Here is a 72,089-nt window from a genome sequence, read left to right as displayed (position 1 = left end):
ATTTGGTTACGTTTAAATTTGTTACACGATCGTTTAGATTTGGGGACTCAAATCTAAACGATTTTTTTTTAATTTGGTATACGGTTTTTTTTTTAATTCTTTTGGTACACGATCGTTTAGATTTCTCTAAACGATAATTTTTTTTCTACACGATCGTTTACTTTTTTTACACAATCGTTTACATTTGGCTACTCAATTTAAATGATTTTTCTTTCAAGATTCTTCATACATGATCTTTTATTTTTCCTACACGATTGTTTACTTTTTTGTACACGATCGTTTACTTTTTTTACATTATCATTTACATTTGGCTACTCCAATCTAAATTATTCTTTTCAACATTCTTTATACACGACCTTTTATTTTTTTATACAATCGTTTACATTTTTTTACACGATCATTTACATTTGGCTACTCTAATCTAAATGATTTTTTTTCAAAATTATTTATATATGATCTTTTAGATTTTGCTATTTTTTGTATACGATCATTTAGATTTGGTTACCCAAATTTAAACGATGTAAAAAAAAGAATAAAGACGATGGAAAGAAATCACGGCGAAAAAAAAATACGATAGAAAGATTAAATGACCTAAAAACAGAATCGGAAAAGAAGAAAAACAATGGAAAGAAACGCAGCAGAAAAATGAAGAGGAAAATAAGAAATATGATGGAAAGAAATCGCATGAGGAAGACGATGAAAGAAATCGCGAGGAAGAGAAGAAAGATGTAAAGGCAAACCCGGAATATATAAAAAATGACTAACTTTATGGGTTTTGTTACACGAGTCGTAAATAGTTTGGTGTTTTGTTACATTTATGAAAGTTTCTCTTCTTTTTTTTTCCATTTTTCTATTTTTGAAAAAAAAAATGGTCTTGCTATTTTTCAAAATGTCAACTTTAAAATTGTTGTTCTTCTAGTTGACCCAAAAATTTAAAAGTTGTCATTGGCTTAGTGGTTTTTTGCCGTCAACAAGGTAAGTGCCCCATCTTACATATTGGATCCAATTTTCTAAACGTCAATTGGTGAGATAACTTCCATCATTTGTATCCTAAAAGGAGAACAAGTGTGGGTATTAGGCACCGAGAGGTTGCCACCCTTAAACGTGTAGTTCTATAAGCCTTGTAAATAAAGCGTTCTAGATATAACTTGCTTAACACAGCTTGGTTATTTGGATCCTAAAAGGTGACCATGTGTGGAATTTAACAACTCCAAGAGGAGCATGTCTTAATCACAAGCACGTTAACTAAGTTATATCGCATCAAGGATCTTTGATTGCTTAATCGCCTGGTAATGCATAGATTTCCTTCATCCTTCTTTTATGCAAGTTAGTTCATAACTCCATCTCGCATATATCTTAATTCCCCTTTGCAAATTCTCTAGTATAGATAAGTAGATATATATAGTTTAAACTTACACTCATTACACTGTATAGTTTATTCGTTTATAGTGCCCGAACGCCTAGTGAATCCTAGAACTAAGCTTTGATATCAATTCTCTTTGTTCGACTCTGAATCACCTAGATAATTCTGTTGTTTCACTTACACTTGGGCAAACGAAAGAAAAACTTGTACACGACAAGAACTTAAAAGTATGTAATGAAGAGAATCATAAGGAGCATTTTGTATGCAATGATCTTGAATCAATGACACATTATGAAGAATAAAATATATATTACCACACTGAGTCAATCTGAATAATCCCAAGCACTATTCAAGTACGTGTTTAGATGCCTTTATTTCACGTTACACTTTACTTGTCGCGAGCAATAACTTATGTGTTTAAGTACTTTAATTTTTCTTTGCCTCGCAAGGATAACTTCAATGATATAAATTATGCGAGGTTAAGTTCTATTCGTCACTTAGGTGACCAACTAGTTAAGAAAACCTACTTAGGAAATATTTCTAAAAAATTAAGTTCACTGGGCGAGCAAGCTTTAACTCAAACTCTTTTGTAAGATTTTTCTACGTAAATTTTATTATTCACTTTTCAGCAATAAGGACCCTGTTGCGTTCTAAATTTGAAGGTGTGTGAGGTCCAAACTAAAACTTTCGAAATTTTATAAAAATCATGTCAAGGCCTTTTAAATAAGGCATTTTAGCCAAAGTTAAAACAATTTCAAAAATAAAGTAAAATTAAAAAAAATATTCAAATTCAATTAAAATAAAAACTCCAATGTTGTTGCTTCTCAACCAAAAATAAGAAGCAAAGCTTCAAAAATCTGAGAGTAAAGTAAAAAGTGGCGATAAGAGTTATAGTGGAGGAGAGGAACAAACTCATAGAATACCAATGATTTATCATTCAATGTCAAACCCAAATAAGTAACAATAAAAGTATCTTAGTCAAAAAGGAACTAAATTTTTTGAAAAATTAAGTCATTTCTAAAAATTGAAAATAAGATTTTTTGGTGAAAGAAAAGGGTATTTTACGACATAAGCTTGTCGTGTTCTAAACTTGGAATTATTTTCATAGTTGGGAGTACGCGACGAGGGTGGAACCAAATGACGAGTAGACTAAATCGCAATATGAGAAGTTTAGTGGAAGCGAGGAGGAAGGCAAGGCTTAGGTGTGGAGCTATGCTTGAGAACAAGTATTGTTTCAAATTTGGGGATGTGATAACTTGTAGAAATACAAGTTATTGTGGCCTTTTAGATAAAGCAATGGAGTTAAAACGCAAGATAAAAGACCAAAATGCATAGCTTTTAGTGTAAATTTACAATGTTAAGAGAATGTACCTTACATAAGTCATCATGTCTGATTAACTATGCTTTTAAGTATTTTTACACGTAGGATGGTCGAAAGAAGAAAAGAAGCGGATCGCAAAATGACCTGCGTGCAAGAACTCAGCAATAAGCAAGAAACTGGTGATTTACTTCGCGAGGTGAGATGCCAACACACATCATGTAAGATGATTCACTAGTAAAAAAAAGTGACAGTTGGAGTTGATGTAACAAGAAACAACTATTTTAATCTGCACTGAAATTTGTAGGCAAGGACAAATGTGCAGCATAGAGTAATTAATTTCCCACCAAGTATGCCTATAAGTACCTCCAATTCCACCATGAACAAAGACTGAGGAAACCATCCCTTAGGGGGGCTAGTGAAAGACTAAGTTTTAGAGTCCTTCACCATCTGTAGTAGTAGTTCTTCTTCCACCTCTTCTTAGGTCAACTTCTGAGTGTGAGCTTAATTAGAGAGAGATTTGAGAGAGAAAAGCTTAACCACCATTCCCGTAACTTGTAAAAGAGCCAAGGAATGCAAGACAATGCATTATGCGGCTCGACACATCTCGTTACTTTCCATTTTTATATTTTGTAATGTATTGTTTGACTGTATTATTCTTATGGTCAAAGGCCTACATTGATCAATACAATGCATATTTCATCCACTATTTCTCTTCCATTTCTTTACTATTCACAATTCTATTGAAGTATTTTAAATAGTTTAAGTATGTGATTATGTGCTTGATAAGGATTCTTTAATTATAAGACTCATCCTATTTAGCCTAAGCTTAACTCAATCGCCTGATCAACGCTCGTCGCCAACTACTCGAGAGAGGAAGTGTAGCAAAGACCTTGCTTACCACGCACAAAAGGAAGTTTGGAAAGAAACTTCGTTCTAGCATTTTGCCTTCAACCATTTGTGTCCCGAAAGGAGAACCAGTGTGGTATTTAGGCATTAAGAGGTTGCTCGCCTTAAATAGAGAGGTAATGTGATGATTATAAGTAAGAAAACCTAGATATATATCGTTTGGTCTATCTTTATCGTTTGTGTCTCGAAAGGAGAACAAGTGTTGTGTTTGAGCGCCGAGAGGTTGTTCGCCTTAAATATAGGATAGTTAAATGATCTATATCGCATCAAGGACATCTCGCATGGCTTAAATCGCCTACAATGCAGAGACTTTTCTTCATCTTTCTTAATGCAATTTAGTTCACATTCCATAATCATTCCATTTCATCCCCCTTCTACATAATCCTTAGTTAAATAATTAGATTAGTATAGTTTTACTTTTATACTGTATAGAATTTATACCACCTGAAATTAAAGTAGGTTTTATAACTAAGTTTGATAGAAATTCCCTATGTTCAACCCTGACTTATCCAAAAAAACTCTTGCTTTGCTTACACTTGAGCAAGTGAGGAAAATTTGTATTCAACACAAAATTAGAAGAAATATCAATGCATGGTGAGTAAGTGTACCTTTTATAGCATGGTCCTCACCTAAAGGTAAAGTTAGAAATTTTTATCCAATAACTTAGTCTACTAGCGTTGGCAGTTGTAGAAATAAATTCTTAAATGATGAATCGATGAAGTATAATTAAGCGGAAGAGAGCAGTGCAAAACCAATTCGCATACTCAATTTCGCATTCAATTTGCGAAGAGAATGTATAAAAATAATTTAATTAATTAAAATCTTCCAAGCAAGGCCTAAATAAGTATATTTAATAATATATATATATATATAGTACAAAAAGAAGCATGTATGTGAAGTTTATTTGATATATATACTAGTACAATCCTCTAAAATGAAATCACATTAATTTTAAATAAAGAAGAAAAAAGAGATAATTTAAAAAAGATAACCAGTAATAATAATAATTAAAAAAAAAACCTCAAAAAGAAAAAGAAAAAAGAAAAAAGAAGAATGAGAGGATGTTATAAATAATATTATTATAATTAAATTAAGAGTATTTGGAATGACTTAGAAAAAAGGTTTTTTTAATTTATTTTTATTTAAACACTTAAAAAAATCTTGAAATAAAAATACAAGTGTGTTTTAAAACTTTTTTAAAATTGGTTGTCTATACAAGTTTCCTTGATTTGTTATATATGCTACAAGTATTTTCATTAAACTTTTTCAAGGTTGATCGATGACGACCAAAGGTTAGTTGACGATGATTGAGTAGTTGTCAGAAGTATGCCGACGCAATCACCAAATGTGGTAATCGAAGATTCGCCAACGACGATCACTGAAGTTAATGTCTGAAAGTTAGTCAACAAACTCCCTAACCCTTGAAACATATGCTCCTTAGGATTATCATAATCTTTGAACATTGTTCCAAACAAGAAAGAATTATTATAGACCACGATACCCCTAACCCCAAACATGTTTCAAACAAATTGAAATTATAGTTTCTTTTTTCCATCAAAATACCAATATCTTCCTTTTATTTTATTACTTTCTGCAAATTACAGAGTTAATTATAATTTTTGAAAAAGAACATTTTCAAAAATGATAAAATAAATCAAAATTTTAGATCTTGTCACTAATAGTTATTGATTAACTTCTATAATGGATCTATCGTTGATATAAAATCTAAAAACTATTGCTAATAAATATTTTCAGTAGTTTTATAATTTACAATAATCTTTTTTCTAGAAAAGATTTTTTATGATTGGGTAAAAACATAGTATAAAATTTGGAAAGGGAACAAACCTAGATATCAAAAGCTAAAAGGTATCAGAAAGGCCTTAATCAATTACATATCACAAATACAAATATAAATATTAAAATGTTACAAAGTAAAACAAAGAGGCCTAGAATTATATTTCAATCATGTCAAACTACACATCCTAGCCATCTGAAGTCATTGGCGATGGTTCATAATTAAAGTGACAAAAAAACGAAAAACAAAACTCCAGCCGCCACGGCCTTGTAGGTCATAAAACTTCAATAAGGTCGAAACTTTCTAGCAGCTCTCAATTGTTGTATCCGTTTCCTGTCTTGCTCAAATTTACTTTGCAGCATCATAACCTCTGCAACAAATAAGATATTCACGTGTCACCCTTCTCTTTTTTCACTAATAAAAAATCCAAATCCACCGGTAACCAATCGCCTTTTACAAAAGGTAACAAAGTTTCTTTTCATCTCATCTAAATAATATATAAAAATCATTATAGGAGTAAAACGGTTCATACCATTCCTCTGTGCTTCTCTTCTTTGAAATCGATAGAAATCCAACCCAACTTCGTTCTTCTTCTTTTTAGAAATTTTATCCCCTAAAGAATTTTGCGCTACTGAACCCACAGTAACCCCACTTTCAGCATCGGTGGTCTTCTTCCTTCCCTTCTGATGTACAACCACTGTCCATCCTCCTTCAGCAGCTTGAGCTTCTCTTTCCTTCTTTTCCTGTGTCAACAAAATGAGACAGCTTAATTCACAAGGCTAACCACGCACATCTGATGCAAGATTCAGTGTCTATGAACTATGATCATCTGGCAAACCAATCCGACCTCGGTAAAAACAAGTAAAACACATTGTTGCAAATAATCAATTGTTAAGGGTGGGTGTGTTTGGGTTAAGTTTTCAAGGGTTTGTTTGCAAAAATAAGTCATTTTAGAAAACATTTGAATGTTTGACAACCATCCAAAATAGTTTTTTGAAAAAGGTTTATTTCAAAATGTTTTTTAACAAAAGAATTTAAATGAAAATGACTTTTCGAAAAACATTTTTTTCCTTCCATCAACGTAAACAAGCCCCAAGTAACCTCAACTCAACCATTCAACATCTTTTAAGTTATTTTGGTACATTTCATCCTAAAAGGAAATATAGCTCTCAAACACATAATCAAAACTCATGAAATCAGTTTCAGAGGCAGAACATCATAATGATTGAGAATGTACGAGATAAAGTTAAGTTGAGTCACTGTTCAAGGGGGCATATTACCTGTTCTAGCTGTGCCTCATGTGCAGTTATATAATCATCTATTCGTTGTTGCAGTAAATTCAAGCCCGGTCTACTTTTGTGATATTCTGTAATCCATCCTGTAGATCATAAAGTTCGCAATGTGAAATTTACAAAATCCAACAAAATATGATACAAGCTCCCTAAAAACATAACACACACACGCCAGTGCTTCAAGTAAAATGATTCAGCAAAAGTGAAAGAGAACTCAGAAGGTTCATTTCCAAACAACAGGAGAGGTAGGGCTATTACAAATGTGGCAGTAAGAAGAAAGAACAAGCACAAATTTTGACATTGAGCAGGAACACTGAGCAGCATTGATATAAAATGATATCTTATGCCCGTAATTCTTACTTTTCATTCCCTTTGAAGAGTCATCATCTCCAGAAGAGATTTGATAGACATCATTTTCATCAATATCTTCATGTAATTCTGTCGACCCTTTGGCATCTAGAGAACTAGAGTCCTTTCTTTTCTTTTTGGAAGATTTCTTGGCCTTACCTACAAGAAAAATTTTCTGCTTGTAAGTCAGTTCAAGAGAAACTTTTAGTAGTTGAACATGCATCAGTTAAAATCCATTCATATTTTTTTATACCTTTCAAGAATGCACCATTCTCAAGGGGCTGACAAGCTTCCAGCTGCATAGCTCTTCCATTTTCTAACAAGTTGTCACAATCATTAGAGGATTGTCGGTTGTTTTTATTTTTCCTGTCTTTCTTCAGTTTATCTGCAAAGAATATTACCGGTTATGTCTCTATAGACTCCCAAGTTATTGTGTACAGCAACAGTAACCTTAACCAAGCCGCAAGAGAGGTTGAGGCAGTTTTAAGTACCAGACTTCTTGGGCTTTTCAGCATCTTCTCCCTCCACATTGAACTGATCAGAATCTGCATGGACCACAGTTAAGCCTTACATAGCAGGATGCAAGTCAATAAGTCATATGATAGGAAAAATCTAGGGAAAGAAAATACTGAAGAGATAGGGCAGAAAGCCTTTGCAAGCAAAAATTGAGAACATAAGGGCAATATGAAAATAAATTATTTGAGAGACTCAAAACAAAGGAGCTGTATACACAAGAAGCTAACTTAAAAAGCAGAAACATAAAAATAAATAAAAGGGATTGGCTGGGGGGCTCTATAAACGAGAAGAAAAATAATAAAACAGCATAATTAAATAACTCCTTGAATACATTATCAAAGAGACACAAAGAACTTATCCCAGGCTCATCCCTTCAATACTATGCTATTCATTTCATGGAAAATGTTGCATAAGGAAACAAGAATATGGACATCAAAGAATTCCCTACTCTTGAAGATGCACTAAACAATGTCACTCAGGACAGCAATGTCTTGAGAATATCCTCAGAAGCACTAGTACACAAAATGTAACACCAAAATCCCCAAGAGAAAATAAGACATCTTCTTAATCAACTCTTGTCTTTGAAAGTGAACTTTTACAACCGCATGTTTTTAATTATTTGATCTCAGGGGAAAAACTCAACCCTACAGGAGATTTCAAAACACTACCTTACAAACAAAATCCAATTCAAAAGAATAAGACTATAAAATCCAAGAGAAAGACACACACAAAGAGGCATTGAATCAATCTAACAATATCCCTGCCACCCTGCTGATATTAGTATAGTTGTATTATATATTGTCCTTTATCATCCTTTTGTATTCAACTATTTAGGATAACTTTGTGATTATTAGTTAGCCGTCATTCTTTTTTATTGGGGTCACTTTCTATAGTTCCCTTAAACACCTTTTGTTAGTTATTTTTCTGTATGCATTTGCATGAACAGTATTTCTCAATCGAAGCTCAGATTCTTAAATAAAAAGACCACTCATAAAACACACTAAACACATTATCCAACTCTACTTTATCAAATCACTGAATTTTCCTACACAAATATCAAAGCAAAGTTGTCAAAGCACAAACTTTATTACCCTCAAAACTAAAAACCAACTTCCTATTCTCTTCCAAGTTCCAATATTAAAAGGGCCTCTAGACTTCCTCAAATCCTCATCCAAAATGGGACACCATTATATAGCGTCCATTCTTCCACAAAGGAGCACGTAGTAAAGAAAAGTAGAGAAGAGTAAGACTACTTTCCCCCTCACCAGTTTAGTTCCCACTCTGAGAGAAAAACATAACAGAAAATGTTGCAACACCTCTTGAAAGAAGGGGGTAAGAAGTTTTTCTTGGTCCTAAAGTAGGTTCTCTCTCCCTTCTTCAGTGAATCTGTAAGACCTCCTATTATTAATGTGTATAAGAGGAGGGGTAAGAAAGGAAAGTTACATGACAGCAAGGAGGAAAGAGAGAATGGAAATGAAATAGTGGATTAGTGGAGCAGCAAGTGGGCCCTACAGGATCATGTTGTTTGTCTTATTCGGCCAAATGTCTTATAAATAGCAAGGGGAGGGTAGCATTCTAGGTAGGAGAGATTTATAAAGAATGTTTTGAGAAAGAATAGAGATTGGCGGCTGGGGAACCCTACCTTAGCCTAGGAGAATAGGTTGGTTGGTTCTTTACTGTTTTCCTTGTTTTATTTCCTAGTTATTTCTATCATATATCTTGTATCTACTGTTTTTTTTGGCAATATAAATATATAAACACAGAGTGCTGCCTCTGTTTTTGCCCTTGAGTTAGTAAGAGAATATAAGAAAGAAGTGAGAATCCTCACAATTGGTATCAGAGCCTTGTCAAACTGGGAGTGATTACAAGACTGATGGCACAACGACAAATGGAAGAAAGGCTGGAGGGAACGGAAAAAGAGGTGTTGAGCCTCAAGGAAATGATGCTGGAGATGAAGAAGAGTATGGACCGATTGGCCGATGAGTTGAGGGACCAGTCTTATAAGAAAAAAGAAGAATCTGGTACATCCGACGGGTCCATTATGAAAATGAAAGGAAAAATGGAAGAGACAGATGTAACTGGAGAAATACATACCCACCAGATCGATCGAAGCAAATATAAGAAGCTGGAAATGCCCATGTTTCTGGGAGAAAATCCAGAATCCTGGGTTTACCGGGCAGAGCATTTTTTTGAGATCAACAACTTACCAGAAGCAGAAAAGGTCAAGGTGGCAGTGGTGAGCTTTGGACAAGATGAAGTGGACTGGTACAGGTGGAGCCACAATAGGAGAAAGGTGGAATCGTGGGAAGATCTGAAGACCAGAATGTTCGAATTCTTCAGGGATACTGGACAGAAAAGCTTGGGGGCTAGGCTAATACGCATTCAACAAGAAGGCTCCTACAGTGATTATGTTAAGAAGTTCGTAAACTACTCGGCACCTCTCCCACATATGGCTGAAAGCGTGCTCCGTGATGCCTTCTTAACTGGCTTAGAACCTGCGCTTCAAGCTGAAGTGATGAGTCGACACCCTCAAACACTAGAAGATTGTATGATGGCAGCCCAGTTGGTGAATGACCGTAACTTAGCACTCAAGTTGGCTCAAGCAGAGATGGGTATTATCGAGCCAAAAAGAAGCGAATCAGTTGGTAATAAGGTGCAATGGAACAACGAAAAAGGGATGTTGAGGAAAAATGAGTTCCAAATGAAGCAAATAACTATACCCCTCAAGGGAAGTTATCAAAAAGGAGAGCCCCCCGTTAAAAGACTGTCTGATGCCGAATTTAGAGCACGTTTAGACAAGGGTCTCTGTTTTAGGTGTAATGAGAAATATTCTCATGGACATCGATGCAAAATCAAAGAAAAAAGGGAGCTCATGCTTTTTATCTTGAATGAAGAAGAAAGCACCGAGGAAGGGGAAGGTTCAGAGGCACCAAACACAGAACCAGCAGAGATCAATCAGTTGGGAGAACCAGAAGAAACTATGATCGAATACCGGGCCATCACCAGTTTGACAACTAAAGGAACTATGAAGCTGAGAGGAATAGTCAAAGGAAAAGAGGTTATTGTATTGATTGACAGTGGGGCAACCCACAACTTCATTCATCATGAGCTGGTCAAGGAAAGGAAAATCCCCATCAATAGAAACACTCAGTTTGGGATTACTATTGGCGATGGCACAAGTTGTAAAGGAGAGGGCATTTGTAGCAAAGTAGAAATCCAGCTTGAAGGGCTAAGAGTAGTAACTGATCTGTTGGTTGTGGGATTGGGGACAATAGACGTGGTGCTGGGAATGCAATGGTTGGATACAACAGGCACCATGAAGATTCATTGGCCATCGTTGACAATGGTCTTTTGGAAGGAAGGGAATAAGGTGGTTTTAAAAGGAGACCCGGCTTTGATAAGGGCAGAATGTTCACTCAAGACCTTAGAGAAAACATGGGAAGCGGAAGATCAAGGTTTTTTGCTTGATTGGCAAAGATATGAGATCGAAAATGAGGATGCTGATAGCAAAAACACGAGCCATACAGGAGATGAAGAGGGATTACCAATGATCCAGTTCTTACTCCATCAATACTCTGATGTGTTTAAAAGTCCGACCACTCTACCACCCAAGAGAAGCATTGATCACCGCATACTCACTCTACCGGGGCAGAAGCCAATCAATGTCCGACCTTATAAGTACGGCCATCAACAGAAAGAAGAGATAGAAAAGCTAGTCATTGAAATGCTGCAGACCGGAATCATTAGACCAAGTCACAGCCCTTTCTCAAGTCCAGTGCTGTTAGTCAAGAAAAAAGATGGGGGCTGGAGGTTTTGTGTCGATTACAGGAAGCTAAATAAGATTACAATAGCTGATAAGTTTCCCATTCCGGTTATTGAAGAACTCTTGGATGAGTTACATGGGGCCACGGTGTTTTCCAAATTAGATTTAAAGTCAGGTTACCATCAAATACGAATGAGAGAAGAAGATATCGAGAAGACTGCGTTTAGGACGCATGAAGGCCATTACGAATTCGTGGTAATGCCATTTGGTTTAACCAACGCTCCTGCCACTTTTCAATCCTTAATGAATCAGGTATTTAAGCCTTTTCTCCGACGTTGTGTTTTGGTTTTCTTTGATGATATACTAGTCTATAGTTCGGACATAACAGAACACGAGAAACACTTGGGAATGGTGTTTGCAACACTAAGAGACAACCAGTTGTATGCTAATCGCAAGAAATGCGTTTTTGCTCACTCACAAATACATTACTTAGGCCATGTTATCTCCAAACATGGAGTGGAGGCAGATCAGGATAAAGTTAAAAGTATGCTACAGTGGCCGAAACCCAAAGATGTGACAGGTTTAAGGGGTTTTTTGGGGCTGACGGGCTACTATAGGCGTTTTGTCAAAGGTTATGGTGAGATTGCAGCACCACTGACTAAACTACTGCAGAAGAACGCTTTCAAATGGGATGAGAATGCCACCCTTGCATTTGAAAGTCTGAAATCTGCAATGTCTACCATACCAGTACTGGCTTTACCCGATTGGTCTCTACCCTTTATGATAGAAACTGATGCCTCAGGTAGTGGATTGGGAGCAGTATTATCCCAGAACAGCCATCCCATAGCATTCTTCAGTCAGAAATTGTCTACAAGGGCTCAAGCCAAGTCCATATACGAGAGAGAATTGATGGCTGTAGTATTATCCGTGCAAAAGTGGCGGCACTATCTTTTAGGAAGGAGATTCACCATTATGTCAGACCAAAAAGCTCTAAAGTTTTTATTGGAGCAGAGAGAGGTACAACCACAATTCCAAAAGTGGTTAACCAAGTTATTGGGATATGACTTTGAAATTTTGTACCAACCGGGACTTCAAAATAAGGCAGCAGATGCACTTTCAAGGATGGATCATTCAATAGAATTGAAGGCGTTGTCAACAACAGGGATTGTAGACATGGAAGTAGTTACAAAGGAAGTCGAGAAAGATGAAGAACTTCAACTCCTAATCCAACAGTTACAGAATAACCCAGCATTGGAGGGCAAATACTCTTTAACAAATGGCACGCTAATGTATAAAGGAAGGGTGGTGCTGTCCAAATCATCGTCAATTATACCCAGCCTTTTACACACCTTCCATGATTCGATTTTGGGGGGCCATTCAGGATTTTTGAGGACTTACAAGCGAATGAGTGGTGAGCTGTTTTGGAAAGGTATGAAAGAAGACATCAAGAAGTATGTGGAACAGTGTGAAATCTGCCAAAGAAATAAGAGTGAAGCAACCAAACCGGCAGGGGTTCTACAACCATTACCCATACCCGACCGCATATTGGAAGATTGGACTATGGACTTCATCGAAGGATTGCCTAAAGCAGGAGGTATGAACGTGATTATGGTGGTTGTCGACCGGCTGAGTAAATATGCTTACTTTGTCACCATGAAGCATCCGTTTTCAGCAAAGCAAGTTGCCATGGAATTCATTGATAAGATAATTCGAAGACACGGCATCCCTAAGTCAATTATATCAGATAGGGACAAAATATTTGTAAGCAACTTTTGGAAAGAACTATTTTATGCCATGAATACCATCCTTAAACGAAGCACTGCCTTTCATCCTCAAACGGATGGCCAAACAGAACGAGTCAATCAGTGTTTAGAAACCTACTTACGGTGCTTTTGTAATGAGCAACCAAACAAATGGCATCAGTTCATTCCATGGGCAGAGTTATGGTACAACACCACATTCCATTCGTCAACACGCACAACTCCTTTTCAGACTGTGTATGGTAGACCCCCACCACCCCTGATATCCTATGGAGATAAGAAGACACCTAATGATGAAGTTGAAGCATTGCTGAAGGAAAGAGATTTGGCTATTAGTGCGCTCAAGGAGAACCTCACGATCGCTCAAAACAGAATGAAGAAATTTGCGGACTCAAAGAGGAGAGAACTTAAGTTTAAAGTAGGAGATGAAGTCTATCTAAAGTTAAGACCCTACCGGCAGCGCTCCTTAGCAAGAAAAAGGGCAGAAAAGCTAGCTCCTAAATATTATGGCCCATATCGCATCACTGAAACCATAGGAGAAGTGGCATACCGACTTGATCTACCACCCGAAGCATCAATTCATAATGTTTTCCACATATCACAGCTCAAACTGAAACTAGGCAACCAACACAACGTCCAAATCCAACAACCACAGCTCACAGCAGAGTTCGAATTACAACTTTGGCCGGAGACAGTCTTAGGCATACGTTGGAGTCCTGAATTGGGAGCCAATGAATGGCTGGTGAAATGGAAAGGATTGCCAGACAGTGAAGCCACCTGGGAATCAGTTTACTCAATGAATCAACAGTTTCCTTCATTCCACCTTGAGGACAAGGTGAGTTTGGAACCCCGGGGTATTGTAAGACCTCCTATTATTAATGTGTATAAGAGGAGGGGTAAGAAAGGAAAGTTACATGACAGCAAGGAGGAAAGAGAGAATGGAAATGAAATAGTGGATTAGTGGAGCAGCAAGTGGGCCCTACAGGATCATGTTGTTTGTCTTATTCGGCCAAATGTCTTATAAATAGCAAGGGGAGGGTAGCATTCTAGGTAGGAGAGATTTATAAAGAATGTTTTGAGAAAGAATAGAGATTGGCGGCTGGGGAACCCTACCTTAGCCTAGGAGAATAGGTTGGTTGGTTCTTTACTGTTTTCCTTGTTTTATTTCCTAGTTATTTCTATCATATATCTTGTATCTACTGTTTTTTTTGGCAATATAAATATATAAACACAGAGTGCTGCCTCTGTTTTTGCCCTTGAGTTAGTAAGAGAATATAAGAAAGAAGTGAGAATCCTCACAGAATCTTCTGAGCAAGCCTTTCAACCAGACCCAATTCTGACATGGAAATAGGATTCCTTTTACTGTTTATGGCATGAAAATGAATTTTTCGTAATTGAAGACGTAGATTTAGAAAGAAATTTTTCAAGCGAACAGGCCCCAGTTCAGTTGGTTCATTGATGCCATCTCTGAGCTAGTTCAAGGACCAGAAAGGAGATTCTTCCAAAATAACGACAAGGGCAAGAATGGAGCTACAAGACTGTCAAAATTCTGAGCAACATCAGGTTGGGTTTTAAGATGCGCTGTCTGGTCAGCCACTGGAATTCAGTCATATATTCGCGTAGATTCGGGAAAAGACAAACAGGGATGGCATTCATTTCTTAAAATGTTAAAAAGCTTCTTAATGAAATATGCTTACATGTCTTGGCAAACGTCCACCCATCACTGGTTGGGATAAATACTAAAAGAGGAGTAAATATGACACTCGGAAGGAAGAAATACTTAACGGAGCATTTGATTTGACCCAAGTAGTGGAATTGTGAACTCCAAGAAGTTATGAAGTTTGGAAAGTCGTGAACTCCTAAAGCCCACACTCTAAAGAGTAATAAGGTATAAATTCGATGTGTTATTTTACTAATGGTAACCACAAACTCCTAGAGCCAAACAAGGAGAGGAGTCCTCTCCTCAACTCCTATTCACCAGACTCTTTGGACCAAACACCTCCCTAAGTTAAAAATTGTAATTGAGTCCATAAGATGTTCTATAACTTTTGTTCTAGTCCATTTCAAGATAACTGAGGGAGTAATGTAAAAATAAGCAATAATGTAGCTCAACTGGTAAATCTATTCTTGACCGAGTGTCTACTTCATATATTGTTCAACTCAAAAGCATATAGTAAACAAGGTAGCAAGCAAAAACAAACCCTTTGCAACCGCAGGCTCAATGTTACTCTCGCGAAGCCTTTTGTCGCGCTTCTTCATCCGTCTGTCCTTCTCACTCTGCGCCAGAAGTGACCAAGGAATAAATTATTTATTATTTAAAAATAAAAACATCGATGCTGTGACTTGTCAATACACTTCTAGTTCTAAAATTTGTGACTTTTTATCAGGGAAAATGGTATACAATAGGATGATGGTGGAAAATTCATGGCGGGAGGTGCTTGGTAGGTTTAGGAGACTAGAAGCAACGCAATTTTCAGCAGAGACCAATGAGATATAGAGTTTATGAAAGCCTAAATTGACAAGCAAAAGCAATTACTAAAATAATAGAGAGTAGCACGCAGCAGTTCGGAAAGTCCCAATTTGCCGCTAGGCTGGTTATCCTTTTTTTGTTCGTGGCTATTGTTTGAATAAAACAAAATCAACTGCTCTTTCCTTTCGTTAGATAAGTTCTAAACTGTGTAATTATATAGATGGAGATTGGGAGAATACCAATACCAAAAAAGGAATAGAAAAATCAGTGTCACCTGCTAGGAGAGAAGCTGCGGCGAAAAATAAATACAGACGACGGCTGCAGTGGCGGCGTCACTGAGATGCTGAAACGGAGGAGAAACCGTGGAGAAGAAGAAGAAAGAGTGAAGCACCGAGCACGTACGTCAGAAGAAGAGTAAGAAAGGGTTTAGGGTTTTCCAATTTCTTCTTCTTCTTTTTTTCCTTTCCAAGTTATAGCTCTTTGGGGTGCATTATAATAACATTTCTACCTATAAATACTATTTAAAAAATTTCAATTAGCTATGACACTCTTTTAAAATCTCATTTGCTATAACATTGTCAGGCCCCACCCTACATGCATCCTTAAACTTACAGTGTGAAACGTGATTTAAAAACTTTTAACCATTAACAATTATCATGCAAACTTGACGATAATAACATCTTAAGTAATGCAACACAACTCTCATTTTTCTAAACCCAAAAAATTCTACAACCTCAAAACAAGAGCTTAACAAAGAAATGTCAAAAGTCTTCACAGTCTTTAACTCTTAGCGATCACATGATCACTTAGATACCTATACAATCGCTTAAACACCGATAGCTTACCTTTCTAAATGATCGATTAGTTTCTTACAACTTAAGAGGGAAAACTTAAAATATAAGTCTATGACTTAGTGAGTGAAGTTTTAAGAAAACCTTTTGGGAAATACATTTCATTGTTATCTTTTAGTGTTATTTCTAATTATATTTTCAAACATATGTTTATTTGTCAATCATTTCTTTTTATCTTTCCTAAAATGTTACCAAACTATAGTAAACAACCATGAATTCATCAATCTATTATTCTAGCTATTGTTAATTAACAAGGATCCAATACAACTTATTGTATTTGCAAAACAAGTAAAAGCTATGATTTTCTTTTGTTAAAATTGAAGGAAATATAGGAAACATTATAGATTCTAGAATAATAGAATAAGTTTTTTATTATAGTTTTCTAAAAAAGCATAGATAATATAATCTCGTTTTGTTCTTTTTTTCTTTTATTATTAAGGTTATAACAAATCTTTATTTTGTTTTGCTTTTTTTTTTTATCTATTATTATATTTGATGACCCTAATTAAGAAATATAATAAAATGGAAACGTTCGCGGGTGAATATTTACTCTTTTTATATATGTTTTGGTTCCACGTGGAGAAAAAAAAATTCTATGCTTGTAAGGTGTTGAAAATGGAAGTTTATATCCTAAAAGGGTCCACGTTTTGTGACGTATAAGACAAAGTCAACTTTTGGTCTTTACAACATAATGTAGTCTTTTGAAGGTTTTATTCATTTGTTTGATACGAAGGGCGACAAAATTGGTAGCTTAAAAAGCTTTTGTGATACATGTGTTTTGTTCTATCCTATGACCAAGCTAATTTATTAATAAGATTGGTAAAATTGAGTAGTAGCTATTTATTTATTTATTTGAAAAGTATAATCTTTATTTTATTTTCAAATTAAATTTAATCTGATCCAAAGTAGGACGAGTCCACCTATCTTTCAAACCTAGTCCAAGAGCTAAGGTTGTTGTCTTCTTAAATTCAATTAAATCGAGCACAGTTCTTAAGCTAAGGCTGAAACTTATCTACTAGGTTCATTATTTATTAAACCTAGCCCTAGAGCTAAGGTTGTTGTCTTCTCAAATTTAGTTACATCAAGGCCTGTTCTAAAGCTGAGGCCGAAGTCTGTTTATCAGGTTCATTGTTCATCAAACCTAACCCTAGAGCTAATGTTGACATCTTCTCAAATTTGGTTAAATTGAGTTCGAGTCTGAAGCTGAGGTCGAAGCCTATGTATCAGGTCCATTATTTATCAAATCAAGCCCTAGTGCTAGAGTTGATGTCTTTTTAAATAATCAAGCCTAGTTCTGAAACTGAGGTCGAAGCCTATCTATAAGTCCTTTATTTATCAAACCCATCCTTAGAGTAAATTTTGATTTCTTCTCAAATTTTGGTCAAATCAAACTCGATTATAGAACCGAGGTAAAAGTTTATATCTATCATGTCTAAAGCATTTTTAACTAAGGCCTGAAGCTTAGCTTGATATCCTTGTTCATTTGATAGTTTGTTTTTTTAAAAAAAAAATACTTCAGCCCCAATCTTTATCATCTCCTTTGTCCACCTTAAATATTTTCAGGATGCACAAAGGGGGCAAGTTGTAGATATAATATCTTGTCATTCTATTTTATTTTATTTTAGGGGTTTTTTCAAAAAATAGAAAAAAAAAACGACAAACTATCTACACTCTATAAAACAAAACCACTAAAAGACGAAATTTATTACACTTGATTTTTCTATGTAGTGTAAATATTTTGTCAAATATTCTCTATTTGACAATTTCTCTTTATTTTACTTTACAAAAACTTAATTTAAATAAACAAAAAAATGAATTTGAATTTAACTTAAAAAACAAAAAATAAAGAAAGAAACAAATTTATTCTAATTTCATGTTGTCATGCCCCGCTCAAAAGTCGCTTATTGCAACTCTGTAGAGGCGTGTCACCTGGATCTTCCACGCTTATCACACCGTGTAGTGAACATCGAACACCTAGTAAGTGGAACAACTACTCTTATCGTCCTTAATGCAAGGCTTTGAACACCAAGTTTTCTTAATGCATCAGTGGAAAAACATCACAATCTTAAAATTTACTAACTTCGTTTCAACGGTTTGTTCGCTTTCACTTTTACACCATTACGCGATAGACATGAGATAATATAGTGGAATGAATACAAACTTTCGCTTTATTAACTTAATACTTTTTACAAGGTTCAGTTACAACTTATAATTTATCCTTACAACAAAGCTTAAAACATAGTCTTACAGCTCCCCTTTACCTAACTCAGCATTTCCAACTTCGCATCTTGTTTGCTCGCCTCATCGTGTGGCAATGCACCTTGTTCTCACCTAGCCTTCCAAGGTGCAGCTCTTTGCGTTAGGGTCTTTAGGATTTAAAAATCCCTTTCTTCAACCCCTTCCCATGAGTCATTAACGTCCTACTTCAAGGGTAACCCTCTACAACCCTTTCATTTCTATGCCATCAATCACCGCTTGTTGCGGAAAATACCTAGAGGTGTAAGGCATAACTTAGTTCTTTGCCTTGATTAACTAACCACCTCTTTTAGCGGACAACGTTTCAAGACATTTGTGCTAGGGAGCGAAGCACTTGCCAACCGACTCCCTAGACACGAGATAAGATGACACAATTTTCATGCAGCATAAGGCTACAAAGTAACTCTGCCTTCCCTCTTTAACTAGGCTACAACGCCTAAAGTCCATCCTTCACTTGGCTTCAACGTCTGACAACCTAAGGAGGAACTCTTTAAAACATAAATCAAATGGACTTAGTGAGTGATGGGATAAGAAATACCTTTTTGGGGAAAACAATAGAATTCAGATAACAAATATCAACAAGATTAGATTGCATACCAATAATTTCACCTCATCACACCAAAACCATTGTTTCTATAAGTACAAAGGAATCCCACACGTTCAAAATCACAACGACCATCATTCTAAGTGCAATCGATTTCCACATATTCAAGCCATCACGCCTTCGTATTAGCCACTATAACCGTCATCATAAGCACAATTAATTTCTACGCGTTCACATCATAGCACATTCCAATTCATTGTTGGGGCTTGGGATTCTCTTCTCGCCTCGACCTGGGATTCATATTTAGCCAACTTCATGCGAGTTACCTAAGATTTCCACAGTGCCTCGGCCCATACATCCTTTTTCATTATGACTTATCTAACTGTTTCGTTATGACTTATCTAGACCTGGAATTCTTCTCCCGCCTGAACCTAGGATTCATACTCAACCAACATCACACGAGTTACTTGGGATTCCCACCAGCGTCTAGCGGTAAATAGCATTTTTCTTTGACAACAACTATTAATAACAGTACATAGAAGGGTTAGCACACTTACTTACTTACCTTACATAGTATTTCTGTAGTCACCAAAATCACACAATAAGGAATAACATTAGAATACTCTTATAAACAAATCATACTTCTCATGTATCACATTTACAACATGTCCCTACCTGATTATAGAAGACATTTTTAAACATCTCTTTCATTGACGAAAGATTCACAGATACTAACTACTTATGGAAAGCATTCGTAATTGATTCCTCCCTTGTTAAGGATTCACATATATTCCTCTCATGATAACTACTAAAAAACAACCATAGTTACAAAGATACTTTGGAATCTTATTTATCACCCACTCATATACTATAGCCTCAATCCCTTCCTTTTTTGCCGTTGGATTCCTCTTCTCATCTAGCGGTTTTCTCATCTGCCGCTCAGTGCTTCAAATCTTCATTATCACTTTCATCAGAAAGTCACTTCCAAAAATTCCCCTTTTCCTCTTTGGCCTTTGGGCCCCTTTTTATAGTGATCTCCCAGATCCAAGGGTCGTTTCAATACTTTACACGTGTTTTCTTATCGACTTGTTGCGTCATACAACCAACCTAAACTCGACACGTGGGCTATCCATCAGCGCGATTGGACTTTCCCCTCGAGATGCATACCTTATCTCTTTTAGAAGTCAAACTCTTAAATATTCTGACCCTCCTATCTTCTCGGGAAGCAACAAACATTTATTTTCTCTCAACGAGTGGTTATGTCATCTTGACAAGACACTTCTTCGCCTCCTTTCTTAGGCGTAGGCACTTCTTTTTCACATTACTATGCTAAACTCCTAACTTTTGGCGTTCAATGCACGCTTCATCCTTGCTGACTTATTCTCATCGTGTCACTTGCCTTCTCACAATGGAACTTAGACTAAAGCACTTATTTATGCGTCGTCTTTCTCCCTTTTCATACTTCCTTGCGAGATGTCCTATAGTCCTCTTCATTTAGACCTCTTTTCTTTGGGTCAAGGCCTCATGCATATCCCTTGTCATTGGGCTTTTATTGTGTTGGTAGTACGCAATCAGACCCTCACACATGTTTTGCCCCTTCCCTAACTTCTCTAAATTATTTCCTCCATATTTCTCTCCACCTTCTCTCCCATGATTCTTTCATTCCCTCCTCACCATAATCCCACTTTCTCCACACTCGTAACTATCCTTCTACTTTCTCCACCCTCTAAAGAAATCTCGCTTTAACACCAAATTCTCAATCTGCTTTTAATTGTAAGGGTTAGAAAAAGGGAAGCAAGGAAACTTTTCAACCAAGTTAAAGTCTTCAAAGGTATTTTTTTTCCCTTTTCCTCCTCGATCTCACAATGTATGTTTTAAAAAATTATCATTTTTTGTTTTCCAATTTATGTGATTTTTTTTAATTTTGTTAAGATTAGTTTAATTTGGCATTATATTTATTAAATTTGTTGATCACAATATATTTATTAGATTTTTTTAAGTTGAATTTAATTTAATTTTGCATTCATTTTATTTGTTGTTCACTATCCATTTATTAAATTCATTGTTCACTATGTATTTATTAAATTTAGATTAGTTGAATTTTGTTAAATTTAATTTACTTTGGCATTCATTTGATATGTTGTTCAAAGTGCATTTACTAAATTTGTTGTTTATAAACAAAAAAAATCGGAGCTCTACTGATGCAAAAATAGACGTTAGGATAAATAATATTGTAAGAAGATCCTTTTCGTGATGTCATGAAGAAGGCATCGGCATTATGGAGTTCTACATACATCATTCGTATGATATCGACAGAGGACGAGGCTTCCACGACACCATGCAAGGAAACGTCGCAAAAACATTTAATTTAAAGGAATAATATAGATTTTTTCCAGCGCCATGCATTACACATCGTCGTTGCTCCTACAACTACCGATGTTGCATTTAAAGTGTTAGCAATGGTCGCACAATGCTGACGTTGGTTTGACCCGTCAGCAAAAGGTTGAACATTTAAAAATTCTGACAACCTTTCCACAATGCCAAAATGCATGGCGTTGTGAGAGGTTGATCCTTTGTCACCGTAGGGTAGGTAATGTCGGGAGATATGTGATGTTTTGATTGCTTTTGACAAGGTTCTCATGACGCCATAAGTGATAGTGTCACGAGTGGGGGTTTCTCTTGACGTTTTCGAGTTGTGTCGGGAGATCCCCTCTTATTTTAGTTATGTGTTTCACAAGACAAAAAAAAACCATACGAAGAAAAGAGAAAAGAGAAAGAAAGCGAAGAGAGGAGAGCTCACTGTCGTCCGCTGCCCACCATCCTTGTGTTATCATTCGTCGTCTCTACCGATAAAAATAGTGTATTTTGTTCTTTTTTTCGTTTCTAATATATATATTGTACTATTGTATGTATAAATTATATATTGTAGATTATATAAATATTATATGTGTATTGTATGTATAGATTGTAGATTAAATAAGTAAATATCTTTGTAATTTAAATTGTAAATTGAAATTGTTAGAGTTTTTTAGTTAAAATGTATATTTAATTATTTAAGAACCAAATTATACGTATGAATGAAATTTTGACAATTGTAATATGTTAGAGAATAATAATTATTGAAATTATGATATATTATGATTGTTATTAGCTGTATTGAAAATTTTAAATTTATGAAAATTGATGAAATTGAAGAATTTGAAACTTTTTATTGATGTGTTGTGGCTATTCTGTCATTATGGTAGCCTGTAGTTTATTTATTTGTAAACACGAGTTGTTTGTTAGAAGTAAGATAACGTTTATTTAGTTAGAATTATGGTTGCCCTTAGTGCAAGATAATTACACATATTTATATTCTAGGTCTTTAATGATGGACAAGTGTTGGATGAAAATTAGGAATACGTTATCGATTGAGTATAGAGAAAGAGTTTTCAAATTTTTAGACATTGTGAAGTATCACTTTGATGAGTACAAACATATAAGGTGTCCATGCAAGAGATGTATAAACTCCAATTAGGACTCATTAGTGGATGTGGAGAGACATTTATTAACCATTAGAATGTGCCCCTCCTACATAGAATGAGCGTATTATGGAGAGTCAGTGAACTTGTATAGAGGTATAGAAAAATTTGATGAAGGAACTAGTAGTGACCCTTTCCATGAAAAAACTAGTAGTGACCCCTTCCATATTGAAGAAACCAGTAGTAATCTGTTTTTTGAAGACAATGAAATGTTGGGAATGTTGCATGATTTACAAGCTTCAATTAAACACGAAGAAGAAACAGCAGAGGAAGATTTGGAGAATGACATGTCATTCAATAGTGGTGTAGAATAGGAGACAAAGAATATATTTTAGGAGTTATTAATCCAAGCTCGTCGTGAGTTATACCCCGACTGTTTGGAATTTTCATCCCTCAACTTTTTGGTTATGTTTATGCATGTCAAGGTTCTCAATGGTTGAAGTAACAAGTCCTTCAACATGTTATTACAACTGTTAAAATGTGTGTTTCCAATGTGTAGTACTACTTTCCCTAGTTCTTTCTATGAAGCAAAACAAAAACTGCGTGATTTGGGCTTGGAATACAAGACTATTCATGCGTGTAAGTATGATTGTGTGTTGTATTGGAAGGAGTACATATTGTCCAACTTGTGGTGGGTCTTGGTATAAGGCTAGTCCTAACAGAAGGAAAAAAAATTCCACAAAAGGTATTGTGACACTTTTTGTTAATACCAAGATTACAGAGATTATATGTATCATAAGAGGGTTCGTCTAAAATGAGATGACATAAGGATAAATGAGTTGAAATGGATGATGTATGAAGACATCTAGCTGATGCAGAGGGATAGAAGCATTTTGACTCTGAATTTCCTGAGTTCACTTCAGATCTACATAACGTTTGCTCGGGATTAGCTTTTAATGAGTTCAATCCTTTTGGGCACGTGAGTACCGCCTACAGTATGGGGCCTGTGGTGTTAATTCCTTACAATTTTCCATCTAGGAAATGCATAAAAGAGTCCAACTTCTTCATGTCATTGCTAATATTCGCTTAAAGATCTCCTGATAAGGAAATTTATGTTTACATGAAACTATTGATTGAGGAACTGAAACAGTTATGGAGTCTTGGTGTTCGTACGTATGATTCTCTTATCGATCAGTTTTTCAATTGTACGCAGCTTTCGTTGTGAACTATTATTGACTTTCCAGCGTATAGTGACTTATCCGATGGAATACGAAAGGGTATTAGGCATGTCCCATCTGTATGGAAGATAAATCGTCCTTCCGGATAAGAGGGAAAATAGTTTTCATGGACACCAGTGCAATCTTCTAGATAATAATATTTGGTATAGAAGTAAGTTATATGATGGAAGTGTAGAGCGTAGGCCTTCTCTAGTTGTTCTGAATAGGCATGATATCTTGGAACAAGTAGATTTCCTTGAGTTTCCAGTGATGAGTAAACATTCAAGATTTCGTTGAGTTTCTAGTGATGAGTAAACATTCATCATTGAATGATAAAAAAAAAGAAAGAGGTCTCTAAATAGGACGAAGAGAAGTATCTTCTTTGATCTACTTACTGGCCAAGTCTACTAATATGTCATAAGCTGGATGTAATGCATATTGAAAAGAACATTTGTGACAACTTGGTAGGTACACTATTGAACATTGAAGGGAAAAATAGGATGCTACGAATGCTCGATTCGGACCTTCAGAATTTAAAATAAGAAAAGATTTACACCTAATAGAAATTGTTAACAGATTGGTGAAACCCCACGCAAGTTACATTGGTACATCTTGAACAATGTATATGAAATTGTGGAGTACCGCAAGTACATATTTTCAACTTTATATACTTCATTACCGCTTTATGTTTTCTTAAGTTATAGTTGTCACAAATTCACAACAGTGAATTTTAGAAAATACTTGAGGTTGATACATCGTCAGACGAGCAATGCTGTCGACTTATTCAAAAAACATCAATGGGCATTTCCTGATTGGTTTAGAGATCAGATATGTATGTGGAGTACATAAATCCATTTGGAATTTCTCTAGGCCTATTTCAGACAACCTTTCGCATGATTTCTTCTCACTTGCGATAGGACTTTCACTTAATGTTCGATCATACACTAGATGCTTTGTGGGTGGGATACAATTTCACACAATAGATCGTGATTTTCGACGCATAACACAAAATAGTGGAGTCATGATAGTCGGTGAAAATAGTGTGAGTGGAAGCAACGACAATAATTTTTACGGTATATTAAATGAAGTTATTTCCATGGCATATCCGATGGGACGTTATGTTTGACTATTAAAGTGTAGATGGTTTGACACCGACAAGAACAAAAACCATAGAACACGCATGAAATTGGGGTACAAATATATCAACACATCATGTTTTTTGTTTCCTAAAGAACTAATCATTCTCTCAATCTAGGCACATCAAGTTTTTAACATCGACGACCCAAAAAATGGTGCCAATTGAAAGGTTATTCAGGCGGTCCAAAATAAACATATATGAGACGTACTCGAAGTGGATGATGTTGAGGATCAACAACTGAATGTACTCGAAATTATTGTCGGCCCTCGTGTCCCTGATCATATTGAGGGCGACACATTGTGCAGGATCGATGTTGATCCTATAGTGGTAGAAAGACCGATTGTGTGTCATGTCATTGACGACTTTACAAGCGATGATGATGAATAATTATCCATTTAAAGCGGATTAAGCGATGACGAAAAACAATAACCGATGAGTCATGTATTCACAGTTTTTTCGTTTTTTTATATATTCAATTTCAAGTACTCTCATATGTTTAATTAACTTTGGTTTATATGTTCCCAAGTACTATGTCTAACTTCCCCGCCGATTTCGATGAGAGCAATGATCTATTTGATTTTAACGTCGAATAGTTTAATATCGTTCTAGGCACGTCATTGATTGGCGACACATCAGGTTAGTCACTGTTACATAAACAATTATTTACATATGTCTTTTTGTTATGTTTATGGAATTATTCAATTTTCGTAGATGCCTCTCAACCTACTGTTCGCACTCCTAGGAGACGTGAACACTATAGGAACAGGGAGTTGGATAGATATGTCGCACAAAATGGAAAGATCCCTATATCAATCGAACCAGGCTAGGATAAGCTTATCTCGCCACACACTGTTCAGTTTAACAATACCATCGGCGTGTTAACTGAGATACTTTTCTGTTTGGTTTTTTAAGTGGGTTGATGTGACATCGAAGTACATCGAGGTCATTAAGGGCGGTTTACAGCTAAGTTTTTAAATCACCCGTACATATATGTTACCTATACGTATATACATAAACTCAATCCTAACCCGTGTGTACTTTTCTTTTACAGCAATGGTTCGTGCTGAATTTCACTAATCTAGCACTTACTCAGTTTATTGAGCATTAAATGCTTACCATGTGGAAGAAGTTTAGGGGGCAGAACCACCGCCATTTTCTAGAAGTTCGATGATCCTGAACAGACTCGTGTTAACTCACCTGCCAGATTGAGGAATCGAGTGCAAGATTGACACTTCCTCTACGACCACTACCTCACTCGATAATTTTAGGTCATTTATAACTTTTAATGTTCTCAAATGGTACTTCATTTGTTTTTTTATGAAATATTTTGATTGTTTGCATGTAGGAGCAATCACCGATGAACTTGGTTAGGACCCCAGGCCAAAGTCCTAACACTCTACTGGCAATTCTTCGTCTATATCTGTCGAGCGAGAGCTGGTGCACGTTAGGGAGCTTAACAAGCTAAAAGCTCATCCTAAGGTAGTAGAAATAACAAGAAGCACGAAGAAAGTGCTCGCTTGATAGAAGCACGTGCTTGCTATATGGAAGCATAGACTCGGCAAATGGAAGAAATGAGAAAAATGATTGAAGAACTCTTCCGAGCTTCGAGAGGACCTTGATTTCATTGAGATAAATAATTTTTAACTTTTTACATTCTTTAATTTCATATTATTGGTGATATATATTTAAACTTAATTTCATGTCATTTTAGGTTCGAAGGCATGGGAAACTTTCATGGCACACCGACGCTTAGATTATATGTTTAGTTTTCTGTTTTAGTTTTTAGTTTTCATTATTTATATAATTTATGAACTACAAACATTTAGTATTTGAATGAATTTAAATCGAATTCATTCTAGTTTGCAAAAAAAAAAAAAAAAAAAATAATAATAATAAAATAAAATTAAATAAAACATTTTAAAAATATTATAATAAGGTTTTCACGACGCACCTCATGATGCTTACATTTTACTCTATTCTAGTACGTGCATACTCATTAAGAAGAAATTGCACATCATTGTTGTTTTCTATTACTGCCAGGAGAATTAAAATCCAACTTAAACTTTACATGCCGAACGACATTAAACTCTGATGCATTTACTTTTGTGACTTTATGTAGAAGCTCTCTTAGGGTCAATTTGCTTAGGACTTTGGACACCTTTCAAACGGTCTTCGATATAACATTGCTTCTCCTAATCCCAAGTACCAGCTAGTTGCATAAATATATTCTTCTTTTCCACCATCCAATAAAAAACATGAATAAGATGAAACGAATATGCACTCACTAAAAAACTTGAACGAGTTGAACGAAATAAAAAAGAATGGACGGAGAGAGAGATCGATTGGATGGTTGGAGAGAAATATACAGTTATTGGAAAATTTTTCACAAGAAGGGTAAGAAATGGGGTTAGAGAAAGATTATTGAAAATATTACCATAATTGTATTCAATATATACCATATTTCCATAGGATCACTAATAAATGACTACAACTACATTAAATGAAAAGAAATCTATTAATAATTAATATTACAAATATGTAAGTTTTAATATAAATAATAAGGAGGGTCTTTTTAAAAATATAACAAAACGAAAAAATATTTACACTGTATAGAACAGTTTCGAAAATGGAAAAAGCCCACAGACCCACAATGAAAAATAATAAAAATGCCCCATGATTAATTGGCACTAAGCGCACGTAATATATTTGGTGAACAATCGTTTAGATTTGGTTATTCTTTGGTACACATTGTTTAGATTTGATTGTTTAATTTTGGGTAGTCAAATCTAACAATTTTTTAAAAAGTTTATGACACACGATCGTTTAAGATTTGGTACACAATCGTTTATATTTGGTACATGATCATTTAGATTTGATCGTTTAAATTTAACCAGATTTAAACGATTTTTTTCAAGATTATTTGGTACACGATCGGTTAGATTTAATCGTTGTTTAAATTTGAGTAGCCAAATTTAAATGATTTTTTAAAGATTCTTTACAGACGATCATTTGGGGGGCGTTTGGAGCGTAGAGTGAGTTATTATAATCTGTGGTTATTATAGTCTGTGAGTTATAATAGTGTGTGGTTATTATAATTTGTGTTTGGGATGTAGATTATTATAGTATGGATTATTATAATTTGTGTTTGGATACAGATTATTATAATCTTGATTATATCAAAAGTGATTTTTTTTTCACTATTCTTGTTTGCAATACACATTTTTTTCAATAGTTCATCTTTATTCTTCAAAAGTTATTTATCTATGATCATCAAATACAACCTATTTATTTATTTTTCGTTCTATAATTAACTAATTTGATTTTAGCAAATGAGTGCATTAATTTCAACTTTCCATTTTGTAATTTCGCAATACTTTTCTTTGTACAAGAACACACCTTATACACTAATAATTAATATAAATTTTATTCGGTTAATAAAAAATATAAATACAATTTATTAGTGAAAAAAGGCATTGCTATTTATTTCTTTCTCACATTAATTTGTTTTTACATTTCAAAACCGCTCTCTCCATATTTCATTCAAATGGTTAAAATCTATAATTTAAGTAATATTAACATTCAAATCAAAATCAAAGCATCTATCCATCTTATTTACAAACAACCATACACATTTCATACGTATTAGTGAAAGAAAGAGGTAGTGAGGAATTCATAAAACACAAAATTTGAAACTATTCTTTTTATCTTTCCACCATATATAAACTAAAATATTTGACACACAAAATCCAAAACATTGGTCATCAATGGGCAGTAACAATAAAATTGATTGAATGATGAATTCAATCCTAAGATTAAGAAAAAAAAGAAAAAAAAGAAATAGTGGAATTAAGATTGCAATTTGGGAGCTCCATTGTTGTTTTTCCAATCTGAATATTGCTTTGTCTAGCTCTAGTAGCCAAATATTTAGCCAAATATTTTGTGTAATTTTTACGAAGAATATCTTCCAAAGAGAGGTTCAAATCAAGAATCCTTGTTAGGCCTAAGGAAGGATCATACAAAGGAATTCCCCCAATTGAAATTTTGTAATTTTGATTATTGTTGCTATGTTTCGCCATTGACGGTTTAGATTCATCGTGATTATTCTCACATTTGAGTTTGAGGATTTCAAAGTTAATTTAGCTATTTCCACGGCAACCGAACTTGAGGTCCCAATTTCTGGATTTGCTAAAATGATTATTGAAAGCATAAAGAATCATCTATTCGAGAAAGAAGATATACATATTCAACCTAAAAGAAAAAAGGGAAAATAATTCAAATAACCTTTAGAAGGATTCGATGAAGCAAAACGAACAAGGGAGTAGGAGACTGAGACAAAGGGTTTCAAAGAAGGAAAAGACCGATGAGCTAGGAGAGGAAGATGAAGGAGCGGCGTGGAGTTGAGTGGGGAAGAGATCGTTTGGCGAGGGAGAGAAGATAGAGAAGAATCGGTGCAGAGTTGGGAGGGGAAGAAAATAATGTGTCAGTGAAGTTGGGAGTAGCAGGGAACAGTGATAACCCTAATCTCCAAATCAAACCGATCCATGGGCCAAACATGGGGTGGGCTCCACTCCAATATGTGGGCCAAACATGTTCTTAGAATTGGTTATTTTTCGTACACGATTATTTGGCTATCCAATATTCGAACTATTTTTTTTAGGATGTTTTATATTTGTCACACGATTTTAAACAACTAAATATCAGTTTGAAAAAAAATAAAAAATAAATATTTTATATTTGGTATACGATGTTGAACCAAATACAATTTTGAAAAAAATTAAAGAAAATTGCAGCAGAAGAAGAGAAAATGACTATGGAAAGGAAGAGAAAAATTACGGAACAAAGAAGAGGGAAAAGAAGGACAAAACTAAAATATTTTAAAAATATAGCCAGCTTCATGAACTTTTTGATTTTGTTACACAGATTATAAATATTTTAGTGTTTTGTTATATTTATAAAATTTTTTCAATAATTAAATATAATATAAAATATTTATAGCAAAAAATTATATCAATTTTCGTTTATATATAATATTTTAAATTAATGATAAGGTCAAATTCATTCATAAAATTAATCAAATCTTATTACTAAAATTAATTGAGAATTTAAGACATTTGTGTAAAATTGTAGTCATATTAGATATTTTCATTAAAATTTTCTTATATTTATAATATGTTATGTTAGATGAAAATTATTTTCTTGATATAGGAAAAAAGAGTATCTCAACGGAATGAGACCACCTTAAATCCCAAGACAATATTAATGGTTTATGTTCGTATGATAGTATGGGTTATTTCTCATTTTCCTTTTAGTTTAATGATATTTGTTACTTTGATACAAAGTTTTCATTCATCATTTATAGTAGATTATTTTCAAAATCATTTTGAGAGTTAGAAACATATCTTTGAAACTTAAAAAAGATGCAAAGATAATTTTGATACAAAATAGTATTTCGTACAATTTAGGAATTTGGCCTACGATTTACCTCAGACTCGTGAATCGCAAACTCCACCCACCGTAAAAAAAAAAAAAAAAAAAAGTAAAAAAGGAAAAATTTCAAGTCACGTTGTAGTGGCTCACGTTCCGGCGATTTCCCTCCAAAACCCCAACCCCAGCCCGCCGGTCAGGCCAACAAGGGCGTCCTTATGGCGCTCAGCCAGTGGATAGACGGCGATGAGAGCGCCTCGGAGATGCTTGGCAGAGTTCTCAAAGAGCGAACCTCCTTGGTTGTTCCGCCTCTCCACAGAGTTCCTCTCCGTGTTGGCAATGTGGTCGAACTTGTTGGACCTTCTGGTTCTGCCAAAACACAGATCTTAATCCAGGTCCAATTATCAAGTTCAATCTGTCCATTTGAACTTCTTGCATGATTTATACTGATATATCAATCGAAAAGTGATGGTGATTTACCTCGACAGCATTTGAGAATAAGTTATGCGCCATTAAAAAGTAGATCGCTTCTGTCTTACCAAAAAAAGTAGACTGCTTCTGTGAGCAGGCTGCAGTTAATTGCATTCTTCCCAAGGAGTGGAATGGGATCCACTACGGAGGCTTGGGATGCTCTGCGGTGTTCATTGACTTGGATTGTCGTCTTGACATCACAAGGCTGCTCCAAGTTCTGAAGCTTCGAATTTTGGAAGCCATTAGCAATGGTGAGCTATTCGTGCCATTTAGTATTAGTAAAATGTTAACTTCAAGGTTATAATTGACGAGCTTCAGTTCTGCTTAATGATATCTCATAATGTCTTGTGGTATATCTAGGATTTGTTGCGTCTTTTAACTATTAATCTGCTCACTCGTCCTTTTCTGTTGTACATTTGATATAGAGCTAGTCTTGATGATGTCTATTTTGATTGCCGGTTAAGAAAATAGCCCTCTCCAGTCTCCAAAGAAGTTTTGACTGCAAATAGTCCCTTTACTGAAAAATATTAGACAACCTTGGAATCACGTTCTCTCCCCTTGTGCTACCTTCCCCCTACCCACTCACTCACCCACCGTGCCAAAAATTCCAACCACGACACACTTCCTTGATCTTTCCAACCTACACCCATTCTGTCTGTCATCTCTTGGCCAAAACAGAAAAAACAATCATGATAGAAAGGAAAACCTTTTCAATTTAAGTAGATGATCTTGAGGCAGCCACATTTGAATCTTAGAGTCTTCGAACAAAAAAGCTTCTTTCTTGTAGATTCACTGGAGTCCATTGGGTGGATCACATATGCTCTCAGTTTTCTTCTTGTTGCACCCTTGAATCAGAAATTCTTCAAAGAAAAAAGGGTAGATGATCAAATAATTTGGATTGAGAATCTCCACAGAGAGTAGCCCTTTGGTTTCTTGCTAGCCTAGCACAAAGACACCAGTAATATGATCGGATTTAACTCAACTTTTTTCCTTATGTTGGTTCTTATTTTAAGTTATGGTTGCTGTTTAGGTTTTCTTTGGAGTTGAGCTTTGGTTTATGGGTATCTACGAAGGAAACACTCTCTATTTTATGCATAGTGTTTGTGTTAGCATGAACACAATTGGACACGCTCTGGACATGTGCCTGATGACAATCACAACTTTTTGAACATGGGACGGGCAATTGTGCGACACTTGCTCTAATTTGGTGAGCAGGTCAACTGTACGAAATTTGAAAGTTACAAACAAACTCGCTAGATAATGTAGCATCCCTTCACATTTTGAGAGAAAATGGTTTTATAAGAAGTGAGAGAGAAAGAAAAGCTTGGTAAACACCATTAAGGAAAGGATGACTGTCAATTACAAAGAAAGCTTAGATTGCGAAGAGTACAGCAAGGCTTAGCCGAGAATATAACTATTGGGTCTCCTGTATGGTACATTTTAAACCATTTTAAATGTGATAGGCTTGTATCTGCTAAAGTGTGAGAGATCACTTACATGGAAAACAACATAGAACTGAAAACTACTTACTAAACTAAATACATGGCATAAATATAGGGTGGTTGAGGATGGTTTGGGCATGTGGCCGTCGGTACATCCACCCTGGATGAGCGTGCTCAATGGATTCTCCTCTACTCAAAACTTTGAAGTCCTCGGCGATTGGCGAAGCTTGAACTCCTCGATCTTGTGGATCCACTTTGATAATACATTCCCAACTTGTCTCTTCAGTCAGGAGGTTCTTCCACTTGACCAGAAATTCTTGTGGGTTTTCTATTCTTTCTTGTCTTGTCAGCAAGGATCTCTTCAACTTCCTTGACATCCTTTTGTTTCAAGTTAATGACCGGTCTCATAACATTATTCCGATTGTTGTCTTCTTTGTCTGGGTGGTATGGCTTGAGATTGCTCATGTGAATTACAGGTTGAATCTTCATCCACATGGGTAATGCCAACTTGTATGAGGTATTTCGACCTTCTTTAGAACTTCTATATTGCCCTCGTATTTTCTAACGAGGCGTTGATCTTTGTGACCTCAAAAAAGGATTTGTTCAAGTTGCAACTTAATGAGGACTTGGTCTTACACATGAAACTCAAGTGGGCGATGCCTTTTATCTGGTCATTTCTTCATACGTCTAGAGGTCTTCTCTAAGTACGCTTGAGCAACCTCTGTGGTCTATTTCCACTCTCTGTATAGTTGTGTGCCTGAGGATTCTTTCTGCATAAGGATGGTTGATGATTTGAGGCAGTAACGGTCGTCTCCCACTTACAACTTCAAATGGACTTTCCCTGTTGACAAACTTGTTTGGGCATTGAAATAGATTTGTGCCACGTCTAAAATTATCCCAGTTTTTCTGTTCGACATTGATAAAATGGGGCAAATATTCTTCGAGCATGTAGTTGAATCTTGGGTGGTAGCTTGATGATATATTCAAGCTCATCTCCAAGAAAGCAAATAGTTCTATTCAAAATGTGCCAATGAATCTGCCATCTTTGCTGCTAACGATGCTCGTCAGAATTCCCCACAACTTCACTACATGTCTGAAGAATAAGTGAGTTGTTAGTTCAGCAGAACATAGCTTGGGCGTCAGAATGAAGGTGGCATACTTCGAGAGACGAGAATCGATGGATGGTGACTAAGATTGCCTCATGGTCACCTACTTTAGGCAGATGGGTAATGAAGTCCATGGATACACTTTCCCATGGTTTTGTCGGAACTGGTAGGGGTTCGAGAAGCCCTTATCTTTGCCTTCTCGACTTTATCTTGCTGACAAACTAAGCAGGTCTTAATATACTGCATCACGTCATCTTGCATATTCGACTAAAAGTATCCCTTTTTCAATAGGGCATAAGTTCTTTGCCAACCTGGATGACCGACCTATAAGGTGTCGTGACATTCGTGTAACAACTTTCTTCTCAAATCTCCCACCCTAGGGAGTATAATTGATTTCGTCTAGTCACCAATAAGCCTTCTTCTACCTAAAGCTTTCTCGTTTTACTAGCTTTTGCTAAGTTCGTGACGGTTTGGGTGGAGGGATCCTTCTTCAAGAACTCTTTCAGAACGTAACACATCGATCCATCAACCTTACTTGTCTGAAGGTGTGCTAACATGCATGGGGCCGCATGTTTGCTTTTTCGACTCAAGGCATCAACCACTTGGTTACTTATTCCCTTCTTATGTTCGAATTCAAAGTCAAGCTCAGCTAGGAATTCTTGCTATCTTATATGTTTCAAAGTCAATTTCGGTTGACTAAAGAAGTGACAAGTGGCATTGTTGTCCGTCTTTACAACGGATGGAGACCCCCACAAATACTGTCTCTAGGCCCTTAGACAATCGCCCATGACGAGCATTTCTTTTTCAAAAACTATATATTGCTTCTCAATAGTGTTTAACTTTTGACTTTCATATGCGATGTGGTGTCTGTTTTGTAGGAGAACACTCTTTAGAGCAAAGTTGAGATGCATCAGTCTTGACCTCAAAAGGATTCGTCACATCGACAATCCCAAGGACTGGCCCCTCGATCATGGCTTGTTTCGAACCATCGAAGGTGGCTTGACATTTTGGAGTCCAACTCCATTGTGTGTCTTTCTTCAACAGTTTGGTCAACGGTTCTGCTCTTTTGGAGAATCCTTTCGCGAACCACTTGGAGTAATTGACCATTCCAAGGAAGGAGGGCAATTCTATGACTATTGTTGGTATTTTTTAATCACATATTGCCATATTCTTTCCTTCTACCATACCAATTCGCCCGCATTTCATAATTGCAAGCTTTCGTCTTTCTTCTTTTGGAAAAGAATTGGGGTACCACAGGGAGCCTTTGCCAGTCGGATGAATTCTACACTTAACAACTCATCTAGTTGTTTTCGAAGTTCAACTAACTTCGTTGGTGCCATGAGATAAGCATTATTGGGGGGTAGTTTTGTCCTGGGTAGCAATTCCATCTCCTGATCAATCATTCTTTGTGGAGGTAGAGACTAGGGCAAATTGTCGGGCATAACATCTCGATACTAATCTAAGACACATAGAATATCTTCGGGAACTGTCTCTTTCGTGGTTTTCAATGATTCAAGCGGGATGGCCACGAATGTGGGTTCATCATGGTCAAGGCCCCTCTTCAGTTGAAGGGCCGAAATCACTTTTAACTCATTCGGTTGGCGAATGTCCGTTTACACGATAGTGAGGGTAGATTCAGTGATGACCAGACACTTGGCGAGGGGTATGGATATTTCTTGATGTTCGAGTAAAATTTCCATTCCCAATACAACATCAAAGTCATCCATTTTCATAATTACGAAGTTGGTATGACCATTCCATCCTCCCGACCTTATCATTATTCGTTTTGCAAGTTCGATGATAGGTAGGGTGACAGAGTTTACGACTTTCATTCTCCATGCATCTTTTTCTGACGGAGGTTCAACCATCTGGCTTCCGTCTTTGTCATGAAGTTATGAGTTGCACCAGAGTTGACCATTGTAGTCTTAGTTGGTTTATGGTTGATCTAGGTGTCAACATACATTAGACCCTTTTCCATTGGCCCGCTTGTTTCCCACCTTCTTTTGAAGAGACGATATGAATTTCAAGGCCCAAATTCTAGAACTATCACCTTCCTTCGTCTGAGTAACTTTTCCGTTTGCTTGACTTGCCTTGTCTTGAGTCTGAAGTTAAAGAGGCCCGAAAGGCATTGAAGGCTATTCAATTCAAACATTCTCTCGCCATATGTGGACCCTTGCGTATGAACGTGTTAGATTACCCACAAATAAACACTAATTTACCCAACTCTAATGGCAAAAAACAGAGGCAGCACTCTGTACTTATTTATTTATAATGCCAAAGGATACATTCATAAGACTTAACAAGTAGAAAAGAACAATATCAAAGCAACAAAACTATAACAGTAGAATAACATACCAACTTTGCAGCCTATTCTAGGGTAACCCTCGGCTACAGCAGCCGACCTACTCAAGGTAATATCCCCCAAAATAAAACTTACCTACCCAATCCCGAAAAGGTGCTATATATAGGCCTTTTCAACATTCTCTCACCCTGGGCCCACCCCGCACGATCGTGTTCTTTTTATTCCCTCATCGTTGTTGTCATGTTGGTTTACCGTTCTACCCTTCCTTTTGTATGTATGTAATATGGGGGGCCTTACAATACCCCTCGGTTCCACATTCACCTTGTTCTCAAGGTGAAAAGAAGGAAATTGTTGGTTCATTTGATAAATCGACTCCCAGGTAGCTTCACTTTTCGGTAATCCGTGCCATTTGATCAACCATTCATACGCTCCCAATTCCTTGTTCCAACGGATACCTAGGACAGTTTCCGGCCATAGTTATAACTCAAAATCTTTAGTCAACATGGGGTGTTGGTGTTGCACTACCTGCTGGGCACCGAATTTTGGTTTTAACTGTGATATGTGAAAAACATTGTGGATTGCCGTTTCAGGGGGAAGGTCCAGCCGGTAAGCTACTGCCTCTATTTCTTCAATGATCTTGTATGGCCCATAAAACCTTGGTGCCAGCTTTTCTGATCTTTTCCTAGCCAGTGAACGTTGTTGATATGGTCTCAGTTTAAGATACACCTCCTCTCCCACCTTAAGCTTGAGTTCTCTTCTTTTGAGATCGGGCATTTTCTTCATCCGATTTTGAGCTAAACACAAGTTTTCCTTTAAAGCATTAATAGCTAAGTCCCGCTCTTTCAGCATCGATTCTACCTCGTTGTTAAGGGTTTTTCTGTCTCCATAGGATAGCAAGGGAGGGGGAGTGCGACCGTAGACAGCTTCAAAGGGAGTAGTTTTTGTAGATGCATGGAAAGTAGTGTTATACCACAACTCGGCCCAGGGTATGAACTGATCCCATTTATGCGGTTGCTCATTACAAAAGCATCTCAGATATGTTTCAAGGTATTGGTTTACTCTTTCAGTTTGCCCATCAGTCTGTGGGTGAAAAGCGGTGCTTCTATTCAATAGGGTTCCCATGGTTGCAAACAATTCTTTCCAAAAATTGCTAAGGAAGATCTTATCTCTATCAGAAATGATGGATTTAGGGATGCCATGACGCCTTACCACTTTATCAATGAAAGTTATGGGCACTTGTTTCGCTAAGGAAGATCTTATCTCTATCAGAAATGATGGATTTAGGGATGCCATGACGCCTTACCACTTTATCAATGAAAGTTATGGCCACTTGTTTCGCCGAGAAGGGATGTTTAAGAGTGATGAAATAGGCATATTTAGTTAGGTGATCCACCACCACCATGATTACATTAATGCTCCCTGCCTTAGGTAGTCCCTCGATAAAATCCATGGTCCAATCTTCAAGAATTTTGTCTGGAATTGGCAGAGGTTGTAGAACACCAGCTGGTTTAGTGGCTTCATACTTATTTCGCTGACAAATCTCGCATTGTTTGACATATTTTTTAACATCATTCTTCATACCCTGCCAATGAAGTTCCCCACTCATTCTCTTATACGTTCGTAAGAATCCTGAATGGCCTCCCAAAACAGAATCATGGAAGGTGTGCAGCAGTCGGGGAATGAGGGACGAAGTTCGTGACAAGACCAGTCTTCCTTAGTATAGTAATCTACCATTCTTCCATTCGAATTTTCCCCCAACTTCCGGTTCCTTCTTCAACTTCTCGATAATTTGCTGGAGTTCCTCATCATTTTCCACTTCTTCACTCACGGTGTTCATGTCCACAATTCCAGAGGTTGTCATCTCATTGAGCTCTACCCTTGTGTCAACTCGTGAGAGAGCATCTGCCGCTTTGTTTAACAACCCCGGTTGATAAAGGATTTCGAAGTCGTACCCGAGGAGCTTGGTTAACCATTTCTGGAATTGTGGCTGTACTTCTCTTTGTTCTAGCAAAAATTTCAAAGCCTTCTGGTCAGACATGATGGCGAATTTCCTTCCCAACAAGTAGTGACGCCACTTTTGTACTGATAGCACCACAACCATCAATTCTCTTTCATAAATGGATTTCGTTTGAGCTCTCTGCGACAATTTCTGACTAAAGAAAGCTATGGGATGTCCTCTTTGAGATAACACCGCTCCCAATCCGCTGCCTGATGCATCTGTTTCTATGGTGAAGGGTAGAGTCCAATCCGGTAATGCTAATACGGGTATAGTGGTCATTGCTACCTTTAGTTTCACGAATGCTGTTTCGGCTTCTTCTTCCCATTTAAATGCATTCTTCTGTAAGAGTTTAGTGAGGGGCGTCGCAATGTCACTGTAACCTTTAACAAACCTTCGGTAATAGCCTGTCAACCCCAAGAACCCTCTTAATTCCGATACATCTGAAGGTCTCGGCCAACTGACCATGCTTTTAATCTTTTCTTCATCTGCTTCCACTCCTTTCTTTGATATATGGTGCCCCAAGTATTGAATTTTAGAGTGGGCAAAGACACATTTCTTCTGATTTGCGTAGTGTTGGTTATCCCTTAGCACAGCGAAAACCATCCCTAGGTGTTTCTCATGCTCACTTATATCATTGCTGTACACTAAGATATCATAAAAAAATACCAATACACAACGTCTAAGGAAGGGTTTAAAAACCTGGTTCATCAAGGATTGGAAGGTTGCTGAGGCATTCGTTAGGCCGAACGGCATCACCAGAAATTCATAGTGGTCTTCATGTGTGCGGAAAGCCGTTTTTTCTATGTCCTCCTCCTTCATTCTAATTTGGTGATATCCCGATTTGAGATCCAACTTCGAGAAAACAGCTGCTCCATGTAATTCATCTAATAATTCCTCGATTACTGGGATTGGGAATTTGTCGGAGACTGTGGCTTGATTCAACTTCCGGTAGTCTACACAAAATCGCCATCCTCCATCTTTTTTCTTAACCAATAGAACGGGGCTTGAATAGGGGCTATGGCTAGGCCGAATGATCCCATCTTGTAGCATTTCAGCTACTAAGTTTTCGATTTCTTCCTTCTGGACATGTCCATACTTATATGGTCTTACATTAATAGGTCTTTGGTCGGGCATTGTTAAGATACGGTGATCGATTTCTCTTTTGGGAGGGAGACCCTTGGGGGTTGCAAAGATATCCGCATATTGTTGTAATAAAAACCTGATCATAGGTATGTCGGTTTCATCTCCTTTCATTTCCTTGTCCGTCTCATAATCTTCCTCGGCTGACATCTCCATGTTCGTCCACTCCAATAGGAACCCTTGGTCGTCATCTTGCCATGTTTTTTCCAACGTTTTCAACGAACATTCGACTTTAACGAGGGAGGGATCTCCCTTAAGAACAATTTGTCTGCCCTCATTCCAAAAAATCATCGTCAAGGAAGGCCAATGAATCCTCATGGTTCCTGTCGTGTCTAACCATTGCATTCCTAGCACTGCATCGACGGTTCCCAGCTCTACTGCTAGAAAATCTGCTATGATAGTGATCTCCTTGAGCTTCAGTTCTACTCTTCTGCATACCCCTTTTCCTTTACAACGAGTCCCATTCCCAATAGTATATCCAAACTGGGTATTTTGTTCCAGCCTCATTTGTAATTCTTCCGCTAAGGCCTGGTGGATAAAATTATGGGTCGCCCCGCTATCGATCAACACCACAATCTCCTTATGTCTTACCCAACCTTTGAGCTTCATGGTACCTTTTGAGGTTAGACTGGTCATAGTCTTAAGTTCGATTTCGGTGTCTTCGGTGAGTTCCAAGTTCTTTAGCTCCATAGTTCTCTCTGTCGTTTCATCCTTGCTGTGCACTTCCTCAGTTTCTTCTTCTTCATTCATTATGAAGAACATTAATTCTCTTTTTTCCTTGGTTTTACAACGATGTCCTGGGGAGTACTTGTCATTGCATCGGAAACATAGCTCTCGGTCCAACCTTGCTCTAAACTTTGCATCGGATAATCTCTTCACAGGCGGCTCTCCTTTCTTGAAATGACCCTTAATAGGTATGGTAATTTGCTTCATCTGAAAATCAGTTTTACGCGGCATTACTTTCTCATTTTCTCCTGTCTTCTTGCCTTTCGACGACCCCCTTTCGTCCCATTCTGTCATTCTCAGCTCCATTTTAGTCAATTTCAAAGCTAAGTTTCTGTCATTTACCAGTTGTGCTTCTTTCATGCACTCCTCCAACGTTTGGGGATGCCTGCTGATGACCTCAGCTTGTAAGGAAGGCTCCAACCCCGTCACAAAAGTGTCTACCAATACACTTTCTGCCATATATGGTAACGGAGCTGAATAGGTCACAAATTTTTTCACGTAATCGTTGTAGGAACCATCTTGTTGGATTCGAATCAACCTTGCCCCTAAGCTCTTCTGTCCCGAATCCCTAAAGAATTCAAACATCCGGCTCTTTAGGTCCTCCCAGGATTCCACTTTTTTTCTATTATGACTCCAGCGATACCAATCAACTTTGTCTTGGCCAAAACTGACCACGACCACTTTTACCTTCTCAGCTTCAAGCAGATTATTGATCTCAAAAAAATGCTCTGCCCTGTACACCCATGACTTTGGATTTTCTCCCAGAAACATCGGCATCTCAACTTCTTGTATTTGCTTCTGTCTATCATTGTCCCATTTGTCTCAGTTATCAGCTCAGTCTCATCCACCTTCCCTTTTGGTTTCATCACCGAGCCGTCGGACGTTGTTCCCGATTCTTTTTTTTTTTTTTTGTAACTTTGGCTTTCCTTCATCTCATCCGCCAGACGCTCAACCGCCTTCTTCATTTCGAGCATCATTTCCTTTAGACTCAGGATTTCCTTTTCCGTTCCATCGACCCTTTCTTCCATCTGTCGCTGAACCATTTGTCTTGTGAACACCCCCAGTTTCTAATGGCTCTGATACCAATTTGTTAGATTACCCACAAATAAACACTAATTTACCCAACTCTAATGGCAAAAAACAGAGGCAACACTCTGTACTTATTTATTTATAATGCCAAAGGATACATTCATAAGACTTAACAAGTAGAAAAGAACAATATCAAAGCAACAAAACTATAACAGTAGAATAATATACCAACTTTGCAGCCTATTCTAGGGTAACCCTCGGCTACAGCAGCCGACCTACTCAAGGTAATATCCCCCAAAATAAAACCTACCTACCCAATCCCGAGAAGGTGCTATATATAGGCCTTTCCAACATTCTCTCACCCTGGGCCCACCCCGCACGATCATGTTCTTTTTATTCCCTCATCATTGTTGTCATGTTGGTTTACCATTCTACCCTTCCTTTTGTATGTATGTATGTAATATGGGGGGCCTTACAGAACGATTATTCCTGTTTCCTCAAGATGTGAAATTTTGGTGATGTCTCACATCTTGAGAGTTGTTGGACAGATCAAACAACTGTTCGATAGTAGCATTTGCAGACGTGAGGTCTTCGATTCTCTGCTCATACAACTTGGTCTTTGCTCATGGTTTTAGGCCTTCGACGAAACATAAAACTTTGTCTTTCTTTAACATATCACATATGTCTAACATCAGTCCTGCGAACTGTTTCACATACTCTTGGATGTTGCATGTATGTGTTAGTTTTCACAATTTCCATCGAGCTACGATTTCAACATTTTTGGGAAAGAATTGCGAGCAGAGTTCCTTCTTCAAACTATCCTAAGTATCTATCATACAACACCCCTCTCGAATATCAACATATTGAGACCTCCACCATAGTTTTACATCCTTAGCAAGATGCATAATTGCTAGCATTGTTTTTGCTTCTTCTCTGACTGTGTTTGTTTCCTTGAAGTATTGCTTGAGGTCGAAGATGAAGTTCAAAGGCTTTAGCATCCGTTGCCCCATAGAAGGTCTTGGGTTCAAGAATCTTTATTCTGTTAACCTGAATTGCTCCTCTTGTGGGAGCTTGATTTGCCATTGCTTGCATCGTGAGATTCACCCTCGTGCTCACGTCTGCTATCTCATTTCTAACGACATCGGGGACAACTAAAAAATCTTCTAAGATGCCATTTACCATCTCCAGAATCGACTTCTAGGAATTATCTAGCTTGCCATCATGCTTTTTTATATGGGAAACAGAGCCCGTTGAGCTATTGCCACGCTTGTACTTTCCAATTCTTATAGTTTTTGCCTCTAGAGTGTCAACTCTTGCCAAAAATTCAGTTATGGGTAATCCGTTGAGGTCCCACATCAGTAGCGTTGACTTTCTTAGAAATTTCTTGTATACGGGTTTCTAAGAAGCGGACGGAGTTAGGAACTTCTACTAGGTAAAGCATTTGCTCGAATCTCAATTGGAAAGGAGCTAATAAGGCCTTGATACCACTTGGCACAATCACAACCTTTCGAACACGGACGGGCGATTGTACGACACTTGCTCTAATCCGACGAGAAAGTCAGCCATACGAAATCTGAAAGTCGCAGACAAACTTGCTATATGATATAGTCTCCTTTACCGCTTTGAGATAAAATGGTTTTATAAAACGCGAGAGAGTAAAGGTGGTAAACATCATTAAGTAAAGGATTGAAGATTGACAATTGCAAAGAAAGCTTAGGTTGCAAAGAGTATAACAAGGCTCAGTTGGGTCTCCTGTATAGTACATTTTAAACAATTTAAATTTGACAGGCTTGCATTTGCTGAAGTGCGAGCGGTCACTTACCTAGAAAATAACATAGAAATGAAAACTACTTACTAAACTAAATACATGGCATAAATATAGGGTGGTTGAGGTGGTTTTGGGCATGCAACCATTAGGTACATCCACCTTGGACGAGCATGCTCAATACACCCGCACACAAATTTTAGTGTCCTATTTTTATTTATTCTTTTATAAATTTTTTAATGTCAAACACACAGTGACACTTCTTGGACACACATGAGAAGTTTTCTTAAGAGAAAATGGCAACCTTTTATGTCGGACTCAAATTTAAAGCCTAAACCAACTATATTCATTCAACTAAGATAAAAGAATCGAAATTATAGTGCAGAAGAAAGGAAAGCCCTTGTTGAGCTGGTTAGCTATATAAAGAGCATTGGGTCAATGATGCAGCAGTATGATACTCTGATAGCTGATTCTTTATGGGAAACAGTTCATGCTGAAGGGTTGCTCCTGTGTAGCCTTAACTTTGAGATTGTAATTTGGGCCTCCCCTATTGTTTCTTGCTGTTTTTTCTGGTCCCATATTGTTTTCTGGACCATTATATCAAACTGGATGTTTTATTATTTTATCTTTGTTGGATTTATTATGTTTTTACTCGGGATATGATTCTTGGCGTTATGGGGGTGTCAACCTAGTTAAGATGTTCGGGTGTGCCTCCTGATCCCTCTAGAACTCCCTTGATTACAACTTCTTTATTGCTCTTTTTGTATAAATCTCTTGTACTTTGAGTTCATATTAATAAAGAGGTTTTGTCTCCATTTCTAAAAAAAAAAAAAAAAAGGAAATGAAAAGAAAAACCCCCTTTTTTAAAATGAAAAATAAAACTTAAACATAAAAAATTGACGTTAAAAACCTAAATATTTCATCTACTATAATAGTTAATTAACTAGACATTTTATGCATTTTTTAGTGGAGTGCATTTAGTATTTTAGGTTAAATTTATATAGATCCTAAAAAAGTAAAAAATAAAAAAGAGCCTCCCCAAACTTGTATGTGTCCTTGCTTTTTTTGAAATTGACGTGTTGGTGTGTCGTGTCGTTTTGATGCTCATGTCCCGTGTTGTGTAGTTTCCGGGATCATGTCTTGTGTTTGTGTCTATGCTTCTTAGATGGGTATTTTTGTTACTTGGCATTCTCTTTGATTGAAATTGCTTTAGAATCTTGTTTTGTTTTCTGGTTTTCTTTTTCCCCCCTCCCTTTGGGAGTTTTTATCCTTTGAACATTTTCCTCTTTTTTCCGTCGATGAGAAGTTGTTTCTTGTTTTTTAAAAAAGAAATATTGATTTGCGTTTATAACAAAGTTATTGACCTTTGTTTTTAGTCTTGTATTAGTATTGTCACTTCGTTGTGATTTGCTTTTACTATGAAAAAGAAGGATGTTGGTTTGATAAGTCACGCTATAAGAACCAAGGAATCCTTGTGGTGTGCTCTCAGCAAACTTTATACCTAAGATTTATGTGCTAAAATTAGGGCAATTTTTTTCTAGGATCCTTAAATACAGGAGATGGGGAAAATTTTGATGCATTATATGCTACATGCTTGAGAAGATTCTTTTACATCCGTTGCTATGACAGTTTTGAATTTCTTGCCACTCTCAAGGTAAGAATATTCTTATTTAAAAGAAAATTAGCCTTCTGCATGCATTTCATTCATTCACATTTTTTTTTTAATTTTATAAGAAACAAATTTCATTGATAAATGAAGTAACAAAAGAAGGGAGTAAAGGCTCAATCTAAAAGCCAAAGATGTTAAAACTATTTGTAAAAATGTTAAAATTACATAACTTCATAGCTTATAGTTTTAGGTTCAATGGTGATTTAACATGGTATCAAAGTAGTGGGTCTTGTGTGAACTCTTTTAATTTCATGCCCTCACCTCTTTTTGTTTTTTCTTGGTTCTTCGGAAGGTGAAAATTCTAAAAAAGATAACGTTCTTTATCTGGCTGTTTATGGAAGAATCAATATCTTGGATAGGCTCTCGAGAAAGATGCTGTCTCTGGGCCGTTTTTGTTGCATTGTTTGTTGGAGTATGGAAGAAGATTCAAATAATTTATTTTGGAGCTTTAATTATGTTTAGTAGTTTTTTTTTTTGGAATGTTTGACGTCAGAATTACCCCAACACAGATCTTTTAGTGACATGATCAGGGAGTTCCTTCTCCATCTGTCATTTGGGGGAAAGAGAGTTTCTAATGGAAGGCATGATCCGATCCATGTTTGGTGTGGAATATTTGTGGGGAGAGAGATAATAGGACTTTTAGTGGGATTAAGTGGGATCTGATTGATATTTGGTCCTTTGTGAATTTTTATGTTTCTCTTTAGGCGTCGGTGACAAGGTCCTTCTGTAGACTAGGTCATATTTTGTTAGATTGGGGACTTTCTCTAGGGTGCTCCCTGTTGTGGTCTTTGTTTCTTGTATGCCATCTTTCAGTATTTTTTTTCAATGAAAGTTGGTTTTTTATAAAAAGAAACGAAGGCTATAATTACATAAAAGGGGAAGCAACAATGCAACATTCTCTATTGGTCTCTCTTCTCACTTCTTTTGCTCCTTGAGCTTGCTTCTTTTGCTCCATGAGCTTTCCCCTTTCTATTTAAATCTCTGGAAGCCAAAATCTCAAATAATGCTAGAAAGCACTGAATTACGAAGACTCATTGATACAACTCTCAAGGGGTATAAATTGATATTTTTTTTGAAAAGTTATTGGAATGCAGTATAATAGAATGTCAGAAAAAACTGAATTACAAAGAGTCAACCTACCTCCATGGTTGAAATCTCTTCGACTAGCCAAATTCTTCATAATTTGCTCCTTGATGGGAAACCAAAAGAGCAGTTTAAGGTTGAACTCCTAGAGGTAGATCAAGATGAAGGAAAGTAAGGATTCAAGCTTACTGGTCTCTAATTTTTTGGTTTGGTCAGGAAGCTTTGGCCTTTTCCTCTGGTTTTCGTTTTCATTTATCCAATAGGGAAATGATGAAGGTTGCCTCTCTTCTTTCTGATTGGTTTGATCGATTCGGTGTCGTAAACCTCTCTTCGTTCATCAAAATACAAAACTTACTACTAATACTACTAAAATGCAGTAAAAGTGGTAAATCCGGGTCGATTCGCAGGGAAGCACATGTAGTTTAGTTAAGCCAATTCACTAGTTAGCCCATTAAATGGGGGGGGGGGGGTTGGAAGATAAAATTTCATAGATGGAAGTACTAGAAACTAAAGAAAAAGGGAAGAGTAGCTATAAATTGGAAGATTTAGTTGTGGAAGCAAATGGGTTCTTAAGCACTTTCGATCATTAAAATTATAGATTAACAAACATTCAATTTATGTCTTCACAACGAACTTGCTTGACATGACTTAACTAGCTTCTACTATGGCAGCACCCTAATTATTAACCAAAGCCTAAGCCCTAATTAAACTTTATACATCAAATCTTATTGAGTTCTAATCATAGAGCTGGTGGATGAGCAAGGGGTGGTAACTAAGTCTTCATGATATTAAGAGGATTTTATTGGGATTTTATGAAGTCCTATAGAAAAGAATTCTTGGGGTTAGATGCATACCTTTTATTACTGACTGGGCTTGCATTTCTACCAATCAAAACATATCACTTGTCACCAGATTTTATTTGGTGGAAATAAAGCTTCTGGGCTGGACGGCTTCACCACGGAGTTTCTAGTGAGGCATTGGCCAAAACTTAAAGGAAACTTCAAAAAAACTGTTTGATGATTTTCATAGAAATGGAAAGTTCAAATGCTTGCGACCAGAAAAATTTTATTTGTCTAATTCAAAAGAAAAAGGATACGGTTCACGCAAAGGACTTTATACCCATTAGCCTCACGACCTCACTTACAAAGAGGTTGCGAAGGTGCTAGCAGATCGGCTCCAACTAGTTATGGATTCAATCATCAACCCTTTCCAAAGTACTTTCATCGAAGGTTGGCAAATTTTAGACCCGATTCTAATAGCTAATAAGGTTGTTGAAGACTACTGCGCCAAAAAGAAAAGAGGTTGGATATTAAAATTAGATCTTGAAAAAGCTTTGAATGGAGTACATTGGTATTTCCTCGAAAAGTTATTGCATTGTAAAAAAGTCTAGTCCTAAATGTTCTTCATGGATGTTGGGTTGCCTTAAACATTATGAGTAATTACGAATTTTGTCCAAAAACTTCTGTAGACTCGACACTTTTACTGCAAAAAACGTTACAGAACCTTTTAGAGCCAGAAACTTCACATTCTGTTAGTGCAGGGGGCCATTTTTCTTCAGAATTCAATATTTCCAACTGTTTCAAGTGTGCCAAAGGTAGTAAATCCTCTCATGTTCCAAAAATACTCGGGCAGTATATCCACAAGCAAACCTCCTTCAACAATGTGTGGACTGCCCTACTAAAATCGGAATTAAATGGGGTTTGTCACCTTAAAGTCCCCCCTTTGGACTCTCTTCAGAACGACCCCATCAAGCACTCCGTTTCTGCCAATAACCCAAATCTTCTGGAAGTGTACAGCTCTAAAGTTCAGGCCCTTGAATGCTTCGTCAGGTCGGTAAATGCTGATTGTACATCTAAGTGTTTCAATTTTTCTAAATCCACCATTTCTAATACAAAGGCATCTCAAAGCTGATAATTCTCTCAAGAACCAGCTTGCAATTTCCTCTTCCATCAATGTTAGTAGTGAAGAATCAGCTGGTACTATCAGTGTGTTTGACCTTAAATTAGGCTAAGAAATTGAAGGGATGGACCTTCATGTTCTGCTTAATAATGATGGCTTCCCCCCAAATAAAATTCCCCTAGACCTGCCTAAGGATTTGTTATCAATAGTCAATGGTTGAGGAATTATTTTGGCTTAATTTAGAAGTGCAGCCATCCTATTCCTTCTCCTAGTTATCATGAAGATTGTCTCCTGGAACACTAGGGATTTAAATGATTTCTCCAAACGTGCAGCCCTTAAAAGTTCATAAAAAATTACAGCCCGGATGTAGTCATGATTCAAGAGTCCAAGAAGGAAACCTTGTCTTTGAAGATTAAATTTTAATACTTCTACACGTCTGGGAGATGTGTTATCAATTGGAATAGCAAACCTTGTCTTTTAAGAATTGGATGTTAAGGTGTTGCTGAAGGAAGAGCAACTTGTTGACTAGGGGTTCCTTTTGATAGGTGGGCATAGCAACTTGTTGACTGGAGACTTTTTTTTTTGTTGTTGCTTTTTGAAATACTTTGTGGAATATTAGAGTCTGAGGAAGAGGAAGAAGGTAGAAGATGAGAAAATCTGGGCTGGAATGTGTCTGGTAGTGAATGTCTGAGTCTTCTTCTGCCCAATTTGCATCCTAAAAGCCAAGGGTTTCAACTTTTGGAGATCTGTTTGGCCAAAAGGCCATGTGTCAGTCAAATGAATGGCATGTAGTTCCACTGGTTAGGCCACTGCCTGACCATGAGAAAGCCAAACTTATCTCAACCGTTTAAATGTCTTCTTCCAGAATTTGATCCATCTTTAGTTTGTCCGGGTTTTTGTCTTCATGTGGGGGGCAAGTAAAGCCACTTTGTTGATGATGATATTCTGAAAGATTTTTTCGAGCCTCTTCTGGGTTTTGGACTACTTTGGCATGATAGCTTCAAGATTGCCGGTTGCATCTTCTTGCTAGTCTCTAGATTCGAATGTTTCCTTTTGAGAGATATTTTGTTACGCTTTGTATTTAGATCTATTTGTTTTGGTTCTGTTTAGTTTCAATTTTTCTGATGGATTTTGCTTTATTAGCTTGTGCTTTGTGATTGTTTGTTTTGGTCGTTTTTTCCCTTTTGTATAGCCCGATTTTCATCGTTGTGTAGTTTGTTTGGATGATTTTGTCCTTTTCTTATTTTGCTCTTAGTATAATACTCTTGTACTTTTACCATTAGTCTCATTTATTATTATTAATAAAGAGGCTTGTCTCCGTTTAAAAAAAAATCTGTTTGAATGATGCTCGGGTCAGAAAGTGAATTGCGACAAGTCATCGCTTAGTGGAGTTAATACGGGGGATGATGAGCTACTTCATATGGCTGGAAAATTATGTTGTAAAGTGAAAAAGCTCCCATTTCTGTTCCTAGGTCTTCCATTGGGAGGCTATCCTAAGCAGAAAGTTTTTTGGCAGCCCGTGATTGATAGGGTACACAAAAAATTGGATAGATGGAAAAAGTCAATATTTCAAGAGGTGGAAGACAAACCTTATGCAACTCGGTCTTGGCCAATCTTCCGATACTACTTGTCTATTTGCCATTCCAGAAAATGTAGCTTTTGCTCTCGAAAAGTTAATTCGAAATTTCTTTTGGGAAGGGAACTCTGGTAGCAAAATAAACCACTTTGTGTCTTGGAAAAAAGGTCACATCTTCCCTGTTGGATGGGAGGTTGGGCTTAGGAGGTATCAGAAATAAAAGTATGGCTCTCCTTGCTAAATGGGGGTGGAGGTACATGAAGGAAAATACTGCACTGTGGAGGCAAGTGCTCAGAAGCATTCATGGCAGAGAAACATTTGATTGGCGTACTCAAAGCAAATCAAGAAATAGTTTAAGAAGCCCTTGGGTCGACATCTCAAGAGAATGGGAAAAGGTGGAAATATTGGCACCCTTCAAACTTGGTGGTGGAAGAAGAGTGACATTCTGGGCAGATTCATGGGCTGGAGAAATCCCTCTAGAAACTCAGTTTTTCAGAATATCGTTGCTACCTACCAGCTCAGTTGCTGCCCATTGGGATAGTGACACAAATTCTTGGTCTATAGTGTTCCGAAGATTGCTGTAAGATGAAGTAATCCGAGATTCTCTTTCTATCCTCAAGGAGATTGACAGAATTGGAAGATGGTAGGATGTGGCCCTTAGATGCCTCGGGTCACTTCTCCATCAAATCCCTTTCGACTCATCTCTCTCCATCTTCCCCTTGGAAAAAGCTTGCCATAAAGCTCTTTGGAAAACCAGCAGCCCTTGGGTTATGGCAGTCGTTCTTCTTAATTGCTTCGAGATTATGCAAAGCAAACTTTCCAATAAGTGCTTAATGCCAACGGTGTGTCCTCTTTGTTTAAAGGACAATGAGGATTTAATACACTTATTCATTTTATGCCCTTACTCCTAAATGCTGGTATAACATTTTTTCTTTGTTCAAAGTAGTATGAGTTTTTGATGGATCCTTTAGCTCCAATGTGTTTTAGCTGTTGAGGGGGTCCTTGTTATCAAAGAAACTGTCTCTAATTTGGGTCAATATGGTTAAGGCGCTGTTGGTTGAGATTTGGTTTGAGTGCAACCAATGCATTTTTCACGATAAGGAAAGGGGTTGGTTTGTCATCTTGGACACGTAAAGAAGGAATGTGACATCATGTTGCTCCTTGAGTGCTGAGTTCAAAGATTATTCAATTCAAGATATTTGTCTCAACTAGACTGCTTTCATTCACCATTCAGCTTAAGGGAGAATACAAGTTTTTGATTTCTAGTGTATTTGGTTTTGTTTTGTTTCTTTTTTTATATGTTTCTTCTTCGGTTTGAATTTTGTCCTGTTTGGCTGGTTTGTACTGATATTTTCAATCTTCACTTGACTTTTGTTTTTCTTTTTTGGGATATTATGATGGTGCTAAGGGGGCGTCAACTTAGTTGAGATGTCCAAGTGTGCCTACCGATCCTTTATTTTATCTCTCTTTCTAGGCTTCTCTATTACTTCCATTGTATAATTCTCTTGTACCTTGAGTTTGTTATTATTAAAGAAGCTTGTCTTCATTTAAAAAGAAAAAAAAAAAAAAGAAAAGAAAATGAAATCCTAAGGTAAAAGGTGAAAAAGAGAGGAAAAACAGATTGGGTTGCATGGAAGCGTTGCTGCGTTGTTGGAGAGCAGAATTGTGCTCTAGCCATTGCTGTCGAAGCGCATCCCGCATGTGCCTTCATCATGGAGTGCCTCCATGCTCTTGGGTTGCATGTGTATTAAGCATGCTCGTCAAGGGTGGACGTACCTATGGCCGCGTGGCCAAACCATTCTCAACCACTTCATTTATATGCCATGTATTTAGTTTAGTAAGTTAGTTTTCATTTCTACGTTGGTTTCCATGTAAGTGACTGCTCGCACTTTTGCATGTGCTAGCCTGTCACATTTAAGATTACTTAAAATGTACTATAGAGGAGACCCACTGGGTCATATCTCCGACTAAGTTTTGTTGTACTCTTCGCAATCTAAGCTTTCTTGCAATTGATAGTCTTTAAGACTTTCTTTAATGATGTTTACCAAGCTTTTCTTTCTCATTCACATTTTATAAAATCATTCTCTCAAAACGTGAAGGGAGGCCGCATCATATACCAAGATTGTCCTCGACTTTCAGATATCATACGGTTGACTTACTCATCGAATTAGAGCAAGTGTTGCACAATCGCCTATCTTGTGTATGAAAGGTTGCAATCGAGACAAGTGGTATCAGGACCTCGTTGAGTCCATGACGATTAAGACTCAAACATGTCTGCAATGAAATAGATGGACAAGTTCCATGTGGATCGACTAGTAGAGCTTGAAGAGAAGATACTCTACCTATTAGAAATTCTTGATTCCGTCCACTTCTTAGAAACTTGTATACAAGAAATTTATGAGAAAGCCAACGCCATTGATGCATAACTGGTTGCCTCAACGGATTACCCATAACTGAATTGTTGGCAAGAGTTGACACTTTAGAGGCAAAACTACCAGTATTGAAAACTATGAGCATGGAGACAACTTGATGGGCTCTGTTGCACATATAGAAGAGCATGTTGCCGAGTTAGATAGTTCCCAAAAGATGATCCTAGAGATGATAAATGGCATGTCGGAAGATTTTCGAGTTGCCCTCAATGTCATTAGAAATGAGATTGCAGATGTGAGCACGAGAGTGAACCTCACGATGCGAGCCATGGCAAGTCACGCTCCAACAATAGGAATGATTCAGGTTAACCGAATAAAAATTCCTGAATCCAAGCCCTTTTGAGGGGCAAGGGATGCAAAATACTTGGAGAACTTTATCTTTGACCTCAAGCAATACTTCAAGGCAACAAACACAGTCACAAAAGAAGCATAAGTGATGTTGGCAACTATGCATTTGGTTGAGGATGCAAAATTATGGGCGAGGTCCTGGTATGTTGATATTTAGGAAGGGCGTTGCATGATAGATACTTGGGACAGTTTGAAGAAGGAACTTTGCTCACAATTCTTCCTCCAAAATGTTGAAATCCTAGCTTGGCGTAAATTGTAAGACTAAAGCATATAGGCAACATTCTGGAGTATGTGAAACAGTTCGCGGGACTGATGTTAGACATACGTGATATTTCAGAGAGACAGTTTTCTTCTTTGTTGAGGGCCTAAAATCGTGGGTAAAGACCAAGTTGTACGAACATAGAGTACAAGACCTCCCTTCTGCTTATGCAGCTGCCAAATGGGAGTTTGATTTGTCCAACAACTCTCATGACGACAATCGTAAGCCTTTCCAAAAAAAAAAATACGGAAAAAACACGGCGAGGACCTAATCATCAAAACTCATATAAATGTCCTCCATTTTGTTACCTATGCCAGGATCCACATATGGTGATGGAATGTCCGAATCGAATAACCTTCAATGCCTTTTAGGCCTCTTGAACTTTGGACTCGGAAGACAAGGCAAGTCAAGTAGATGGCGAAGTTACTCAGACCGAGGAAGGTGAGAGTTCTAGAATTTGGGCCTTGAAATTCGTATCGTCTCTTCAGAAGAAGGTGGGAGAGACAAACCGGCCTATGGAAAAGGGTATAATGTATGTTGACACTTGGATCAACCAGAAACCGATCAAGAGTACCATGGTCAGTGCAACTCATAACTTCATGATAGAGACGGAAGCTAGACAGTTGAACCTCCGTCGGGAAAAGGATGCATGGAGAAAGAAAGCCATAAACTCTTTCACTTTACCTATCATCAAAATTGTGAAACGAACAATGATAAGGTTGGGAGGATGGAGTAGCCCTATCGATTTCGTGATTGTGAAAACAAACGACTTTGATATTGTATTGGGAATGAAATTTTTGCCCTCGCCAAGCCTTTGGTGATCCCTGGATCTACACTCTGTTGTTCGGTCAAACATTCGTTAGCCGAATGGGTTAAAAATGATTTTGGTCCTTCAGTTAAAGAGGGGCCTTGCCCATGATAAACCCACGTTTAAGGGCATTCTGGTTGAATCGTCTAAAACTATGAAAGAGAGTTTCCGAAGAAATTCTATGTGTCTTAGAGAAGTATTGAGATATTATGCTAGACAGTTTGCTAAGTCTCTACCTCCATGAAGAATGATTGATCTTGAGATTGAATTGCTACTAGGGGCAAAACTGCCCGCCAAGAATGCATATTGTATGGCACCACCGGAGTTAGCTGAACTTAGGAAACAATTGGACGAGTTGTTAGATGCAGGGTTTTTCAGATTATCAAAAGCTCCCTATGCCCTAGTTCTATTCAGAAAGAAGAAAAGTGGAAGCTTACGGCTATACATCAACTATTGAGCCTTGAACAATCTCACGATTCGCAACAAATACCCATTTCCTATAATCACTGACCTATTCAATTGCCTGCATAGAGCCAAATATTTCTTGAAGTTAGAGTTGCGAACGGATACTATCAAGTGCCATTTGTTGAAGAAGACAAGCCAAAGACAATGTGTGTCACGAGGTGCAAGGCATTTGAATTCCTTATCTTCCTACATCAAAGCAAATTGTCGATGTCAAGGTTGATAATCATTTTATTAAAAAGAAAATTGATGCAGGAACAATATGTATTCCTTATCTTCCTACATTAGAGCAAATTGCTGATGTCCTAACTAAAGACCTTCCAAAGAAACAATTTGATAGATTGATTGACAATCTGGCTATGGAATACATCTTCAAACCAGCTTGAGGGGGAGTGTTGGAACTTTTATATTTGTACATACTTATTATTGTCAAATATTTATCCTTTATTGCTTTTAATCTTTCCTTATTTGTAAATGGTCTTTCTCCTATATAAGAAGACCAATATTTTGAATATTATGAGGAAAAAAAATTTAACTCTCTCAAATTTAAGTGGTTTGGAGGACCCAAGTGTAAGTTTGATCCTTAGTGAGGTTTTTTGTTCCTTTGTGGTCTTCGGTTTCAAAGTCAACTTTTTGTAATTTATCCCCTGGTAACATTTTATTGAGTTGGAAGCTCTTTCTGCAGAAGGGTTGTTTTTTTAAATGCCCTTGCATTCTTTCATTCTTTCTCAATAAAAGTTGATGCTTCTATAAAAGAAAAAACCTTACCATGAAGCCCGGAAGTTACAAGTGGCGTATTTTCTATATTGAACCCTCAAATTGTACATTTCTTCCAATTGATTTTAAAACCTGACTGGCATTCCAAAAATCTGATTGCCGTTAAAAGTTACACAACTATTCTTAAAAAATTCCACTGTTTTGATTCAGATTTCCAGCATTTTATATCTTGTTTTTTTTATCAGCTGCAGTACTCTTAGTTGGCTCTCCACAATTATGTTCAACCTCCATTGTATAAATTTCTCTATATAATTCTTTAGAGCTTTTGGCTTTCAGACCATGCATCATAAACTTCAAAAAGAAAGAGACGGCCTTGGAGTTGGGTTACATCTACTTGTGATCGACAGGTTTGTACTAAAAAAATTTGAAACCTTGTGGTTTGTCTCCTGCTAGATAGATTTTTCAGTTTGTCCTTATTTGTGATACATTTCATAAACCTGAGACGGTGAAGATGTATGCATTATATGTGTTTATATATACTTTTTCTTTTCACTTTCATGCCATTTTTTCTTTTTCAAAACGGGAACGAGCCTCTTTTTTTTTTACTCGAATCAACAACTTTCATCGAAAAAAATGGAAGAATACAAAGACATACAAAAAAAAAAAAGCACAACAAAAAAGAGCCCCACTAAAGTATGGGGATTCAACTAAGATTAATGTTCCCGTGAATAGTTACTAAAAAGCTTCGATACTGAAGCCCAAAAGGACACATGAAATCTCACTAGGTCCCTATCATTTTTTGAAAAAAAAAACGAGCCTCTTCTTGGTAAGTACCACTTGAAGTATTTCTAAAAATACAGTCCAAAATTCAAAATGAATTTTAACGATTATATTCTTTGGGTGCTTGATTTCTTGTTTCAGTCGAGGTGTGTGGTCTAGGATGGTGTGGTGAGTTTTCTCCTCTCTCTCTTCTCTTCTCCCTCCTCTCCGCGCCATCTCTTCCCCTCCGTTCATCTTTCTCAGTTCTTCCGCGATCGTCTAGCCATTTTATTTTGACCACTCTATCAGAATCAATGATGAAAATAGAAAACTGGAAAATAGTTCTCTTTTTCTATATTTGGTATGAAAATGGATTATTCCAAGTTGTAGACGTGGATGCCTACAAAACCCTGCCTATAGACGAAGTTCCAACTCTGTTGGTTCCAAGAAGTTATTTCAGAACTAAGCCAAAAACCAGAAAATTCGTACTTTCTCAAGAAAGAAAAGGTCGAAAATGGAATGAAAGAAGTATCTAAATTCAGAGCCACAAAAGGTTGGATTTTGAGATACACCATTTGGCCTCGTGTAGGAGGTAGATCCTTCATTCATGTCCTCTCGGGAGAGGAAAAACAAGGTTGGAAACTTTCCTTCAATTCCTAGAAGGTTTCAAATTGAAACATGAGTGCACGGCAAGGTTTTCATCCCAATATGTTTCACCAAATATCCTTAAGAAGGATGAGGAGCAGGCACTAAAGCCAAATTGAAACATGTCATCCTCCCCCTAACACAAACTCGATGGTGATGAAGTAAAGGGTGTATTCTAAAAAAATGCAACATCAGGCGAAACAAGATACCATTTAAGGGTAGGACAATAAAAACGATACCCCTTTTGAACACGTGAATAACCCAAGAAGATAGACTTCAAGGATTTGGGATCTAACTTAGTATGATGAGGACAAACGTTGCGAACAAAACAGACACAACGAAATATCTTAGGAGCAATAGGAAATAAACACTTGGTAGGAAAAGGAACACGATAAGTTACAAAAAAGCTACGAAAGCTATCTTGGGAATCACATTATCTCAAGCACTACAAAGAATGCAATGAATTTGGTCAAGGTTTGTAAAGTAAGATTACAGTCGATGAGAGAATCAGGATGACAATCATTGTTTGACGAAATTTCAAGTTTTTGTAATAAGCATGGTATTCTAATGCTTAAAATGGATGATACATTTTTCGTTCGAGGGAGGCAAAGACAAAAATCTCAAGAAATCACAAATATACATTATTATCATGTTGAGAATTTTTATGTAGTTATTGACATGCAACTTCAAGAGTTAAATATAATCATTTCACTAAAAAAAGTACTGAGTTGCTTCTTTATGTGGCATTTCTCAATCCGAGCAACTCATTTACTGCTTTTGATAGACAAAAACTCATTTTCCTTGCACAATTTTATCCTAGAGATTTTTCAACTACGAAGCTTGTTATTCTTGAAAATCAACTTCAAAATTACATTATTGATGTGCGTTCAGATAATATGTTTGTTGAGTTAACAAGTATTAGTGATCTTTCTCAAAAAATGGTGATAACAACTAAAGTTAAAGTCTATCCACTAGCCTATCAGTTGCTTACCTTAGCATTGATCTTACCAGTTACAACGACTACCGTGGAGAGGACATTTTTTGCTATGAGCATTATAAAGGCTCAGTTGGGCCATCGAATGGGAGACCAATTGATGAATGATTGTCTTGTAACATATATTCATAAAGATTTATTTGATAAGATAGATAATGAAGTTATTATATATCGATTCCAAAATATGAAATCTGATAGAGGACAATTGTGATGTACAAAAGTCAATAATCTTATTAACTTTTAGAACCACTCACTTATAAATTATTTTGACTGAACTATAAAACCTCTTGTCAATAAATTTTCTGGATCTGTCACTGACCTACAAACATGATAAAAAAGAGCGAGGAAGGGATTTGCATTCAAGATGAAGATAGCATGACTATTGGCTAAAGCTCATGAGTGTCGATGATGGTGATAGAGATTGATCATATTGGTGAGAATGACATTACTAGAGGTGGAGATGGTGGTTGATGAAGATGGCGATCAATGCTAGGGTTGTGATGACTCTGATACTATGTTATTTTTAGGATTTTTTTCTTTTCTTTTTGTCAAATTGATCTAGTAGTGAGTAACTATAATTCCATAGAAATTCTAATTAGGGAAATTATAAAAGGAAAGGATATTTAAACATAATAGGAGATAAAAAGACTAATATTTTTGACGTATGAAACAATAATATTCATTCACCCAAAAGTTTAAGCTAGTGGTTGAAGGCAAATTTAATATGAAAATTATAAAAGGATATGATATCTAAAACCCCCCACTTGTGGGCTTGAAATATAAAAAAAGACTCAACAAGTGAAAATCAATATTAAATAGGGGAGGAAATAACGTTGCAGGGGTTTGATCATAGGACCTCTCTGGACCACCTGCATTCATACTATCTTAAATCACTAATTCATCCAAAAGATTAAGTTAGTGGTTGAAGGCAAATTTAATATAATATCTAACAAATATGACCAAATCTTCATATTGAGGTGAACATATATTAGAATTACTAATTTTTCCTTTTGCTCAATGTTCCATGGAATTGTTTGCTTAATTCTATTAAATAGTCAATTGTAAATATCAATGTTGATTTTGGGAATCATTCCTTTCTTCTTTCTTATTAGTATTGGAGCTTATCATTGGGTCGATCGTATCTCATCATCCTTGCCTCCATGGGGTCACAACAGGTAATGCCTTTAAATTGTAAATTGTTTAATTCTCTTTCTATACACACACACATACATTAAATCAGAATTCCCAAAAACATTTGGCAGAAAATTCTCCTTTTATCTCTTTAGGCTACATCAGAGCGACTGCTTGGGCCAACATCAATTGCTACCAGTGGGAGACCAAGAAACTCTTATTGACAACAATCGTGAGAGAGAGACCTTTGAGTGTTGTGCTAGTTACCAAACAACTCACATCTATTCAGAAGAAACCAATGAAATTCCAAGAAAGAAGAAAGTAACCAAAGTTTTTTCAAGAATAGATTATTACCGATCAAAGAGGGATGTCCAAAAAAAAAAATTCAGCAGTTAGTACCTTTTCTCAGTGTAATAGGAAGATCAAGAGAAGGATCATACTTGCTAGTATTTCTAGAATTGTTTGACTTTAGTTTCGTTTTCAGTATGTTTAGCAGCAACCTCGTTCTCATCAATCCTATCCTCTGTATCAATAATGACCCTATCATAGTGCCCTGCTCACCCATATCTTCCAGAACAGCTGTCTCAAACCTGTAATTCTCACCTGCCTTACTATCAGTATGTGAGTCAGTTGAATTCGTTTCAGACCTGTCATTCCCACTCACTTTATTATTACTATGTGAGTTAATGGAATCAGTCATACCTTGATCTCTTATTGGTTCAGAATCTTGGACTGGAGCCATCTGAACAACCGGAGACTTAATTCCCTTTCTGAGATTCCTCCTATATTAGGTTTTCCAAGGGACTTGATTTGTGGGTAGGACTGTACTGTGAGAGCTAGGGTCAGGTAAGGTAACCACAGTAGGACAAGTAGACTTTAAGGGAAGCATATAGTTAGACTCTTCACTTACACTCTCCCTTTGAAGTAGACTAACAAGAAAAAAAGGAGATCTTCAATAAAGGTGACATCCATGGTAACGAAGTACTTACGTGAAGATGGGTGCAAGCATTTATAGCCTCGTTGGTGCAAAGGATACCCAACAAACACGCAAGCTTGAGCCCTAGGAAGTTTGGGATGAGACGTGTGGATGGATAGGATTCTTTAAGGCAATATAACAGTGTCTGGAAATAGACATAGGAGGGCATGCAGTTGATGAGATGAGCGGGAGTGAGAATGACATCACCCCAGAGATAGTAAGGAAGAGAAGTTGACAACATAAGGGAAGGAGCAACTTCCCAAAGGTGACAATTTTTCGTTCGGCAACCCCATTTTGTTGAGGGGTGTAAGCACAGGAACTTTGGTGAACAATTCCTTTAGAGGATAAGAACTCGTTAAGGGAGTGATTTTGAAACTCACAACCATTATCACTCCACAGAATTGCAATCTTTGTATTGAATTATGTTTCTATGGTGTGATAGAAGTCTCGGAATGTAGAGGTAACTTCGGATTTGTCAAAGATCATGAAAACCAAAGTAAGATGAGTATGGTCATCAATAAAAGTCACAAACCATCATTTCCCGGAGGAGGTAGTGACCTTGGATGGTCCCCAAATATCACTATAGATAGGAGTAAAAGGTCGGGTTGGTTTATAGGGTTGCGAGGGAAACGAGACTCGGTGTTGTTTAGCTTTTATGCACACATTACAAGCTAAAGAAGAAACGTCAACTTTAGAAAAGAGATGAGGAAATATGTATTTCATATATTTAAAGTTGGGATGGCCTAAACGGAAATGCCACAACATAAGATCTTTTTCAAAAGTGGTAAAGTAGGAAGATAAAAGACTTGTCCTAGAAATGCTACTAGAGGAGGCATCATCATCAAGCAAGTAAAGACCCCTTTTGTGTCGAACAGTGCCGATCATCCTCCCCGAGCTCAAGTCATGAAAAGAAACAGAATCAAGTAAGAATGTTGTTTTGCAGTTTAATTCACGAGTAATCTTGCTAATCGACAGAAAATTATATGAAATTCGTGGCACATGCAACACATTGTGTAATAGAACTTGTCAAAAAGAGAAATCTGCCCTTTCCCGACAATGGGAGCCAAGGAGCCATCAGTAATTCTTATCTTCTCATTCCCAACACACAGAATGTAGGACACAAAGTGTTTAGAGGAACCAGTTAAATGATCTGTGGCACCAAAGTCCAAGATCCGAGGATTCTTACCATCAATACTAATGAGACTAAAGGGCTGAGGGATACCTGACTGGACAATAGCTCCAAGTGTGGTTGGGACTAGCATTCACATAGGAAGAGGATAAAGTAGGGAACGAGGATACCGGAGTCCCAGAATACATCAATACAGGAGTGTTGGATGTTGTCCCTAGGGTAGCCTCAATTGCTGCACTTTGTTATTGAAGCCCTTTCAGTTGTTGTTGAGCTATTCCCAATGAAGAGGAAACTTGCACGTTAGGGTTGAAATGTGCCGAAGGTTCACCAACTTCGAATATTGAGTGAATTTGAGAGTTCCTAACATTGAGATGATAACTAAGAACAGTGGGTGCAGGGCATACGGATTTGACTGTAGAAGCGGTGGTGGCCGGCCGGAACTAGGTGGCAGCACATGAATCGGCACGTGGGGGACACTACAGGCCGCGGATGAAGATGAGGGTGGCACAGTTAAGTCGGCCAGTGGCGTCCGAATAGAATGGGCTGGCGCGTGGATGTTTTATGGCGGCACAGACAACAAGAAATTATGCGGAATTATGTTTCCCGGTGTTTTCTAAATGCGGCAAAACCATTCTTCCATCGCAACGTTGATACGAGCATCGACGGCAGCACTAAAACTGGCGGTTGTCCCTTTTGTTTAGTTTCCATCATTAGTTATGTTGTTTAGGTTTGTTTAATGTCCCACTCTAATACCATATTAAACCACCAATTTACCTAAAAGCTTAAGCTGGTGGTTGAAGGCAAATTTAATTATATATCACCAACAATTACTTTTTCTAAGAATTCCTAGGAAACCATATCAAAAGCTTTCTCAAGGTCCAGTTTAATCCGCCACCTTTTTTTTTTTTTTTCCTTTTTTGCTCCATACTCTTCTACCACTTCATTTCGAGGGAATCTCATAATGGGCCTAAAGTCTAAAGTCTTATTTGCTCTATACTCCCACTTCATTTTTTGCTCTATACAGTCTGATGCTTGGCATAATCTTCTTGAGTCTTTCGGCCAACACTTTTGCAATCAGTTTGTAAGTCAGAGTAGTAAGACTTATCGGCCTAAGTCTTTTACCTTGCATGCCTCCTCTATTTTCTTCATTAGACATATAAAATTTTCCCGTTGTGAAAAAATTCATTGAAAAAGGACTGGAAGTCGTTCTTAAAATTATCCCAAAATTTAATAAAAAATTCTGCCATGAAACCATCTGATCCTGGCACTTTACTTTTCCTCTAGAGTTTCAGAGATGTTTTTATCTCTGTTAATGAGAACTTCAATGTCAGCCATTTATTCTGGTCTTTTTAGACTACGGCCCAATTTTTGGGGGATGGAAAGTAACCATCATGAGAAGTTTTGTGTACAACGACCTGTAAAAGTCAAATAATTAAATCTCAATCTCCACATATGAGGAAGTTGGAACCCCTTGGTCATTTACTAGTTCTGAGATCAAGTTTCTTCTTTTTCTGGCAGATAGAAAACGATGGAAAAATTTGGTATTCTCGCCTCCCAGCTTAAGCCAATTTAGTTTACTCTTCTGTATGAGATCTCTTTCCTCCCTTCTATACAGCTCCAATAGGTCTGCTTTCAAGCTACTGTCCTCTGGTAATGAGTCCAGCTAGTCATCCTTGTCTTCTTCATTTGCCGAGGCTTTCGGTATGCTTTCTTCATAGAATTTCCATTCTTTTTCACTGTCCAGATTCCATGTATTAAGCTGGTTTTTAATGTACCGAGTTTGGAGGAAATAATGAAGCCTGACTAGCATTGGTGATTGCCTGAATCCAGGGAGTTCTCAATAATCCTGCAGCAGTGTTTGTCTAACAACCAGCTATTATTAAAACGAAAAGGAGATGGCCCCAATGTTAAGCCTCTGCTTCTAACAATATGGGGAATTGGTCTGAACACAATCTTGCTTATCTTGTTACTCTGGTGTCTGCAAACATCTTGTCCCAATCAGAAGTAATTAGGATCCGTCCAACAAGGATTTGGAAATTACGCTGCCTTCTCTAGACCATGTGAATTTCTCATTAGATAGCAGAATTTCGTACAAATTGGTGTCACAATGAATTTGTTACATTTTCTCATTCCCTTGGTTTGCCTCTCAATTGGAAATCTCTCTTGGATCAATATATTAATATTAAAATCTCCTCCCAAGCACCTAAACAAAAGGTTGCATGAGACGTAAGCTTTAGCCAGATGAGCTTCCTTTCTTGTATTTATGTTGGGCCATACACATTGGAAATCTAGCAAGTCTTTCTGCATACAGTGGTGCACTTGACTGAGAGAGCGTATACCTTTGATAACTTCAGACACTGAAATTTTACTTTGATAACTTCGGAATTCCCCCTGATCTACCGACTGATTCTATAAAATCTCAACTGATATCCTTTTAACTCCAAAGGGCCTTGATTGGGGAACTGGCAATAACTTCTTTTTTTGTTTCCTGAATTAAAACCACTGCAGGATCGGTGGACTTCAATGATCTTTTCAAGGCAATTGCTTTGATTCATTTAGTAGGCCCCTTGTGTTCCACGAAATGATTTTCATACTTTCGCTTTATTCTAATCACCTTCTTAGATTAGTTAAATTTCGCATACAGCTACGAATGGAGCTAATTCTAGTGGGAGATCTTCAACGGCCTCTTTGCAAGACCTCTTGGGTTCTGGTGAGAGGAATAACATGGGTAGGTCTGTCCCCAATCCATTAGGGTATTCGGCTTTCTCTTGATCAAAAGATCGATCCTCTAACTCCTCCTCTTGCATTCAGGAAACCATGTTCCATTTAATTAGATAATCAATTTTCCTCCCAAGTGTCCATCCCAAAAGAAGTTTCTTAATAACGCTCCATTGTTTGAGACACATTTGTCGGCATTAAAAAAATTGACATATAATATTGTGGGTATATGGGAAAGAACTGACTTACATGAAGAGGCGCGACCTCCTCTTGATAGATTGTAGCTTTTCCATTTCTCCAATTTTCCTTGAATATTTTTCAATTACCTGCTGCCAAAAAACAGCTTGCTTAGGATAACCACCAAGGGGAATCCCTAGGTAAGAGAGTGGAAGATGAGAGTCTTTACAGTTCAGCTTTGATGCCTATTCAAACAGCTCATTTTCTTCCATGTTTAAACCAAAAAGCACAGATTTTCCCAATTAATCTTCTGCCTGGAGCTCCACTCAAAGAATTCAAGTGTCTTCTTAAGAGTTTCCAGCATTCCATCTTCGTATTTACAAAAAATTAATGTGTCATCAGCGAATGGAAGGCAGCGGACATGAATGCTGATTTTTTCTACCTCGAAACCTTCAAACTTTCCTTTTTCATATAGCTTATTTAACAAGGCACTTAACATTTTCTGATTAATAATGTGTTCCAGCAAAGTACAATTGTACTCCTAGTGTTCTGACTATTTTAGATATTTACTCTGCAGGAAAGGCTTTTCTCTTGCAAATGTGCTAGAAGCTGCAGTAGAAGAGGTTAGAAAGCTTTTACTGGTGCATCCGAGTATTGTTATTGCTTCAAGAGCAACCATTTTTGGGTATAGATCTTCCAACGTAGTTAGACGGTGAGTTTAAGGCTGTAAGTGACTTCTTTCTCTGTGAAACAAAAAATTACGTGACATAGTCTTAACTCTTGAGGAATTATGTTTCTTGTACTTTACTGTTCAATTCAACTGGTATATTTCACTTTTAGTGATCCATAGATTTGCCTGCGTCTTTCACATGGTCATGTACTTGACGACTTGTTGCAATTCTTTACGACTATTATGCATAAAATTGCTTGAAGACTTGTTTGCATATTTGGAGTTCTAAGATGTCCTACGTATCACCAATTCTTTCGTCATTCTAGTCCACTTTTTTGTTGCTTCGTTCTCATTCTCTTTTCTTGGATAGGAAACCACTCACTTCACTATTTCTTTTATCAAGAATAAAGAGAATGATGTTATGCTAGCGTGCCCTTGATTTTCAAATTGATCAAATTGTTAGGTATTGATATGAAACAACAATTGTATGTTTCAGTTTAAATGTACTAGGAGCATAAGGGTTATCTCTACCTTGGTTTATCATATTGAACATTAGAATATGAATGTAGATCTCAACTAATCTTCAAGTTCTGGGAGAATTTGCAACTAACTGGTCCAACATTAGTTTCGCCTTTTATATTATTAACACCTCCAACTTGGATTCAGTGAGAAATAGTAAAACTATGGGCGTTTTGTTTCAATATTTATGTTTTTATGCTTCTTTAGATGATATGACATATTAACCCTGGTGAATTTGTCAGTGATAAATCTTTATCAGAGTCAGAATTAAGGCATGGGAAACCCGATGGTGGACTAGGTTTGTACCGAGAGTATATGCCTTCTGCATGGCAGGTAATAAATAACTAGTCTTCAACCATGAAACATAAAGTATTGCTTGAATGAACAGGGGGACATTTACAAAGTTAAATAACATCATGGTATTAATTTCTAAAGACGTATAGGGTTATTTTTCAAATATAGCAAAATGAACAAAATATAATAAAATATCAATCTATCTATGATGAACCGCGATCGACCAAGATAAACTAATCTGTGTCTATAGTAGTCTATTTTGGTCTTATAGACACATATAGTAGTCTATCTTAGTCTATTATAGATAGATTGTGATATTTTGCTATATTTGTAAATATTTTAATAAGCTTTGTTATTTAAAATAATTTCCCTAAAATATACAACAATGGTTTGGGGACAACTTTTGTCTTAAGTTTTGGTGAGGTAGCAAAGCTAAAAATTCGTTTAATTATTATTTGCTTTTTGCTTTTTGCTTTTCAAAATCTATAACTTCTCCCACTTTTGAAAATTCTTATTTTGTTATCTATTTATGAAGTGCTTTGAAAATCCAAGTTGAGTTTTAGAAAAAAAAAAAAAAAGGAAGACTAGTTGTGAAATTTCAGTGAAGATGCCATTATGTATATAAATTTTATTCCATTTTAGTCTGGTTCCATAGTACAGGGTCCGGGTGATATTTTAAAATTACTTGTGAAAGAGATTCTTTTGTTTGGGTTTTTGCAGTCTTTTGTCACGCACAGAGTTTTTGTTCGAGACTCAGGTCTGAATTACTTATTATGCTCAAAAGTGGAATGTGATTTTATTCACCATCATCAATCTGATACTTTTTTTTGTTGCCTTTCAGACGAACATCTTGCATTTAGCAGTTGTGAGCATCAACCAACATATTCTTCTGAATGGCTGCTACCATCCCTAGGTTTCGTCGATAAATTTATTGTGACAAATGTGAGAAACCAAGCTATTTTTCTCAAGCTACTCGTATATAACAAAGTGCCATGAAATCTAGAAGCTAAAGGCATATTGATTTGATATTAAAATACTAATATAAGAAATTTTGAATATAAAGTTGAAAGGCTCAAGTAAACGTAGCATTTTTTTTTCTCTGGTTCGAATCTTGATAACAAAAAAGATGTTTATTTGGTCCCTTTATTCTAGAATTTGGTTCGTTTTGATTCTTATACTTTCAAGATGTTCTTAGTTCATATACTTTCAACTTTGATCCATTTTAGTTTCTGTACTTTAAAATATTCATTTTTGTTGTTTTATTGTTTTAATTCATTTTGGTTCTTAATTTTAAAAAGTAATTATCTTCGGTATTTTCGTTTCATTTTAAAGTGACCCATTTTTTAAACTTCTAACAAAAATGATTCAAAATTGAATAGTAAAGAGAACATTTTGAAAGTAGGACAAAAAAGAACCAAAGTTAAAACTTAGAAGTATTGGGACTCAAATAAATATTTTGAGAGTAAAGGGAGTGAGCCCAAAAAAGAAAAGGAAAAAAAAAAAAAAAAAAAAGAAGAAAGGAAACTATCATTAAACTCAACTTTAAATGAATAGATTGTGGTATATCCGAGTAAAACTAACATAAGAAATTTGGATTTTACATTGTACCTGCAGGCTGGCGTCTTTTCAGTACCGTGAACATTTGTTTCTATTTGCTATGGCCCATTTCTTGGACATGTTCTGTTTGTTCCAGGATTTGTTTTAAAAATATTATTATTGGCTGAATGATGTATGTTACTTGTCTTAGTTTTTGTATTATTGTTTCATTCCTGTGATTTGGGTCTCGTTTGACAGCTAAAAGAAGCCACTGTCATTGTAGTTGACGTGTTTTTTTTTTATTATCAACTATCTAAAAGCTAACAACTCTTACAAAAACCACCCTAGGTCAATAAGTCTCACCATCAACTTTGTCGTTCAACTCTATTGACTAACTTTAACAACCAACTCAACTAGTCATATACCAAACGAAAAGAAACTCGACTAATGAAAGTGCTTTTCAATAGAGATTTGATTATTAGTTGATAGTATTTAATAGTCGTCGTGTTTTAGTAATCAAACATTGAAGAATTATTGAGGATGATCAAGTCATTATATGATCTTAATGTCATAGACATCCTAAGATACACTCAAGTATTATCCATTAATTTTTCTTAACATTTTAATACCAACTACCATCAATATCTGGGTGCATTCGAAGATACATCCATTTTTATGCATCCTACCTTATCACACACTAACTACAATCAATTAAGGTTATGTCATGTTTACCCCAATGAAATTGTAATGAATAAATGATAATACGAAAAGTGGCTCTATTTGATTACCCGATGTTGTTTACTTGGTTCTACATCATAGTGACACTTGGTGTCTACTTTCAAATTGATAGTTATTTAGACATGCATAGCGGAAACTGGATTGAAATTGTACTCTAATTGGTAATGTTAAAATGCAAAACCCTAAACCCTAAATTAATTAGAAATTAGGATTTATCATATACATCTTTCGTAGCTACTATAAATGCACAATACTTCACCCAATCACGAATTGAACAATCAATAAAATTGACCTACTATCCTTCGGACTCAAAATTGGATTGTAGGATCCAATGGATGAAGGAACTAGGAGAGAGGAAGAGATGGAAATTGTGGAATAAGGTTGGGCTAAGGTATTCTTTTTTAGTTTTACAAAAGAAATACAACTCAAGTTTTTCTTAAAAGATCTAACTCTTTCCAAAGACCTGAAAGCCCAAATTTATAATGAATTTATATGCAAAATTGCATGTACATGTAAGCTCATGGGCCAATAACACATAACCCACTAACAAGGGCTTAATGTCTTTGTAGTGTGGCAACACCTAGCCCACTAGAGTCAGTGGGATTATCCATGTTTTCACTAACTTTGGTCAAAGAACAAAATGGTCATTTGGTAAAAGTCATACTTTGACTTTTGAATATATCAACGGTCTAAATTTGACTTTACAGAGTTAAAAAAGTCAATATTTTGATTTTTTTACAACTTTGACTATTTTCATCATTTTCGAGCTTTCGAGTATGAACCTGCATTCATATTTTTAATATTTAAATCACATTTAAACATAAAGATTTATCTCCAATATGATAACCAACGACTATATCATATATACTTGTTAGTTTCTCTCTCCTCAACTAATTCAAACAATTCAAGTCATTTAATCATACCGTTCTAAGTTTATCCCATATGAGCTAGCAGAGGAACCTAATGGACCTATAGATCATGGGCTCCAACGATCCGAGATTAACTAGTTAAAATCCTTTTAACTCGAGCTAATCAACATTTTTAACTAATGGGTCATTCCACTAAAGTCTCGTAGTTGCACTCTCCTAACTATAGATATATTTGTGTTTATTTAATATAACCATGATTAGTAAGTTGATCTTTCACAAATTGTTCATAATTTCGATCGGGTCAAATTACTGTTTTAACCCTAATACTACATCTTGCTCCTTAAGTCCCACTGATCCACTATTGAATAATTGGTTTAAGGTCCAACATGTAAATTGAATTCCTTTCGGGCCAATGAGAAGGTGGGGCCCCTTGTTCAAGACTTGGATTTAGTCCTCAAGGGAACAACCTATCTATTAATTCTAAAGTGAGTATGAGTGAATTCTGTCTTACACCCAATGTCCCCAACTATCCATCGGTCTTACCTCTATAAATAGAGGCTTATTGAGCCAACATTGATGAGCTGCCCTCACATTTGCATATCTAAGGATAATCTTGTGTAAATAAGAGTTCATAGTTAGCTGAGAATTAAGATTAAGTTACCTAAGTCATCAATAATTGATATAGTCCAATTTAAATAGTAAATGGTGTTATAACGTAAAAGTGATTATTTCATGGTTCAGTCTTATGTAAACTCTTTACATTAGATGCCCCCACTTTCATGTCTCTACATGAATGATTCAAGATCACATTATTTGTAATAACTACAAAGCAGGTCGCATCCATAATGTCCCCAAAATAAGGCATCCAACCTTATTCATATATTATAGACCATTTAGTCTCTGTTACATCATAACACTATTTACTATTTAAAACTTATGATTTCAATTATTGATGACCTAGGTAACTTAACCTTAATCGTGAGCTAACTTTGAACTCTTGTTCACAGAATATTATCCCCAAATGTGCATAGTTAAGGACAGCTCATCAACACTGCTCAATATGCATCCCATTTCAAGGGTAAAATCGGGTAAATAGCTGGGAACATATGTTGCAAGATGGAATTCACTACTAACTTCATTAGAGGTAGTAGATAGGTTGTTCTCTTATGCACTGAACCCAGGTCTTGAACAAGAGGTCTCACCCTTTCATTGGCTCGAGAGGGATTAGGTTTATAAGTTGGACCTTAAACTAGTTGTTAATTAAAAGGATTAGTGGTACTTAAGGAACAAGAAGTAATCTTAAGGGTAAAGCGGTAAATTGACCCAGTTAAGATTTCGAATAACCTATAAAGGGATAACTTACTAATTATGGTTATATATCTATAGTGAGAGGAGTGCAACTATGGAACTTTAAGTGAATGACCCGTTAGTTAACGAATGTTGATTAGCTTGACTTAAAAGGGTTTAGCCAATTAATCTCGAATCGTTGGAGCTCATGATGTATAAGTCCACTAGGTCCCTCTACTAGCTCATTATGGTAATAAAATCTAGAACAAGGTATTTTTTTAACGATTTTTTTAGAAATAAAAGATATTTAAATAAAATTTAAATATCGAAAAACTCGAATAGAGATTCGAATTAATTCAATTGAATTGCTTGGGATTTGATTTATTATTATTATTTTATCAACATTAATTAATTAGATTAATTAATATTAAATAATGAAATTATTAGAAAATTATTTTTAGAAAATTAAATATATTGAAATTCAAATTCAAATTGAATTCATTTCTTTTCAAAAAGGTGAAGAGGTGTGATTTTGTCACATCCCGCCGCAAATGTCACTTTATGCGATCAAGTGAAGACGTGCTGCCTAGACACTCAATGCGTAACTTACTTGAGATAAGATGCTGAACGTCTAAGAAGTGGAAATAATGCAACCACAATTATAAATGTGTAAATTGAACTTGAATGAGACAAGAAAACTTCATTGGTAAACAAATTATAGGAGTACATTTGATTTTCGGTACACAATTCTTTCAAAAGAAACTAAGTACATACTCAAAATAGCTCTTCTCGCCTAGCTTCTACATGATATGCAAGGTAATAGTGGGCACTATCAAAATGATGCGATTACAAGACATAGCATGTAGTCAAGGTTGCAAGTTCGAAGCAGAATGTCCTTCACTACCTGGGGGGAGGGGGGAATAGAACAAAACATTGAAAGGTTAGATAAAAACGTCTGGTGAGTGGAATCTTTTCTCAAAATCCTTGATTCTTCAAAGTTTGCCTTAACGCATTAATTTCATTTTGCCAAATCAGGTGATAAGAATAATAGACAACAATGTTAGTGAGGTATTAAGTTTAATTAAAATCAATTTCGATGCGTTAGGCGATTCTCACTATCTCAATCGACCATTTTCATCAATCATATGGAAATTTTCCTTTTTAAATCATTTACCATAATTTAGATAGAAATCGTTTCTTTTCAATTCTTTCACCATAATTCGTACCGCATAAAACATAATCATCACGCATAATTATTATGCATGTTTAGTTACAACTTTGTACCTTTTTTTTAGCTCAAGCGTTTACCACACTCTTTTGCCAAATTGCAGTTATGTAGAGTAATCACAACGCATCAGCAAGTTCCATCAATTGCACTATGCATGACGTGTCTTTCAATGCTATATCACACAATAAGCAAAAGGCATCCCATACCAGATCACATAGCAAGTATGAAACATTCTACTCATGATCACAGAACACACAACAAGAATATAAAATCTTATCCTATATCACACAGCAAGGATAAGACAACTTATTCCAGATCACACAGTAAGTATAGAACATCCTACTCTAGATCACACAGTATGAAAAGGGTATTCTCATCGCATAGAGTACAAAAGACCATTTCATTTCAAACTTTATCAATCTCATGCATTCTCTAGAATACATTATTTCATCACATTATTCCAGTTCATAATAGGTACAATTCATTTATGAGTCATATGCTTTTCAAGAGTTTGAAAGCATAAGAGAAATCATATAGTTCATAGTCTCAATAGAAATATATTTAAGGATTCAAACATATTTTTAGAAATTCTTTTTGTTTTGAAAATATCTTATAAGAAGAACCACTGACACTTAACAATCGGTTAGCTTCTTCGCCCATCTCCTAAGCTAAGACCTTCCTTGCAACCTCTTGCAAGTATTCAAGCTTCCGAGAATTCCTGAGAATCTTAGAAATTTCCCCCAATTCTTTCTTAACTTAATACAGGATAAAAGTAGCTCTAAAATGATTGGGCTTCATCTATTTATAGGCTTCTCCAGTGACGTTTTCCATGTAAAAATGATGACTTCTGCCGAGAATGGTCCAATCACAAGACACCACGTATTTCTACCAAATCCTTATCCTGGATTTGGATTGGGCGACAAGGTCAAATCAATCGCCGACCTACTGACACAAGGGTTATGTCATTACTTCCTAGTGAAGTAAGCTCAAAATGCAAACAATTCGTCGCATCGCATCTTTCATTTCTTTCGCATGAATCTCATCGCATAGGACAAAACACGATCGGGGTCTCATAGATTTTTTTTTCGAATCTTTCACCGTATATTAAACATACAATATATATATTGGTGATATTGCTCAATTGTCAAGGCGATTAAAAAGGAAAGTTGAAGAATTTAAAAAGAAATTATAAAGAGTTCATAATTGCATTTTCTTTAAAAACTCATTAAATCGATTACCGATTGGATCCTACAATCTCGTTTTAAAGCCAGAAAATAGTAGAGAAGACTCTGGTAATTGTCTACGGCTTGGAATCAATAAAAACGATCGAGAACCGAAGAAGAATTTTAAATTCAAAAGTTAGTATTCTTGAATTCTATGCGTTGAACAGGAAATTTTGACCAATTAAATCACGCTACGTCATCACAGCAAAATTGAGATAATTATAATTTGATTGGATTTGGGTAGTCAAGTTTTCTCATATCCAACCTAGCTCAAGCCCCTAAAAAAATTGGGCCAAAGAAATAATGGACCCGAGCTTGTGCAAATAAGTGGGCCGAGTTCGAGCCCACCAAGCAAATGGATCCAAAGCCAAACCGATCGAGCAAATGGGTCCGAGCCCAAGCCTGTCAAGAAAACAGGTCCAAGCTCAAGCCCAACAAGCAGATGGGTCCAAGCCCAAACCCAACAAGCAGATGGGCCCAGACCTAAGCCCGCCCAACAAGCAAATGGGCCCAAGCCCACATAAAGCCCATTGAGATTCTCTATAAATAGAGACCTTCTCATTCATCTTGGAGGGACCTTTGATTGAAGAGAAGTATCGAAGCTCTGAAGAATTGAAGACAAAAACTTCTGAAGCCTCTCAAGACGTGCAAGTTATCATCAACCTCGAAATCAACCTTCTGAAAGATCGAAGACTTGGAAGATCAAACTTTCCTTGAATTCCAGAAGATTGAAGCTCGAACTGACTTGTAGTTACAACTTCTTGAAGATCGAAGACCACGAAGTTTTAAATTTTATTTTTTGTATCCGAGAAAAAGAATCAAAGGAGTAAATATTAGAGATTGTATCCACAATACATAAATCAATACAAAGTTCGATTCCACGAATTAAATTTCGCCTGAAATCTCGTGTGAACACTATGTTTTTCTAATTTTCAATTTTATGTTAATTAGATAAAATTATTAGAGTGTTTCGTTTCAATTCTCTTCCACCCCATGCTCGTAATTCCATCGATTTGTTCCAAAATTTGGAGCTTTAAGGAACTATTTCCATGCATCCATTGTACCCGCCAAAAAGGTAGGTTTGAATGCATTTTTTTTTATTCTTTTAGATATATACTATTAAAATTAATTATTATATGTAAACTAAATTTCTAGTTTATAAAATTATATTAAAATTAAAATTAAAATGTAGTGCAATAATTCAACTGCTTAATTTAATAAACTAATATATATATATCTTCTTTATGATTTATTAATTTCGGATCATTTTGATGCAATTAAGACAAAAGATCGAATAACTAATATATATATAGAGAGAGAGATATAAGACTAATTTATATAAATGTAAATAAAATTGCAAAATATTTATGACTCGTATAACAAAATAAGAAAAGTCCATGATGTACAATCATTTTTTTATGAATTTTAAATATGTCCTTGCAATTTATATCTTCTTTGTGATTTATTAATTTTGGGTCATTTTGATGCAATTAAGACCAAAGATCGAATAACTAAAGGCATAAGTCTTTCAAACCGAGGCA

At 36.4% G+C, this 72,089-nt stretch overlaps 2 protein-coding genes across 6 annotated transcripts; one reads left to right on the top strand and one right to left on the bottom strand.

Annotated features, from left to right (window-relative positions):
• Positions 1–5,457: 5,457 nt before the first annotated feature.
• LOC103496672 (uncharacterized) lies at positions 5,458–16,025 on the bottom strand. 2 transcript variants are annotated; one of them, XM_008458617.3, is made up of 8 exons: positions 15,809–16,025; positions 15,266–15,341; positions 7,517–7,591; positions 7,279–7,410; positions 7,038–7,184; positions 6,666–6,763; positions 5,918–6,128; positions 5,458–5,755 (listed from the first exon to the last, which is right to left on the bottom strand). In XM_008458617.3, exons 2-8 carry the CDS (start codon positions 15,321–15,323, stop codon positions 5,670–5,672), a joined length of 807 nt encoding a protein of 268 aa, XP_008456839.2. In that variant the 5' UTR covers positions 15,324–15,341; positions 15,809–16,025; the 3' UTR covers positions 5,458–5,669. The 2 variants fall into 2 exon arrangements, with proteins under 2 accessions (XP_008456839.2, XP_008456841.1); XM_008458619.3 differs by having other exon boundaries at positions 7,517–7,570; positions 15,809–16,024.
• A 14,412-nt stretch (positions 16,026–30,437) lies between these two features.
• On the top strand, positions 30,438–65,542 carry LOC103496670 (DNA repair protein XRCC2 homolog). 4 transcript variants are annotated; one of them, XM_008458614.3, is made up of 10 exons: positions 30,456–30,820; positions 30,994–31,147; positions 43,947–44,059; positions 53,992–54,062; positions 57,166–57,228; positions 62,762–62,896; positions 63,616–63,706; positions 64,388–64,424; positions 64,509–64,609; positions 65,282–65,542. In XM_008458614.3, the coding sequence occupies exons 1-10, from the start codon at positions 30,644–30,646 to the stop codon at positions 65,303–65,305; spliced, it is 966 nt and encodes a 321-aa protein (XP_008456836.2). In that variant the 5' UTR covers positions 30,456–30,643; the 3' UTR covers positions 65,306–65,542. The 4 variants fall into 4 exon arrangements, with proteins under 4 accessions (XP_008456838.2, XP_050947451.1, XP_008456835.2 ...); XM_008458616.3 differs by lacking the exon at positions 64,388–64,424 and having other exon boundaries at positions 30,438–30,820; positions 65,282–65,467; XM_008458613.2 differs by lacking the exon at positions 65,282–65,542 and having other exon boundaries at positions 30,454–30,820; positions 64,509–64,757.
• Positions 65,543–72,089: the final 6,547 nt, after the last annotated feature.

Source organism: Cucumis melo, chromosome 10 (genome assembly GCF_025177605.1).
Source record: "Cucumis melo cultivar AY chromosome 10, USDA_Cmelo_AY_1.0, whole genome shotgun sequence".
Classification (NCBI taxonomy): domain Eukaryota; kingdom Viridiplantae; phylum Streptophyta; class Magnoliopsida; order Cucurbitales; family Cucurbitaceae; genus Cucumis; species Cucumis melo.
The sequence above is the reverse complement of the archived record's forward strand: the minus strand, read 5'-3'. Positions and strand labels throughout refer to the sequence as shown.

Coding starts and splice junctions, on each gene's coding strand:
- LOC103496672 (XM_008458617.3), bottom strand. CDS start 15,323: ATGAAGAAGCGCGACAAAAGGCTTCGCGAGAGTAACATTGAGCCTGCG. Junction 6,764..7,037: donor CTCTTCAAAGGGAATGAAAA/GTAAGAATTACG, acceptor TATGATCTACAG/GATGGATTACAGAATATCAC. Junction 5,756..5,917: donor AAGAGAAGCACAGAGGAATG/GTATGAACCGTT, acceptor TATTTGTTGCAG/AGGTTATGATGCTGCAAAGT.
- LOC103496670 (XM_008458613.2), top strand. CDS start 30,644: ATGGCGCTCAGCCAGTGGATAGACGGCGATGAGAGCGCCTCGGAGATG. Junction 31,148..43,946: donor TTTGGAAGCCATTAGCAATG/GTGAGCTATTCG, acceptor ATTTTTTTCTAG/GATCCTTAAATACAGGAGAT. Junction 54,063..57,165: donor CATCTACTTGTGATCGACAG/GTTTGTACTAAA, acceptor CTTTCTTATTAG/TATTGGAGCTTATCATTGGG.